Source organism: Pseudorca crassidens, chromosome 18 (assembly GCF_039906515.1).
Source record: "Pseudorca crassidens isolate mPseCra1 chromosome 18, mPseCra1.hap1, whole genome shotgun sequence".
Taxonomy (NCBI): Eukaryota; Metazoa; Chordata; class Mammalia; order Artiodactyla; family Delphinidae; genus Pseudorca; species Pseudorca crassidens.
Genome location: NC_090313.1, coordinates 72,824,491 through 72,884,001, shown reverse-complemented (window position 1 = coordinate 72,884,001; position 59,511 = coordinate 72,824,491). Strand labels below are relative to the sequence as shown.

Here is a 59,511-nt window from a genome sequence, read left to right as displayed (position 1 = left end):
ACGTCAATAGAGGGACAATGAAAGGAAAGGGAGAAAGAGTCACCAAAGTGTCCACTCTTCTCCAAATTCCTCTGTCTGTCGGCTGCAGAGTCTGAAATGAGCGTTTCCTCTGTACACAGCCTCCTGCCCATCCTCCCTCTCGCTCCCTCCACCTGACTGATAAGGCTGTTGTGAGGATCCATCCCATAATATGTGAGGTGCTTAGAACAGTGCCTGGCACATGATAAGTGCTCAGAAAATGTTAACTTCTTATTACTAATAATCTGACATATATTTCTTGAGCGGGGTAGTGGGTCCATGTCGTTCGTTTTACTAAGCTTTAAACTGTGCATATATCTTATAAATCCTTTTTATGTGTATCATATACTTCACATGCATTAAAATACACGCCTTAAAAATAAATGAAGATGGGGGACCCTGACGCCCAAGGAGACGGGAGGAACCCCCAAATGAACTGGTAGGACGTGGGGGGCTGAGGGGGGAAGAGAAGTGGAGGCCATACAGGATCGGGGCCCCTGAGGCCGGGGAGATCAGGAAAGGCAGGTGGGAGGGACCCTCTGGGAGGAGCGGAGGGCGATTGCCTAGCCCACTCGGGCCGGGGGGTCTGCTGAGCTCCCAGGCCAGTATCCCCCCCTCCAAAGCCCCCTCCAGGCCGGCCGTGTGGGTCCTGGGGGCATAGGAGGGAGGCCAGGGAGATCAGAAGAGGCAGGAGGGAGGGGAGCTCCTGGAGGAGAGGGAGAGGAGCGCATGGGTTAGCCCCGCCCACTTGAGCCCAGGAAGCCTGCTGGGCTCCCAGGTGAGGTCCCCTGCCCTCTGAGACCAGGGGTGGGGGGCACGCCTGGGCCCCTTCTGTTCCTTGAGCCTAAACCCCACCCCCCATGGCCCCCAGGGCCTTTTCCAGCCCTGTGGGTCCTGAGCATTGGCCCTGCCCACTGCCCAAACCTCGTGCTGCTTAGTCCCCGCCCTCCACAGCCAAGGCCTTTCCCCCTTTGTTTTCTTTCTTTTCCCTCCTCTGTTTTACTGTTGTAGTATTGATGTACCTTCCAGTTGTTGATTCATCTATATTTTTATTTTTATATTCTTTCTAACGTATCTGTTAGTTTCCTAGTCTGGTTTTATTTTTTACTTTATTATTGTTCTCTTTTTTCTTCTGCCACCCCATGCGGCTTGCGGGATCTTGGTTCCCGAGTCGGGGATGGGGGTGAAGCTCCTGCAGTGGAGCTCTGAGTCCAAACCACTGGACTAGCAGAAAACCTCAGATCCCAGGGAATAGTCATCGGAGTGAGGGCTCACGGAGGTCCTCATCTCAGCACCAAGACCCAGCTCTTCCCAGAAGAAGAAGAGAAAAAGAAAGGGTCTGAGAAAATATTTGAAGAGGTTATAGTCGAAAACTTCCCTAACATGGGAAAGGAAATAGTCATCCAAGTCCAGGAAGCACAGAGAGTCCCATACAGGATAAACCCTAGCAAAATCACACCAAGACACATATTAATCAAACTAACAAAAATTAACTCCTAAGAAAAAATATTAAAAGCAGCAAGGGAAAAACAAAAAATAACATGCAAAGGAATCCCCTTAAGGTTATCAGCTGATTATTCAGCAGAAATTCTGTAGGCCAGAAGGGAGTGGCAGGCTATACTTAAAGTGATGAAAGAGAAAAACCTACAACCAAGATTACTCTACCCAGTAAGGATCTCATTCAGATTCGAAGGAGAAGTCAAAAACTTTTCAGACAAGCAAAAGTTAAGAGAATTCAGCACCACCAAACCAGCTTTACAACAAATGCTAAAGAAACTTCTCCAGGAGGGAAACACATGAGAAGAAAAAGACCCACAAAAACATCCAAAACAATTAAGAAAATGGTAATAGGAACATACATATCAATAATAACCTTGAATGTAAATGGATTAAATGCCCCAACCAAAAGACACAGACTGGCTGAATGGATGCAAAAACAAGACCCATATATATGCTGTCTACAAGAGACCCACTTCAGATCTAGGGACACATACAGACTGAAAGTGAAGGGATGGAAAAAGATATTCCATGCAAATGGAAATCATAAGAAAGCTGGAGTAGCAATACTCATATCAGATAAAAGAGATTTTAAAATAAAGACTGTTACAAGGGATAAGGAGGGACACTACATAATGATCAAAGGATTAATCCAAGAGGAAGATATAACAATTATAAATGTTTATGCACCCAACATAGGAGCACCTCAATGCATAAGGCAAATGCTAACAACCATAAAGGAGAAATTGACAGTAACATAATAATAATAGGGAACTTTAACACCCCACTTTCACCAACGGACAGATCATCCAAACAGAAAATAAATAAGGAAACACAAGCTTTAAATGACACAATAGACCAAATAGATCTAATTGATATTTATAGAACATTCCACCCAAAAGTGGCAGAATACACTTTCTTCTCAAGTGCACACGGAACATTCTCCAGGATAGATCACATCTTGGGTCAAAAATCAAGCCTCGGAAACTTTAAGAAAATTGAAATCGTATCAAGCATCTTTTCTGACCACAATGCTATGAGACTGGAAATTGCTTACAGGAAAAAAACTGTAAAAAACACAAATACATGGAGGCTAAACAGTGTGCTACTAAATAACAAAGAGATCACTGAAGAAATCAAAGAAGAAATAAAAAAATACATGGAAACAAATGACAATGAAAACATGATGACCCAACACCTATGGGACACAGCAAAAGCCTTTCTAAGAGAGAAGTTTATAGAAATTCAGTGTCACCTCAAGAAACAAGAAACATCTCAAACAATCTAACCCTACACTTAAAACACCTAGAGAAAGAAGAACAAAGAAAACCCAAAGTCAGTAGAAGGAAAGAAATAAAGATCAGAGCAGAAATAAATGAAATAGAAATGAAGAAAACAATAGCAAAAATCAATAAAACTAAAAGCTGGTTCTTTGAGAAGATAAACAAAATTGATAAACCTTTAGCCAGACTCATCAAGAAAACAAGGGAGAGGACACAAATCAATAAAATTAGAAATGAAAAAGGAGAAATCACAACTGAAACTGCAGAAATACAAAGGATTATAAGACTACTACAAACAACTATATGCCAATAAAATGGACAACAATCAAGAAATGGACAAATTCTCAGAAAGGTACAAGTTTCCAGGACTGAACCAGGAAGAATTAGAAAATATAAACAGACCTATCACAACTAATGAAATTGAAACCGTAATTAAAAATCTTCCAAGAAACAAAAGTCCAGGACCAGATGGCTTCACAGGCGAATTCTATCAAACATTTAGAGAAGAGCTAACACCGATCCTTCTCAAACTCTTCTAAAAAATTGCAGAGGGAGAAACACTCCCAAATTCATTCTACAAAGCCACCATCAGCCTGATACCAAAACCAGAAGAAGATATCACAAAAAAAGAAAATTATAGACCAGTATCACTGATGAACATTGACGCAAAAATCCTCAACAGAATACTAGCAAACGGAATCCAACAACACATTAAAAGGATCATACACCATGATCAAGTGGGATTTATCCCAGGGATGCAAGGATTCTTCAATATATGCAAATCAATCAATGTGATACACCATATTAACAAATTAAAGAATAAAAACCATATGATTGTCTCAATAGATGCAGAAAAAGCTTTTGGCAACATTCAACACCCATTTATGATAAAAACTCTCCAGAAAATGGGCATAGAGGGAACCTACCTCAACATAATAAAGGCCATATATGACAAACCCACAGCAAGCATCATACTCAATGGTGAAAAACTGAAATCATTTCCACTAAGATCAGGAACGAGACAGGGATGTTCACACTCACCACTCTTATTCTACATAGTTTTGGAAGTCCTAGCCATGGCAGTCAGAGAAGAAAAAGAAATAAAAGGAATACAAATTGGAAAAGAAGGAGTAGAACTGTCACTATTTGCCGATGACATGGTACTATACATAGAATGTCCTAAAGATGCCACCAGAAAACTGCTAGAACTAATCAATTAATTTGGTAAGGTTTCAGGATACAAAATTAATGCACAGAAATCTCTGTCATTCCTATAACCAACACTGAAAAATCAAAAAGAGAAATTAAGGAAACACTCCCATTTACCATTACAACAAAAAGAATAAAATACCTAGGAATAAGCCTATCTAAGGAGACAAAAGACCTGTATGCAGAAAACTATAAAACACTGATGAAAGAAATCAAAGATGACATAAACAGATGGAGAAATATACCATGTTCTTGGATTGGAAGAATCAATATTGTGAAAATGACTGTACTACCCAAAGCAATCTACAGATTCAATGCAATCCCTATCAAACTACCAGTGGCATTCTTCACAGAATTAGAACAAAAAATTTTACAATTTGTATGGAAACACAAAAGACCCCGAATAGCCAAAGCAATTTTGAGAAAGGAAAATGGAGTTGGAGCAATCAGGCTCCTCAACTTCAAACTATACTACAAAGCTACAGTAATCAAGACAGTATGGTACTGGCACAAAAACAAATATAGATCAATGGTACCGCATAGAATGCCCAGTGATAAACCCGTGCACATATGGGCACCTAGTTTATGACAAAGGAGGCAAGAACATACAATGGAGAAAAAACAGCCTGTTCAATGAGTGGTGCTGGGAAAACTGGACAACTACACATAAAGAATGAAATTAGAACATTCCCTAACACCATACACAAAAATAAACTCCAAATGGATTAAAGACTTAAATGTAAGACCAAGCACTATAAAACTCTTAGAGGAAAACACAGGAAAAACACTCTTTGACATAAACCACTGCAAGATCTTTTTTGACCCACCTCCTAGAGTAACAGAAATAAAACCAAAAATAAACAAATGGGTCTTAATTAAACTTCAAAGCTTTTGCACAGCAAAGGAAACCATAAACAAGACAAAAAGACAACCCTCAGAATGGGAGAAAATATTTGCAAATGAAGCAACAGACAAAGGATTAATCTCCAAAATATACAAGCAGCTCATGGGGCTCAATATCAAACAAACAAACAACCCAGTTAAAAAATGGGCAGATGATCCAAACAGACATTTCACCAAGGAAGACATACAGATGGCCAAGAGGCACATGAAAAGATGCTCAACGTCACTAATTATCAGAGAAATGCAAATCAAAACTACAGTGAGGTATCACCTCACGCTGGTCAGAATGGCCATTATCAAAAAATCTAGAAACACTAAGCGCTGGAAAGGGTGTGGTGAAAAGGGAACCCACCTGCACTGTTGGTGGGAATGTAAATTGATGCAACCACTATGGAGAACAGTATGGAGGTTCCTTAAAAAACTAAAAATAGAACCACCATATGACCCAGCAATCCCACTACTGGGCATATACCCTGAGAAAACCATAATTCAAAAAGAGACACGTACCGCAATGTTCATTGCAGCATTATTTACCATAGCCAGGACATGGAACCAACCTAAATGCCCATTGACAGATGAATGGATAAAGAAGATGTGGCACATATATACAGTGGAATATTACTCAGCCATAAAAAGAAACGAAACTGAGTTATTTGTAGTGAGGTGGATGGACCTAGAGCCTGTCATACAGAGTGAAGTAAGTCAGAAAGAGAAAAAGAAATACCGTGTGCTAACGCATATATATGGAATCTAAAAAAAGAAATTGGTACTGATGAACCTAGTTGCAGGGCAGGAATAAAGATGTAGACATAGAGAATGGACTTGAGGACATGGGGTGGGAGGGGGAAGCTGGGGCGAAGTGAGAATAGCATGGACTTATATACACTACCGAATGTAAAATAGATAGGTAGTGGGAAGCAGCCGTATAGCACAGGGAGATCAGCTCGGTGCTTTGTCACCACCTAGAGGGGTGGGATAGGGAGGGTGGGAGGGAGACGCAAGAGCGAGGAGATATGGGGACATGTGTATGCACGTGGTTGATTCACTTTGTTGTACAGCGGGAACTAACAAATACAGTACTGTGAAGCAATTATACTCCAATAAAGATCTATTTAAAAAAATGAGCATTCATGAAGTTTGCTTTAGCAGTCGTAGGTCCCAGGGTTCCAGGACAGCAGTGAAGGAAAATATTCCACCTTATTACTAGACCCACGTGCCAAACAATGGGACTAGCCAGGTGTTCTCATTCATGGATCAAAAACTACGGTAATGGTAAGAATAGTCCTGATTCCTGGGAATTAATAGCTGAGCCTGTCTTCATTTTTTCCCTTCTTTTTGGAAGACTGGCAGGTGCTAGATTCCTTGGAGTCCCTAGTGTTGAGTCACTGGTGTCCCTGTCCCCTCCAGGCCGGCCACCGTGGTCCAGAGAGGGGACAGCCAGCACTGGGCAGTCCGAGGTGAGGACTGGCCCATTTCCTTTCTGAGGGAAGCACACTGCCGAGACTTTTCACCTAGAGAATTTCAATGCATCCTTGTTCCTATTTCCTTTCTTTGCTCTCAGTTCCCTGCATAGAAAGAGGGAGAGATTGGCAAGGATGTTTTGTTCTGGGGATCAGGGGATGGTGTCCACATCTTGCTGGACAAAAAAGACACAGCTTTTTAATCTCTGGTGTAGTCTGTGGTGGTTCCTGCGCTCTCAGCAGCTCCTGTAGCAGAAGCGAGGGTCCTGCCCCTCGCACGCTTGCAGAGGACCATCTCCTGAATCACTCTCAGAATTTGCTGCTGCTGCCGGGCTACCAGCTGCGTTGTAGTCATCTGTGTGCTCATTTGTCTCCTCCACTGGATTACAAAGGTCTTAAAAGGAGAAACTCTCTTGTTCATCTTTGAATCCCCACAGTAGGTTGCGTGAACGAGTGAATGAATGAATGCATGAATAGGAACCATCACAAGAAAGCTGAGAAGAAAGTGAAAGGATTGGTCCATAAAATCTTTATAAAATCTTATTTTAAAATACTTTCAGTAATATTCTAATGCACTGAGTTGACAGAATAGAGATTTTTAAATGTGGCGGCATTATGTCCAGTCATTTGTGAGAAGTTATCGATGTTTTGCTGGGCTGGAAACTCCGTGGAAGCAAGAACCATGTCTGTCCCCAACAGCTAGCATGTAGTAGACCCATAGTAGGATATTAAATGAAATAGTCTCTTCCCCGTCTGGCAGGGAGAAAGACACATTCAATTCAATTAATTTTTTTATAAATGTATTTACTTTTTATTTTTGGCTGCGTTGGGTCTTCGTTGCTGCGCGCGGGCTTTCTCTAGTTGCGGCGAGCGGGGGCTACTCTTCGTTGCGGTGCGCGGGCTTCTCATTGCAGTGGCTTCTCTTGTTGCGGAGCACGGGCTCTAGGCATGCAGGCTTCAGTAGTTGTGGCACGCGGGCTCAGTAGTTGTGGTGCTCGGGCTTAGTTGCTCCGCAGCATGTGGGATCTTCCCGGACCAGGGCTCGAAACCATGTCCCCTGCACTGGCAGGCAGATTCTTAACCACTGCGCCACCAGGGAAGTCCTCAATTTAATCAATTTTTTTATAGAGCATCTTCTTCAAGTATTTTGCCAAGGGCTGGGTGAAAATGTGAATGTCAGGGATTTTCTCCTTAGGAGTTTCAGTCTTTTGGAGGTAGATACATTTGCACCCAACTATAATACAAGGCAGAGAGTGATAAGTACTGCAACGGAAGTAAAAGTGCTAAGTGAACCAGCAGTTTATTAAAGCTTATGGGATCTGAGATGCCTTCATGGAAGGGTGAGCTCTGGCAGAAATGGGAAGATTTGGGCAGCTAGGGGTGGGAGGAGGGTCATTTTGAGTGGCTACCACGCAGGGTGCACAGGATGGGAGGGTGAGGGTCACGATGGAAAATCACGGTAGCCAGCCTCCAAGCTGGTGCCCAGTGATCCTTGCCTTGTGGCATTCATGCTCTTTCACAGTCCTTCCAACACTGTAAGAAGGTTGCTCTGTGCAACCAACTCAATATAGTGGAAGTGATGGTTTGTGGCTTCTAAGACTAGGTCATAGAAACTGTTTCCACTTCCCTTACTGGATTTTGGATCGCCTGCTCTGGGGAAGCCAGCCATCCTGTCATGGGACACTCACGCAGCGTAGGGAGAGACCCACGTCGGGGAGGAGCTCAGGTCTCCTGCCAACAGCCAGCACCCACTTCCTGTCCCCATGAGCGAGCCACCTTGGAAGTGGATCTGGCAGCCCGAGATCCAGCTTTCAGACGACTTCAGCCCCTGCTGGCAACTTGGCTGAAACCTCCTGAGAGACCCAAGCCAGCGCTGCCCCGCTAGGACATGCCTGGATTTCTGACTCACAGAGAGGGAGAGATAGTAAATGTTCTCTTTGTTGCTTTAAGCCACTCATTTGGGGGGTAACTTTTTATGCAGCAAAAGATACAGAAATGAAGGCTAGGGGAATCGTTCGGGAAAAGCCTTGAGTTTCAAGGCTTTGCCATGGTGTTGTGTGCAACGGGAGCAATGTTTTTTGTTTGGTTGGTTGGTTTGCTTTGTTTTTTAAAAAAACACACAAAGGGGACTTCCCTGGTGGTCCGGTGGTTAAGACTCCGCGCTTCTCACGCAGGGGGCCCAGGTTTGATCCCTGGTTGGGGAGCTGAGATCCCACATACCGCAGCTAAGCCCATGCGCTGCAACTACTGGGCCCACGGACTCTAAAGCTTGCGTGCCACAACGAAGACCCAGCACAGCCAAAATAATAAATTAAAAAATAATGAAAAGAAAACAAACACAAAGAATGATGATTCTGATGATGTGCACAGTGTCGGTTGTCAAAAGGAGTGACCGGAGGTGGGAAGGTAATTTCAGAGGCCACTGCTGTAGTCCAGACAAGTCGTGATGACAGTCTGAACGCAGACACTGTTGGGGGATGGAAAGAGACACCTCAGGGGCAGGTCCACGAGACCCTCGACATGGGGAGGAGTGTGAAGGAGCAGAGGAGGGTGACTCCTTGGTTGGGAGCCTGGGGACGCGGGAGGGCCAGGATCTCATTTACTTCAAGAGCAAACAGGAGTGAGCACCTGTGTGGAGGCCTGGCGGGTAGGAGAGAAGCAGCGTAGACATCCAGCAGCGGGGACTGGCTACCAGGCTCGTTCACAGACCAGACTGGTTGAGAAACTTCTCCCGGAAGGATGGGGCTTTCCATGTCAGAACATCTCTTCCTCGAGGCCAAGTGTTCCCCGGTGACAGTGCCGTGGAGATTTTTAGCGTGTGACCTTTCCCAGCCTGAAGAGCAGCATCGCCTTCCTGGAACTTGTTCTCCAGCAGACAGTCAGTGACCCTCAGAGGAGGGAGCTGCCGGGGCTTGACCGGCCAGAGTCTGTGGCAGCGCCAGTGTGTGTGGGAAAGAGGAGGCCAGACCCCGAGTTTTACAGAAAGCCTCCGTCTCCCTCCCTTGTAGGGTACCAAGTTCAATGCAAATCAGAGGCTGAAAAATAAAAAGTCCTGTCCATAAATCCCAAATGGAAGGGAGCTTCTCATGGAATTGCCTTATATGACAGTGACATCAAGCCTGGAGGTAATACTTGGCAAGATAACGTTAGGAAACCACCAGGACATAAACATTGCTTTTAAAGATTCTAGAACAGGCCTGAACCAAAGCACTGTGGGATTCGTAACATGCTTTCTTGCAACAAATAGAGTCTGATTTGGAGCAAAGCAAGAAAGCACCGAGGGAAACTTGAGAAACAGTGAAGAGTGTCTCAGACGGGGTCTGCAGTCCCCGGCCACAGCCGGGGGGTGGGAGGATACACCCGGAGTTGTGAGAGTCCTCTGCAAGGGATCGTGTGTTAAAACCGTGTGTTTTCATGTTTATGGTCATCTAAACAGATGGAGATAAGCCTATTCTGTGCTCTCCAATGACTCCCTCAGTTAGGAGTACTACTTTGCCACGTCAGGACCCGTATCCATAAATGGGTTTATAATCATTTTGATGCCAAGTGGCATTTTTAAAAGTAGTTGCAGATTAATGGAAAAGACAAGAGATGGATTTCATACGAAACAAAGTATTTGCGTCAAGTGAAGGACAAGAGACATCTCAGTGCCTGGCATGAGTGAAGACATAGCAGCAGGTCACACCAAGAAGCCAAGGAAGTTGCCTGACAGGCAGGGCCACCTCTGTGGTTTGATGGAATTAGGGTTCAGCAAAACAATAACATCTGTCGCTCTGAACTAACGTGGTTCCCTGGAATTTTAGGGTTTGGAAGCTTTTTGCATTTAATTTGCAGCTGGTCAGGTGGCAGAAAATGCAGGTGAAATGTGCTCGGAGAACAGTCCCCTCAAGGCCCTGAGCTCCGCGTGCCCAGTTCTCCCTGGCTTTCTGGGAGAATCCCCGAGAAATACCACAGTCACTGTTCCTGCTGAGCTGCAGCCTGATGAGCACAATTTCTTTTACTTTCTAAAGCAAAGTTTTTCTAGGAGATGTGTGACTCCACCCAAAGAAGAAAGAGCCACTATTGTGGGGAACATAATCAACAAAATCACCGCCAGCACCGTCATCATCGTCAAAGCATTTATCAGTGCTTGGCATCTGCCCTCAGAACTGCAGTAGGTATTAGTGATAGCACGTGGTGGTGTTGTTTTTCAGTGGAAACTACATGGATGCTTTGGGATCAGAACACAAGGTCTTATTGCTAATGCTGTGAAAGCCCCACATACGTCCACCCCAGATGGTGAGGGGCAGATGCACAGCTGTGGAATTTTGTTCCTGGAGCCCCAGCTGGGCTGGGCTTGGGGTAAAGGGGCCAGAGGACGAGACTATATGTGTTGGGTGGTAATAAATGGGCAAGGGCAGTGGCCTTCCATAAGAAGGTCCTATACTGCTGTGAAAACTGCTTCGAGGTGAAACCATACCCCTGCAGTATGTAGCGGCTGGAAACTAGGATGGGGACACCAACACAACGAGACCTCAAATGGAGTCAAGGCACCAGGTATAACCCCTCCTCTCCCCTTAGCAGACCCAACTCATACATTAATTTGGGCCTCTTAGAACTTCAAAGATTTAGGTACGTTTTTTCACACACCCAGTTTCCTGGCTGTGAGTTTCCAAAGCTCGTCCCATGATGCCTGGAATACCGGAAAGCCTACCTCCCCTTGTCCCTTGAGTGTCCCCTCAGGAAGAGGCACACGTGATCTATTTCCACCCTGTACACAGAGCTCCGTCTTTTCAGTAGTCTTGCCACCCACCCGCACAAGAAAATCCAATTAAACTATGGGATCAATGCAGTTAATTTGACTGTGCTTGTGAAGGTTGAAGGACTCATGAAAGGAGGTAACACTGTATCCCACACTGCCTCTGTCCTCTCTTCATTTCACCTTTATTATCTTTATTTTTGCTCTGGTTCTTCCTTCCTGAATCAATGACGGATTACATTTGGAAGCATTAATAAAAACCTGACCACAGCGCTTAACCAAATAGGGTAATTTGTTTTTCGGAGGTGTTGTTTGCATGATGTAAATTCCACACATTTTAAGTGCACAGTTCAATGAGTTTTCACAAGTGTAAGGTAGCTATCTAACCTCCTCAGAATAGAAAACATTTGTATCACCCGAGAAAATGACCTCATGTCCCTTCCTTGTCAATCTGGGTCCCCTGTCCCCAGGCAAAAACAGTTTGGATTTTTGTCACCATAGCTAAGTTTTGCCTGTTTCTAGCACCTCATATGAATAGAGTAATACCGAATGCATTCTTCTGTGCTGGCTTCATTTGTTCAAAGTAACATTCGTGAGATTCATCCCTGTTGTTGAATGTATCCGTTTTTCCTTCTTATTGCCAAGTAGTATTCTGTTGAATAAATTCACTACTATTTGTTTATCCATTCACTTGGTAAATGTTTGGACTTTTTTTTTTCAATTTTTGCTTATTACAAATAAGGTGGTTAAAAATATTCTTGTACAAGTCTTTTATTTATATCTTTTTATTTTTCTGGGGTGAATAACCAGAGGTAAAGTTGTTGGGTAATAAAGGCATGCGTATTTAAGTTATCAGAAACTGTCCAGCAGTTTTTCAAAGTGGCCGCACTAATTTACACTAATTTACACTCCCAATAACAATGTTCAAGAATTCCAGTTGCTCCATGTACGCCCTGACATTCAGTGTTGCCAGTTAAAAACATTTTAACCCTTCTAGTGGATGTGAAATTTCACTGGGGTTGTAATTACATTTCTCTGATGACTAATGTTGTTGAGCATCTTTTCAAGTGCTTATCGGCCATTTCTAGCTTCTTCCATGACATGTTCATTAAAGTCGTTTGCTCAGTCTTTAAAAATATTGAGTTATCATTTTCTTTATTTTTTTTTTAATTTTTAAAATTTACAGCAGTGTGTATACTCTGGACACAAGCCCTTTGTCAGATAATTGTATTGTGAATATTTTCTCCCAGTTTTTGGTTTGCCTTTTCATATTCTTCATGTCTTTTGCTGAGTGGAAACGTGAAATTTTGATGAAGTTCAGTAAATCAGGTTTTAATTTTACGGTCAGTGTGGATCTATTTCTGGGCTCTTTATTTTGTTCTGTTGATCTATTTGTCTACTCTTAAGCCAGTTTCCACTTTCTTGATTCAGGTAAGGTTATTATCTTGTTCCCAGAGATAGAGGGACCAGGGTGAAGCTGTACCAGGGAGTTGTGTGTTCAGAGCAGCCTCTCTCCAGCTTCCTGCTCCATCATCTTCAGCAAGTGGATTTTTGTTTTCCAGTAGCCAGATGGCTACTTCTTTGGCATCACATTCTAGCTCCTAGTGGGAAGAAGGGGACAGACAGGCTAAAGGCCAGCTGAGTTTGTCCTTTTTTTATCAGAAGAAGAAGACAAAAAATCCAAACCATCATAAAGACCTTCTTGAGGTCCCATCTATAATTCTGTTTACATCTCATTGGTCAGAACTGACCACATGGCTACCTCCTAGTGGCAGTGGAGACTGGGAAGATGAATGCTTTCACGCTCTGCACTGGTTGCATTTGTGAACCAGGGACCACAGCAAAGGGGGAGGGATTATACCTACTAGTTTTGGCAAATCAGAGCCCCCCTTGGAGCTGGAGGTGGGTCGATCTCCCGTACACAGTGAGGCTGCTACAGGGTGGGGAAGAGTTAGACAGCCTCCATCACCCTTCCTGTTCCCACATGTATTCTGGGGATAAAACTGAGGAGTGAGGACAAAGAGAAACTTCCAGAATATATATTTTATTGTGTTTCATGTCTTCAGTTAATTGTGCATCAGCTTCACAGTAATACGGATTTAGCCACATCCTATATTAGTTATGAAATCCATTTAACACCACAAACAGTAATGTTTTCAGCGAGTTTATTTGAAAGGAAAACAGGAACAGCTGTAAAATGGGACAACAGTGCCTCTTCAGAGGGTTGTTATCAAGATTAAATAATGTGCTGCGGTTGCTTGCACTTAGTTGCATTCAACAAACGTTCCTCAAGCCTCACCCTCATTCCTCCTTATCTCTTCCTGTTTGTGTACACTTCAGAGAACAAGTCTTGTTACAATCCTGCATACAATGACCAGGCTTTTTAGGGCATTTCAAAGAATCAGATGGTGTTTAGTGAATATTCTCTGTTAAACTTGCTTGAATTGCTTACGGTTGTCTTTGCCGTGTCATAGTTCATGGTGCCGTTAACGGACAAGCTCCAGGTTGAGTGAGGAGTGACTGTTTGGGATGTTTTGTTGATAAAACTGTGTCAGTTCTAACTGGTGAATGTGATTCAAACACAGAGAACAATAGGGCTGTGGTTCAAATGCTTTGTTTTTCTTCTTTTTAAAGATACTTTTTTTTAAAAGGGATTTTAAAAAGTATATTTATTTATTTATGGCTGTGTTGGGTCTTCGTTGCTGCGCATAGACTTTCTCTAGTTGTGGCGAGCGGGGGCTGCTCTTCATTGTGGTGCGCGGGCTTCTCATTGCGGTGGCTTCTCTTGTTGTGGAGCACGGGCTCTAGTCATGTGGACTTCAGTAGTTGCAGCGCGTGGGCTCAGTAGTTGCGTTGCATGGCTTAGTTGCTCTGTGTCATGTGGGATCTTCCCGGACCAGGGATCGAACCCATGTCCCCTGCATCGGCAGGCGGATTCTTAACCATTGCGCCACCAGGGAAGTCCCATAGTTGCTTTAAAAATATGTTTGCATTTGGAAAATGTGATTGGCATTTTTTTCTAACTTTATAATATCACAGACTTTTTTTCTAACTTTATAATATGACAGAGAAAATCAGATGCTGTGGATTACTGAAAACTTAGCCACCTAAGAAGATCTCTAAGTGGTTCTCAACACCCTTCGTATACAGTGTAAATTATAATATCTCTCAGGATATGTGAGAACATCTGTTTTTCTTCTAATGCAGTAAACATATCTTTTAAATAGACTTAATACAACATTCAGGAATGATAAGCAAAATATAATCACAGTCGTGGGGAATGTGAGCATTTCATATTAATAACATCGGAACCTCATGTAATGCAGTGTTAAAAGTTGACAATTAAGCATGTAAGAGTCAGGAAATTCAATTAAAATTATCACAGTAATACGGATTTAGCCACATCCTATATTAGTTATGAAATCCATTTAACACCACAAACAGTAATGTTTTCAGCGAGTTTATTTGAAAGGAAAACAGGAACAAAAACACTTTAATGCTGTATATACTCTGTTAATGTGGTCAGGGTAATTTTGCCAGAGGAAGAATCTTAACTTTTGAATCTTTGAATGCCCAGTCATTTGGTTTGAGTTCTGTGTACTCGCTTGTTGCATAATTTCTGTCAATAAAGACAGAACAACAAACAAAGGAGTTCTTCTCTCTTCTGCCTACTGATCCCTAAGAGAATGGGGTGTCTGCACCCTGAGGGAATCCTCCAGCGAACACAACCGCCATTCTCATTTCTCTCCCCACTTCTCTGTGGGCACAGATGCTCTTCGGTTGTAGGAGTTGAACTTCAGTGTGGATGCTGCACCTCTAATCTCGAGCTGGGAACCCCCTGTGGCCGTGTATCTGGGGGGAAACGAAGCTTGTAATTCAGTTCTCCAGTCATCACACGGGGTTCATGGACTCTTTGTTGAGTCTACCCCATACGCCTTCCTTCTGATAGCCGGGCACACCTCCCTCTACTCCTGTCAGGAGACCATAGGAAATGGGTATTCATGTTTAATACACGTACCTCTGCCATCAAGTTTAAATTTGCTGTATCTCGATAGTACGGTCAAGTGGATCATTTGGGAGCTACGATGCTTATCAGAATTCACTCAAGAAGAGCCAGAGTCAACCAAGCACTGGGGCCTTCAGCTACGTGCCCAAATGACCCCTGATGAGGTACCGTAAGAATGATGATAGTGAAAGGGTCTCGAGAGGAACTTCTCAGGGAATTGCGCCCACACTCATCCAGACCCAGAATGTTGTCAGAAGTCTGAGAATCACACTTGTCTTCTCTTCCTTATCCCCCGTCCCTCACTAAACCTCATAGTTACTATTTAATAGCGCTCATATCCACCATCTTGTGCCCGAAGCCATTTTTCTCCATAGATCTCTGGAACGGACTCCCAACTGCTCTCCCGTCTCCATGCTGGCTCCTCCAACTTGCTCTCCGTACTGTAGCCAGCGTGATCTTCCAAACTGCAAATACAGCTGGGAGACAATCCTCTTAATATCCTCGAGTGGCTTCTCTTTGCCTCTGGGATCATTTCAAAACTTCTTATTTTATTTTATGTCATTTTTGGCCACCCCGCGCAGCTTGTGGGCTTCTAGTTCCCTGACGAGGGATTGAACCCAGGCCCTTGGCAGCAGGAGCGTGGAGTCCTAACCACTGGACCACCAGAGAGTTCCCTTGACACTTGCTGATGGCGCTGGTAGGGCCCTTTGTGACGGGGTTCCCCAGGCCCCTCTCACACCACCTCTTCAGTCTGGTTTCCAGCAAAACGAAAAACATTTCAGCTCATCAAGTGCATCGTGATCTTCCCTTCGCATACAAATGCAGCCTGCTGTGAAAGCTGCTGTGTCACCTGAGCCTAAAGACCCTGCTGATACAGTGCGATTCAGTGGCGGTTGAAGTACTGTTGGCAGGTCGCTGGTGGTGGTAGGTAGGAAGATGCGGTTTAGAGTCTTTCACTCTACGGGTGAATCCTAGCATAGCTCCTTAGGATGTTGGAGCCAAGCTATGTTATCCTCCAAAGATAACTATTCTCCTTTTAAGAAACACCTGGCTTGCTCTTGGTAATAAATGCTGACTCTTCACCATGGGGCATCATGGTAGCTTGTGAACTGAGTTGTCCATAGTGAACTGAGTGTCATCTGACCCAAGCCAGAAAGTTGGGCTCACAGAGCCACATTCCATCATCAAATGCAAGGGGTATACGTATGAGAGAGTGGGCTCAAGCAGTGCCTGAAGCCACAAGTAAATTGCATGAGCAAGTGGGTTTCAGAGGCAACGTGGCCCTGCCAACAACTTGATTTTGGACTTCTGCTCTCCACGACTGTGAGACAATAAACTTCTGTGGTTTTAAGGCACCCAGTTGCGGTACTTTGTTACATCTGCCCTAGAAGCAAATACATACGTGCACATAGACTATTTAACCACACAATTGTGTTAGGTCATACCCCTATCACACACACACACACACACACACACACACACACACACACACATATATAGTCTCTAGTGGTTCTGCTTCTCTGGTTGAACCCCTGCTGATATAGGACATATGTTTTTACTTCTTTTGGAAAAATACCTAAGAATTGCTAGGTAATAGTGAGTGTGTATCTAGCTTTTTAAGAAGCTGCCAAGCTTTTCCAATGTGTTTTATTTATATTTTGCCATTTTTACATTTAGCATTTTACACTCTCGCCAGTTACAGTTAGAATTTCACCTGCTCCACATCCTTGCTAAGCATTCTAAGAGCTTTATAGTAGGATCTCATTGTGGTTTTAATTTGCGTTTCCCTGATGGCTAATGACGTTGAGCATCTCTTCATGCACTTCTGGGCTATTTATCTATCTTCTTTTTTTGAAATATCTGTTCAGGTCATTTACCCATTTTTAAAATGAGTTGTTTATATTCTTATCGTTGGCTGAAAATAAGTTCCTTATATATTCTGGTTTTAAGTCCTTCATCAGATTTATATATTACACATATTTTCTCCCTGTCTGTGGCTTGCATTTTTATTTCCTTAATGGTCTTCTGAAGTGCAGAAGTTTTCAATTTTGATGAAGTCGAATTTATTGATTTTTTTCCCTTACATAGCTCACGCTTTTTGTGTCTTATCTAAAAAATCTTTGCCTTCCTCATAGTCACAAAGACTTTCTCCTATATTTTCTTCTAGAAGCTTCATAATTTTAGTTTTTATGTTTAGGTTAAAGACTCATTTCTAGTTATATTTTGTGTGATTTGGGGGTGGGGTCAAGATTCATTTCCCCCCCATATGAATATCCAGTTGTTCTAGTGCCCTTTATTGAAGAGACTTTCCTTTCCTCATTGAATCACTTTGTCAAAAATCAGCTGAGCATATATGAGCATCGCAATTTTTAATACTATTAGAACTGAACTTTCCCAAGTCAGGTCATACCATTTCTGATCTCCTTTCCTTGCTGAGTCTATAAGGCAGATGACGCTGATAGTTGGGCGAAGGAATCTATGTTTAACCTCTGTTTTGGTACATAGAACACAACATGATGTCTTCTGCACTTGTGGGTTACTTGCTTAACTTTCCTCTTAAGCTCATAACAGTACACTGTGTTGCGTGTTTGTGACAAGAGAGAAAGCAGCTTTCCGGATATACTGTCTTCGTTTCTTGCAGCCCACGGATTTCTGCTTCTATTTGTTTCCTTGCACTGGTATTATCAGCCTGTAACTTGAGCTTCTAGAGAACTGAGGTCATATCTGTACATGTCATTTTGACTTGTGAGGCATCTAGCTCAGTGCCCCGGGCATGCGTGGACTTTTATCGGTAGCATTGAGGTTGTAGCGTACTCACTACCCCTCAATTTCCTCATCTGTATAAGGCACGAGGACTCATCTCTATCTAACTCAATTCGGTTCGGAACTGCGGGCTGTTCATATAAAGAAAGGCCATCTGATTGTGGTCGGGGAAGAAGACAGGACACTTTAACCAGGCTGATTGGTTCTCTTGGAGACTACCGATGTATGACATCTGGAACAAACTGTGGCCTGATCTTTGCTCCTATCACTTCTCATTCAGATCAATACTGGTCTGAATATTCTTTTTTTTTTTTTTTTTGGCCACGCCGTGCAGTTTGCGGAATCTTAGCTCCCCAACCAGGGATCGAACCCCTGCCCGCTGCAGTGGAAGAGCAGAGTCCTAACCACTGGACCGCCAGGGAAATCCCAGGTCTGAATATTCTTTAGATTAACTGAACTTAAAAGGAACTGCTGTGTAGCCACCTCCAGTGTGTGCCTACAGACCTGGGCTATATCCGCATGCCCCTCTAGAGTTGACCCGCAGCCTGGGGGCATTCTGCGCCCTCTCCCTCACTCCCAACGTTCATGTGCGGGGAAATCCTCCTTGGCCAGAAAGTGAAGGCGAGAGACGTCATGAAACGGCAACACGCCACCCACCCGTGGTGAGATGAAGGATGCATGAATGTTGTTGCCTGAAGTGGGCCCGTGTTGCCACGGTGATGGAGGCGCGCTGACGCTAAGTGGATGAGCCGCAGCTCCCATGGATTTTAATAGCAGCTGGTCAGTGCCACCACCTTCCGTGAATTGCTGCCCCCAAGTCGCTGCTTGGCCCCGGCTGTCCTGATCTCTGTTGACAAATGGTTGTCTTTACAGTCAAGCTACTAACTGCACTCTAATTAATGAACGTGCTAATTATTCTTCCCTACTCCCAGCGCATTTGTCCAACTAACCTGTCACACATGGATAAGTGCAGTGTCTGTGTCAGCACCGAGGACGCTGGGAGCAGGGGTCCGGGAGGAGAGGGTGTTGGGCCTACAGCCGGGACCTGTGGGCTCTTTCTCGTTCAACTACCTTTACTAACGGTCAGGTGTCCGGAAATATGTTAATTTCTTTCTTTTCTTAAAAAAAAAAAAAATCTCTTTAGGGGCTGAGCGGCCATTGGTCATTTCACTAGCCCCTGAGGGGATTGCCAGATTTGGATGCAGAAGGACCAGGGGCCCCAGGCTCTGAAAACTATTCCAGAAGCAGCATTCGGGGTGGTTAAAACCCCAGACTTTGAAGCTAGACAGGCCTGGTTTTGAATCCTAGGTCTGCCCCTTGCTTCCTGTGGTTTAACCGCTCTGCAGTGCAGTCTCCTCTTTTGGGCAATGGGAGGGATTATCTGGCCCCAGAGCGGTGTGTTGAACAGCACATGCACAAGCCAGGTCCCCAGGACACAGCTGCTCAGGGCTTTGGGTCCAGGATGGGTCTGGTCTGGTGTTGGCCGGACCAGGGCCGGCTCCAGGCCAGGAGACCGTTCTGTTAGGAATTCGGCATCCGGCGCGGGCCGCTGCGCCCCTCGCGCCCCCTGCGCGCTCCTCCCCCGTGCCCCTGGCCTGCCTCTCTTTCTGTTCTGTCTCAGCAGCTCTCTGTTGAGATGAATGGCATTTCCAGAGGCTTCACCTCTGATAAGTGCTCCTCTGTAGCCGCAGCCAGAATCTTAATGTGCACGCTGTAATTTAATGGCCAGCTCGGCTGACTGTTAAAACGCTCTCCTCCTGGGTGAAGTGGACTCGCTCCACCGGTACGCGCGCCCCGCCCGGGCGGCGTGTCTCCGGGAGCTCAGACGTGTAGGTCCCACCACGCGAAGAGTGACCCTCTTCCCAGGCGCCTTCTCAGCTTTCTATAAAGTGGAGCTGGCTGGGCATTCCGCTCCGCGCCCCCGCGCCCCATCCTGTTTGCGGGGCTCCTGAGGCTCGGGGAACAAGCCGGAGAGGCTGCCCCTTCCTACTTTCCTGCGTTCCTGACACCTGGCAAGATCGCCACAGACGCCCTGGGCTGACCGCGTAGGATTCTGTTGATGCTGTTTTCTGTGTGCCTGCGCAAACTCAGATGCCACAGACATAAACACTGGAGCAGAAGGAGGTCAGGATGAGCCTTAAAGACATCAGGCTGTAAGATACAGAGAATTCTTTAAAGCTGGGCGTTTACAATCTGGGATTATAAGTGGTGAACAGTCACAACACGGCAGCAGACGCATCGGGCACTCCTCACCCCACCCCTACCCTGCCCCAGTCTTTCTTTATGGAACAGTGTCCCTCAACCACGTGACAACTGTGGAAAGCACCAGGTCCTTTCATTTTCCTGCTGTCTGGTGGTCCTAGGAGTAGATATCTGACCAGCCTGGGGCCAATGGGATTGTCCTAATAGTTCACTGAGAAGAGTCAGCCCTTTACAGGTGACAGAGCTGTAAGACATAAAACTCCAGAGTTGGAGGTGGAGGTATTTTCCACTGTGTGGAGAAAACTGGTCTGCAGAGAGAACATGGCTGCTGAGTTGTGAGAAAGTGGAGAGAGAAAGAGAGAGATTGAGACAGAGAACTCCGTTTGAGAGGCCCAGCCTCATCCCTGCTCTTTTCAGTGTTTGGTTGTTCAGTTCCTTGGATTCTTTGAGTCAATAAATTTCCCTTTTTTGCCCAAGCTAGCTTGAGCTAAGTTTCTACTGTGTGCAACTAGAGTACTTTTCAAGGAGCCTGGCCTTCACTTCTGATGCACTGTCACTAAGACAGCAGGGGTCTTAGAAGGGCTAACACTTTATGGGGACCAGACCCCTTGTCTACTGGGACCTAAGCGTTCCCTGACACTTACAAATGAGATCTCCTTGAGGTGAACACACAAATCTTGCCAGCGCCCAGCCCCTAAGCCATCTTGTAAAGATCTCACACGTTGTGAAGTGCCCCAGGCACTCAGCGAGAGTTCTCAAGAGCATCATGACCAGCCAGGGCTGCCCTCGCTACTGGCCTCTGTGCATCCAAGCTCCAAACGCCTCGGTCCTCCATGGACCCCCATGGACCTGTTTCACTCAATCTGGCCTCAGCTGCCTTAGGTATGAGGACTGTGTGATCTCTTCCCCATGCTGGCCTCTCCCACAGCAAGATGCAAATCCTACTGCCACTAACTAGAGTGGCCCATGTTCTCTTTCTTTCTACTTTCTTTCTTTTTGTTGTTGTTGTTTCTGGCTGTGTGGCATGCGGGGATCTTAGTTCCCCGACCAGGGATCGAACCCGTGCCCCCTGCATCGGGATCGTGGAATCTTAACCACGGGACTGCCAGGGAAGTCCCCCAATGTTTTCTTTCGAAGTGAGGTTTTGATAAAAGCTCTTCTTCATCACTGCCAAATAGATGTTGAGGCTGGGATGAAGTTTGCAGAATCTTGCATTTTCTGTTTAACTTCCAAGGGCAGAAAACTGTCCTATAAGATGCCAGGCCACCACCCACCTCACTCAGCAGTTTCCCTCTTACACCTTCTCTCTACTCTTATTATTATGCTGAGAAGATTCCAGGGAAGTAGCTCAGTAATTACCTCAGAGAAGCCAGTGGTTAACAATCCTTCCTGTGTGGAAGTTTTCCTAGGTGACCGTCTTTCTGCTCCTTATCTAAGTTCTTTGGTTTAGTTTTAATTCTCTTGTTGCTTGTTTCCTGTGGAAACAGAGGCATCAGCCGTCCACCTCATCATCATTCATTCGTTCATCCAGGGCTTATTACTTGGTCGCTACTCTGCACCCCGCCACGTGTCAAGTAGTTATTTTTTTCCGAGGGATTCAAGGAAAGAAAGAAAGACAGTACTCTGGACACAGACCTTTTAGGTGCTCAATAAATAAAAAACATGCTTCACTTTTTCTTCCCTTCCTGCCTGTCTCCTGAGCCCTGCTTCTTCTGGCAGGACACGCTGAGCCAGGGTACTTTGGTGGCTATTTAAAAAAAAAAAAAAAAGAAGAAGAAGCACTGGGACCTTTGGAAATTCTAATGATGAAAGGCAGAGTCCAGCCCTCACTTCCCCTTCCTGCACAGTGCGGGCCTGGGGTGCCACAGAGCTGATCAGTCCTTGCTGGGAGCCTGAAACAAACATGGATTACGAAACCCTGGGCAATATTGTCCTGCTGGCCATCGTCACCCTCATCAGTGTAGTCCAGAACGGTAAGGGAATCTCCTCCCTCAGGGTAGAGTTTGTTTGTAGTTGTTTGAAAGTCAGGCTTACACAGTTGTGTGTGTGTGTGTGTGTGTGTGTGTGTGTGTGTGTGTACACTTTTGTCTTTATGTGTATTTGTATCTTTTTTTGAATGTATAGGGGTTTGTGCCTTTCTGCATGAATTTAGGTTTTTCCTTCTCCCAATCGTTCTTTCGCTTTAATGGGGATGATTAATCATGTCTGTAGAGCCAGGGCAGCAAACTGTATAAAAAACCGTCACTGGAGTGTCTGCAATCAGCATTTTAACTATGAATTACTGTGGCCAGAGACCAGTTGGAGGGCAGGAAGGCTGGAAAGGGACAATCAGATATATGTTCACCCAGACGCTGGGTTCTACTAATTGCAGCTGGGCGCTCTTCACCTGTCACCTGTAGGCTAAAAAAAAGGAAATTTGTGTGGTGTGAGGGGGATTTCACCTTAACATTATTTTACCTCGGTATTGCTTTTTTTTTTTTCTTTTGAAGAAACATGTCCTTTGCAATACTTTCTTTTTCTCTAGCAATGCGTAATTTTTGAAGCATTTTTTGGTAGGCATTACATACTTACATAAAGGGAGAGACGGACCGGGGAGGATTTTCTTGTTTGGGGTTTGCATTTCCATTAACTCTGCTATCACTTAAACCAAGCAAGAGACCTAGAACTGAAAACGCCAGGACTGGGTAGAACTTTCTCTTTAAAGTTCTGAGCTAGGACTGCCTCAGGCTCTCTCTATCAGTACGGCCAGTGTCTTTGGGCTTTACAGTTTACGAAGATAGAGGAAAAAGGAGAGGAATGACGAAGGGCGGCGCTGTAACTTAATGGTAATTACTGAATGTTCACACCCTGGCACACTTTGGCAACTCGGGTATTCAATCAATTGGGCATATTCGGATATTTTCCCCCAACTCGAGTGTGGACAGAGGCTGGTGATGGGGAAGGCTGCCCGTGGTCTCCCCGCACCAGAGAGTGGCCAACTCTGCATACTCCGAGATGTTTCCTCCGTGGAACAACACGTTTTGTTTTTCGTTTTTGAATTTTATTTTATTTATTTTTTATACAGAAGCTTCTTGTTAGTTATCTGTTTTATCCATATCAGTGTATATATGTCAATCCCAATCTCCCAGTTCATCCCACCACCACCAGCCCTCCCGCCACTTTCCCCCCCTCCTGTCCGGAACAGCACTTGACAGCTTTCTGACCCAAACATTTTCATTCTAAATCTCACACAAGCGAGTTGCAGCTCAGAGAGGGGACGAGGGGCCGGCTGAGGCTGCCACAGTCTCAGGCCATTGCTGTTTCATGTTGGGGCTCCCTTAGTCTTGTCAGTCACCGAGGGATTCATTCATTGGACCTGCATACACCCACAGGGACCCTGCTCTGTCCAGGAAGGGTCCCGCATCCATGAGGATGTAGCAGTGAACAAGAAAGCTAGGTTCCTGCCTCCCAGGAAAGGAAAGGCTGGCAGGAAAAGATGGGCAGGCGGTAAGCAGGAAGCCTGCAGTGATGCTTCCGGTGCCCGTGGAGGCAGTTGTATGGGTGCAGGTGGGCGCCGCTTGTTCAGCTCTCCCCCTCCGGCCCTCCCCCGGATACCTGTCAATCTCGGTGACAGTGGACGGGAGCCAGGGTCCCCTCGGCCGCCTGTGCAGATGGGGCTGAGCAGAGGTTCGAGTGCACCCTGAGCTGCTCCCTGTTGGTCCAGGCCGAGTCGGGGGAAGCTGGAGGGTCTCCTCCCGTGAGAACAGACTCTTTTCATCTCTCCTGAGATGCCCCAGGACCTGGCCCTGGTCTGTCCAGGGGGTCCCGGGCTTTTCCATAGAAGCACAGCAAACCCGGAGCAGACTTGAGGTGGACGATGAGATTTCTAATTATTTTTGGCAGGTGAGATTAAGTCTTCTTCTTTGGTGCAAAGGGGGAGGAGAGATTACAGATGGCCGCATGTCTGAGTTTGAACCGCAGTCTTTCGGCCAGCCATTTCAGATAGATAACGACAGGGCACAGTGTTCTCCCTGACACAGTCCCGTGAACTGAAGAGGCTTCCTGGTGGGGGAGAGACAAGTGTGGACGAGATACTGCTTTGGGCTGGAAACTTTTCATCCTGGGCACACAGATGATTGGAGCGCATGCGTAGCGGTGTGGACAGCACGGCCCCAGCATCACAGCCTCTGTCCCTCCCCATCCAATCCCCCCAATTCCCTTTCACAGCGTTGTCCCACCCATGCTCGGGGGAGAAGACATGCTGCTGCCCTTTTGAAGCCACAGAAGGAGCCCTTGCCTCCCGCTCAGAGGCTTAGGATCAGCCCCGCTCCCCTCTGAGGCAGAGACCAGGGCTCCCATGTGATGCTGAGATCACCCTGTGAGGACTTTTTGTTTCTAACTGTTAAATGTGCCCGTGCAGGGAAACAAGAACAATGCAAATGACTTGGAACGTAACACCTCTACCTGTTTTAACCGTTGAGTTTTTAGGCAAACACAAAGGTCCAAATGTAGGTCCAGAACTTCTCTTTGCAATTCTAATTAACCTCGATGTTGCAGCCACGGGTCTACCTTATTGAGTGCGGAAAATATGCAAAAACTCTGTCCCACCCCAGTTACATTGGATGCCCTTTCTGTTAGCTTTAGGAACTATTCACATGTTGCTGCCAGGCATGGCACACTCTGTCTTTGTCCCAAGACAAGGAGGTCAGTCCCCGTGTCTGTGACAGTGTTGGAGAGCTCTGCGCTCTCGGTACACTGTGTGAGCCCGATTCCCCAGGGGAAGGGCCAGAGCCCACCCGCCTGGTGGAACCTCCTCCTCTGCCTCCCAGACGCTCGTTAGTCATCAGGATCTTTGAGCTCGTGGCCCTCTTCCAGCTTGATCCAGCAGAACCCACGTTTGGAAATGCAGACCAAGTTTAGAGCACCTCGTTCCAAGAGACCTGGGCCAGAACTGCCAAAGCCTGGCTTCCCAGGGAGTGTAGAGAGATGGATTTCCTATGCGTAGCACCCAGAGGGCCTCCAACTTCTCGGCCAAGGTGCCAGCAGCTTGGCCATGAAGCAAACCTGGGAAACACAGATTTAGAGAGAGTGATTTCCATAGGAAGCCAAACTAATTAGACTGGGAGGAGAGGGTGAGCTGCGGGGAGGGACCTGGGCCTCGTGCGCGGAGGCCTGAATGGTGACAGCAGAAATCTTTACAGCATCCTCAAGAGCCCCTACTGAACACTCCCCTGACGGAAGGCTCACAACGCACTGGCCTTGCCCTTCCCATTGTTAAGTGTATTGAGAATCTGCTTTGTGTCAAGTATGGTGCTGGGCATAATATTATCTCATTTAATCCTTGCACCCTATGAAATATATAGTATTATATTTCTTTGTTTTTATTTTTAATTTTTTTAAAACATCTTTATTGGAGTATAATTGCTTTACGATGGTGTGTTAGTTTCTGCTGTATAACAAAGTGAATCAGCTATACATAAACATATATCCCCATATCTCTTCCCTCTTGCGTCTCCCTCCCACCCTCCCTATCCCACCCCTCTAGGTGGTCACAAAGCACTGAGCTGATCTCCCTGTGCTATGCGGCTGTTTCCCACTACCTATCTATTTTACATTTGGTAGTGTATATACGTCCATGCCACTCTCTCACTTCATCCCAGCTTACCCTTCCCACTCCCTGTGTCCTCAAGTCCATTCTCTACGTCTGCATCTTTATTCCTGTCCTGCCCCTAGGTTCCTCAGAACCATTTTTTTTTTTTAGATTCCATATATATGTGTTAACATACGGTATTTGTTTTTCTCTTTCTGACTTACTTCACTCTGTATGACAGACTCTAGGTCCATCCACCTCACTACAAATAATTCAATTTCGTTTCTTTTTATGGCTGAGTAATATTCATTGTATATATGTGCCACATCTTGTTTATCCATTCACCTGTCAGTGGTTGCTTCCATGTCCTGGCTTAATTCACAGGTAAGCAAAGTGGAGCTTGGAGAGGTTAGACCATTGGTTGGAGGTTCCAGAGCCAGTAATGGTGAAACTGGGACTCAAACCTGCTCCAAAGGGTAGACCTTTACACAGTGTATTTTGTCTCGAATTCATTCATTCAAACTCTCACTACTCAGGAAGTTCTCTCTTATATGGAACTGAAATCTGCTGCCTTATAATTTCTATCCACTGGTGTGTCTGTTCTTTGGAAAAGCTTAGACTGTGCCTGCTGCTTCTGTGTTTACGAAGTCACCTGTAACATCCCTTCTTCAATGTATCATTCCTCATATGACTTGGTTTCCAGAGTCCCTTGTCATTGGGTTCCCCCTCCTACCCCACTCCCCGACTTGCCATGTTCTTTCTAAGATGCAGGTGGGTGTTTTCCATGGAGGGAAACCGTTCCCGAGATTCAGACAGCAGTTCTGTTAGAATAATGGATGTGTGAATTGTTCTTTCGTATCACGCTGCTGGCTCATACTAACTTAATGAAACTCTCAAGAGCTTTTTATGTGATCCTGAGAAAGTTATTTACCTTCTCTGACCACCAGTTTCCTCAACAGAGAGATGGAGTTACTAATATCTTCTATGTGTGATGGTTGAAGGTATTGCCTGGGATAATTACCATAGGTAGAGTAGCCAGCAGAGCCCAGCATGGGGTACCGTTGCAGCTTCTCTCTCCGTGTCTCTCTCTGTCTCTCTGGTTTGGCCTGATGTTAGCAGCCAGCCAAGAGAAGTGTGTGAGTGGTCTTTGCGTGCACAGTTTCTGTAACGTGGTCAAGGAAGATAAGAGTTGGAGTGTCAGTGTTTGGAGGAGTGGACAGAGGTGGCCCAACTCTTTCAAGTGTAGCTTAGAAGGAGGGGGAGGTAGACCCTAAAGGCAGGCTTGTTTCTCTTTTGTTTTGAGGGTAGGAAAGATCTGAGTGTGTTTCAATGGTAAGGATTAGGAGGAAAACAGAGATTGAAGGTTCAGGAAATGGGGCAAACACTGATGAACGAAGACCCGAAGAGGGTGGCAGAAGCAGTGTCAGGGTTGCAGGTGGAGGGCTAAGGCTTGGAAAAGAGGAAGGGGTTTGTTCTCAGGCAAGGAGAGGAAGAAGAGAGGCAGACTCGGAGAGGGACGGCCACGCTGTGCAGTTGGTTGCAGAAATAACCTCAGACTTTCTTAAACGGTCTCTGTTTACATGTTCAGGGGCAAGGGGTGTCACCTTGGGTTCTGGAAAGACAATGATCAGAATTTTCCACTGTATTCTATGGTAAGAAGGGACGTCCAGAGTGGACAGTTGGATACTTAAACCCTGTGTAGTTGATGGAATCCCTGAAGTGAGCTTCTATTGGACAGTAGGAGGAAAAACACACCCTCGAATGCCCAGCTGGAGTTGAATCCCAACCTCCCTGCTCCCCAGTGGAGTGACTCTGAGAAAGTTATTTAACCTCCCTGAGCCGTAGGGCCCTTGTCTACAAAGTGGGGACAGTACCACCCACTTCACAGAGCTGGTGCCAGGCCCAATAAAGGAGCATATGTCCAGTGCCTAACAGAGGGCCTTCAGACAAGCCAGCCCTGCAGCTCTGCTCAAAACGGGCACAGTTCTAGGAGAGGAATGTACTTTTGACAAAAAGGAAAACGTGAAGACTTTTATTCATGTACACAATGGATAAGGCATCCTTTTCATGTCTTTTTGAGGAGCCTAAGAGGAAGTTGATGGAAAGAAACCCTGTGAGTGGGTCCCTGACAATCACACTTTTCCCTTTCTCACTCTTGAAATAGGAGGAAAGGAATAAAATAGGAGGGGTGAGAGAGAGAGAGAGAGAGGGAGGGAGAGACCTTTATCCCGCCATCCCCACCATCCAGCCTACAGATTCTGCCCCTCAGCATCTCTTAATCCCACAAGCATCACCCTAACCAGCTCCCTTCTGTCTTTCCCCTGTCCTGGGTCTCACCCCTTTAAACACTCACCATGCTAAAGACAGAGTGGCTTTCTGGCAATGCCACTCCTCAACTTACATCTGTCAGTAACTCCTTGTTGCCCTCAAGATGGAAATAAATTCAGAAGCTCTTAACGTGGCTGTCATCAAGGTCACGGTCATGCTGCTAAGTCCGGCAGGCACTTCTCAGCCACTGTCTTCTTCAGCCTTAGTTCACTTATTGCTTTCTCCCTGGGGCTCCCTCTAGCCACCCTGTCTGTACCCGCAGCGGCCCCTGTCGTGCTGTGCCTTCTCTTTTGTCCACAGCTTGGCACACTGTGTCGTTTTAATTTTTGCATTTTGTTTACTGTGTGTGGTCTGTCTTCTCTTCTTGTATCCTCGCCAGAACGTAAGCTCCTCAGGCCAAGGCTCTTTGTGTGTTTTGTTCTCAGACGTAAGCTGAGTGTCTGGCACATGGCAAGTGATAACAGAGCAACGTCATTGAAAGAACAATTCACCACCTACCTCTTCGGTCTCATTTGTAATTGTACCAGGTTCTACTTCCCCACCACCAATAAGCTGGATGTACTGAACCCCAGAGGTTCTTGCCTCTGGACCTTTGCACATGCCATTACACTAGAGTGGAGTGGTCTCCTCTGCTTGCCACACTTGTTCTTCAGATTTTATCTTAAATATCACTTCCTCTAGGAATCCTTCTGTGTCCCAAACACTGAATTAAGTTGCCCCCTTGGACCCTCGATGGCTCTGTATTCTCACTCAGTCTGATCTTAGCACGAGTCACTCTGTAGTGTAATTTCTTTACTTGGTTGTCTATTTCTTCCGACTGTCGGATCCTTGAAAGTGAGGGTCGTGTCTTACTCACCATTGAGTCACCAACACCAGATGCAGTGACTAATGGAGGGTAGCTGCTGAATGAATGTTTGCTCAGTTGCATTTGATGGAGGACTTTTAGGGCTCTTTAGACGTCACGTTAAGGAACCGTCTAACATTCTAGTAAAATAATGGGATACGAGGCTCGTGGATGTTCCCCGTTATAAACCAAATCCAAACCTTTCCCTCTGGCAGGGTTCTTTGCCCACAAGTTGGAGCACGAAAGCAAGACCCATAATGGGTGGAGCTTCCAGAGGACGGGGACACTTGCCTTTGAACGGGTCTACACTGCCAAGTGAGTCCAAACCCTGACGCTGCTAACTGACAGAGAGGGGGAACGGGCACAGGGCTGCATGTCTGTCCGGGCTAACCTTCCAAAGGCCGGGGAGGCGAGGTTCCCAGGGAAGCTTGAACTTCACCTGGGAGACTTGGGGGGCACTTTTCATCATCTTGGCAAGTGCTGGTGTGTAAAGAGAGGAAGCGGGGCTGTGACGTGGCGGGATGGAGCTCTGCCTGTTCGGGGACCTCTCAGCCAGTCATTCAGTCGTGGAGTTGACCGATTTTCTGGGGCGTTAGTCCAGAGGGGCTGCCGGGAAAACCAGCCATCGCTCATCAGCCAGCTTCGGAAGCAGCAGGTAGGACCAGCTGGCAGCTGCCTGCAGCCCCTCTGGTCCCCTCGATGGGGTCTGGAGGGGACTCTAGTGCGTTTCCTAAGCCAGGTCTCCTGGTGCCACCAGAACGGAAAGAATGGGGGAATTATGCAATGGCTTCCCCACCTCTGCTGCTTGCCTTCCAAATGGAAAGGCTGTTTGAAAACACCTGAAGAACTCGGTGAAGGAGGCGGGCGCTATGTGGGATGCAAATCCAACATTCATTTCCCTCTCTGCTGAGCGCATTCAGACAGAGGGTGCAGCCAGCGGCCTGTCACCTGCTTCTCTGAGCCTGTGATTGGCCTGTGAGAAAGGGAGGCTGCAGCTCTGAGCTGGCCTTCAGTCTCGGCTTGGAGGTGACTTGGATGTCTCCAGAGATCCTTCCAAAGTGGGAGTCGTGGCCACACAAGCAACGGCAGGAATAGCACAAGCAAATGCAGCCCCTCGAGGCCCCTCTGTCTCCCGTCGGCCCCAGCCCCTCAGACCCAGCACTCCTGCGCAGTCAGATTCCGAGGAAATCCCTTCCTGAACTACTTACAGGGAGATTTCCATCTTAAGATTCGGACCTTCGGTGTGTTAATTCTCAGAATCCATCGAAGAAGCGTAAGGATGTGATTTAAGCCATATTAGATGTTCACATTTACAGGACGTGGAGGAGAGTGTGTGCGGTGCCGTCAGCCCCTCTGTGCTGTTTGCAGGGGAGATGGAAGAGGTCCCCTCAGACACACCCACGTGCAAGAGTGCAAGAGGGTCAAGGACAGTGTCCTCCGTCAGGGGTAACGCCAGAACCTCCCCCCACGTGGAATCCAAAAGAACGTGAATACCATTCTACCTGTTCGGAAAGAGAAGCTTCTTCCCGCCCAGATCACTACATTCTCACCGGCTGCCCCGTGTTCTCAGGGGCACAGCTGGGCTCGTCTGGAGAAGTGGCGCAGGGCTGCATGCAGCGAAATTTCTCGGTACCGGGTGAGAAGCTAAGTTTCCATCCTGCCGAAAATGAAGAACAGGGGCAGGCCAGGCCGCCTGGTGCCTGCCATTTCCCCCAGGAGTGAACTAGCTCTGCGTCTCAGAAGACGCCTCGCTGACGCCTGGCCCCCGCTGCCAGCCTCCAGATGGCGTCCCTGACGTCCGAAGGCGCTAGAGGAGAGTGGTGGGTGATTGGTGCCTCCTGGGGGTCCCCACCGCATGGGTGCTGCCGCCCAGCTCCCAAACCCACGTGACTTTCCCACTTACCCACCCCCGAGAGAGGGCCAGAAGAGGGAGGGGAGGGGAGAGAGCTGTGGAGAGGTCGGAGCTTTTGGGGGGGGAGGGGGGAGCGGAGGGGAATTTTCTGTAATTAAAAGGTTGCCCAGACACTGCTGTGGTTCTGTTACAAAGACTACTTCCTCCCTGACCCAGCTGGCAGTGCCCTGTGTGTGCCTGAGGTGGGTTGTGGAAGGTGCTGAAGGTCAACACAGAGGCTGCCGCCTGCTGGCGACGCCAGGAGCCCCCAGTCTGTGTGCCCCAGCCAGGAAGCTACCAGGAAGGGCCTTACCTGTTAGCCCGGTAGAAAGTCATCCCCAGTGATAGCTTCTCCAGGGGCGTCCAAAAGCACCAAAGAGGGGTACAAGAAGAGCCGTAGGGGTGTGAGAAGAAAAGAACATGTATCTTATGTTGCTATCTAAAAAATAGGAAATTGAACTTTACTCAGTTTTAATATACAGATTGAGAGTAGGATGTGTATATAATTTGTACATAAATACACCCGTCATAGGGTTGCAGGATCGAAACTCTTGGTTGATGGGGTGTGGGATCATACATGTTTAGAGACTGCATAAAGGGAAAAATAGCAGAAAGAATAAATGATGCTGGTGGATTGAAATGGCTGATGCATGTTTTTCAGCATGAAGTATGACTGTTGAGTGATACAGAGAGTTCAAGATTTGGGGGCTGTTGGTAAACAGACGTCCCAGCCAGGTGAGGCCTTCAGCTCAGACTCAGCCTCGGTTAATGGGCTGCTCTACCACCCATCTCCGTCGAGGGCAGAGCTGAGTCAGGGTTTGAGAGTTAAAAGGATCTCGACCTTGACTCTCTCTTCATGTGTCTAAAGCATAGGTCAAAGCCCTGTTGCCAGTTGATGAGTGCAGCCAGAGCCGTCAAAGTTTGATTTTTGGAGAAAAGTCTCAGTTAACTGACCTAAGATTCTTCTCCATGAGTGTGGGTGAGCACAGGTTGTGGAGAGAAGATGGGTCTCTGCAGATGTGTCATTTTCCAAAATGTGACCCATAGATTACAAGTTCATGGGCTGTTAACATGTGTTAAAGAAAAGAACAAGTTCTGTACAGCAAGACTTTTGAGAAACTTTAAAGTACTAAGACACTGTGATTCTTGGTTCTACAAGAAGGGGAGGTCTTATTTAACTACAGACACCCCTCCTTTTTTTTTTTCTAGAGTATATCAAAGGTTTAGTGTTTCACAAGATGCATTTTGGTAAATGACACCCTGAGGTCGCTTCTCCCCCCACACTTCTCAGAATCCACTCTGGACCCACTTCCAAGTAGCAGGGACTTGTGAATGGTTTGAAGGTGGTACATCTACGTTGGTTCTATTCATTAGTATTGATACTATTACTGTTATTATTGATATTTACTTATTTACATATTTATTTAAAGTTCTATTGCAATACAGTTGATTTACAATGTTGTGTTAGTTTCAGGTGTAGAGCAAAGTGATTCAGTTATATATATATATGTATATATACACACACACACATATATTCTTATTTAGATTCTTTTCCATTATAGGTTATTGCAAGATATTGAGTATAGTTCCCTGTGCTATACAGTAGGTCCTTGTTGGTTATCTATTTTATATATAGTAGTGTGTACATTTTAATCCCAAACTCCTAATTTATCCCTCCCATATTTACTTATTTTAAATAAACCCAAATTAACTAGCAAAACATTAAGTGCTTCTATATCTCATTCCTAAAGGTGGAGAAAAATGAAAGGGAAAATTGCAATGAATCCTTTTCTCCATAAAAACACTGTCAGTGCGGTGCATCCAATTGAACACAGCACAGTGAATTGTTGAGAGATCTGCTGAGTAGCTCGTAGTTAAGACCTCAAGAAATGACAGACAAAGTGGGTTTGTCAGTTTTGTCCTGCGGAAAAAATGGCACAAAAGGATATTTGGAATAACAATAATTTGTCAGTAGGAAAGACATTTCCATTGGGGGTTATAAGAAGGAAGAGGTTGGAGGAATAATAGCCACCATTTATTGAATGCTTACTGTGAGCCTGGCGCTGCTTTCTCTCATTTTATTCTCACAACAGCCAAGGAGGTATCCATAAATACTCATGTCTCCATTCACCTTCAATTGATGAGGAGACTGAAACTCAGTGAGGCTAGGAAATGCACCCACAATCGCACAGTCAAAAAGTGGCAGCCGGGAGACCTTCAAGATGGTGGAAGCGTAAGACGTGGACATCACCTTCCTCCCCACAAATACATCAGAAATACATCTACACGTGGAACAACTCCTACAGAACACCTACTGAACGCTGGCAGAAGACCTCAGACCTCCCAAAAGGCAAGAAACTCCCCCCACGTACCTGGGTAGGGCAAAAGAAAAAAGAAAAAACAGAGACAAAAGAATAGGGACGGGACCGCACCAGTGGGAGGGAGCTGTGAAGGAGGAAAGGTTTCCACACACTAGGAGCCCCTTCGCGGGCAGAGACTGCGGGTGGTGGAGGCGGGACGCTTCGGAGCCACGGAGGAGAGCACAGCAACAGGGGTGCGGGGGGCAAAGCGGAGAGATTCCCGCACAGAGGATCGGTGCCGACCGGCACTCACCAGCCCGAGAGGCTTGTCTGCTCACCCACCGGGGCGGGCGGGGCTGGGAGCTGAGGCTCGGGCTTCGGTCGGATTGCAGGGAGAGGATGGGGGTTGGTGGCGTGAACACAGCCTGAAGGGGGCTAGTGCACCACGGCTAGCTGGGAGGGAGTCCGGGAAAAAGTCTGGACCTGCCTGAGAGGGAAGGGGCCACTGTTTTGGGGTGCGCGAGGAGAGGGGATTCAGAGCGCCGCTTAAAGGAGCTCCAGAGACAGGCGCGAGCCGCGGCTATCAGCAGGGACCCCAGAGGCAGGCATGAGACGCTAAGGATGCTGCTGCCACCGCCAAGAAGCCTGTGTGCGAGCACAGGTCACTCTCCACACCTCGCCTCCCGGGAGCCTGTGCAGCCCACCACTGACAGGGTCCCATGATCCAGGGACAACTTCCCCAAGAGAACACATGGCACACCTCAGGCTGGTGCAATGTCATGCCAGCCTCTGCCACCGCAGGCTCGCCCAGCATCCATACCCCTCCCTCCCTCCCCCCCGGCCTGAGTGAGCCGGAGCCCCCAAATCAGCTGCTCCTTTAACCCCATCCTGTCTGAGCGAATAACAGACGCCCTCAGGTGACCTACACGCAGGCGCGGGGCCAAATCCAAAGCTGAACCCGAGGAGCTGTGCCAACAAAGAAGAGAAAGGGAAATCCCTCCCAGCAGCCTCAGGAGCAGCGGATTAAATCTCCACAATCAACTTGATGTACCTGCACCTGTGGAATACCTGAATAGACAACGAATCATCCCAAATTGAGGAGATGACTTTGGGAGCAACGATATATATATATATTTTTCCTTTTTCTCTTTTTGTAAATATGTGTGTGTATGCTTCTTTGTGTGGTTTTATCTGTATAGCTTTGCTTTTACCATATGTCCTAGGGTTCTGTCTGTCCATTTTTTATGGGTTTTTTTGGTATAGATTTAGCACTTGCTATCATTGGTGGATTTTTTTTTTTTTGGTTTGATTGCTCTCTTCTTTCTTTTCTTTTTCATTTTTCATTACTTTATAATTTAAAATTTTTTTAAATAATAATGTCTTATTTTTTATTTTAATAACTTTATTTATTTATTTATTTCTTCCTTTTCTTCTGAGCTGTGTGGCTGACAGGGTCTTGGTGCTCTGGCCGGGTGTCAGGCCTGTGCCTCTGAGGTGGGAGAGCCGAGTTCAGGACATTGGTCCACCAGAGACCTCCCAGCTCCATGTAATATCAAATGGTGAAAGCTCTCCCAGAGATCAACATCTCAAGGCTAAGACCCAGCTCCACTTAATGACCAGCAAGCTACAGGGCTGGACACCCTAGGCCAAACAACTAGCAACACAGAAACACAACTCCACCCATTAGCAGAGAGGCTGCCTAAAATCATAATAAGGTCACAGGCACCCCAAAACACACCACCGGATGCAGCCCTGCCCACCAGAAAAACAAGATCCAGCCTCATCCACCAGAACACAGTCACCAGTCCCCTCCACCAGGAAGCCTACACAACCCACTGAACCAAACTTAGCCACTGGGGACAGACACCAAAAACAACAGGAACTACAAACCTGCAGACTGTGAAGAGAAGACCATAAACACAGTAAGTTAAGCAAAATGAGAAGACAGAGAAACACACAGATGAAGGAGCAAGGAAAAAACCCACCAGACCAAACAAATGAAGAGGAAATAGGCAGTCTACCTGAAAAAGAATTCAGAGTAATGATAGTAAAGATGATCCAAAATCTTGGAAATAGAATGGAGAAAATACAAGAAACCTTTAACAAGGACCAAGAAGAACTAAAGAGCAAACAAACAATGATGAACAACACAATAAATGAAATTTGAAATTCTCTAGAAGGAATCAATAGCAGAACAACTGAGGCAGAAAAACAGATAAGTGAGCTGGAAGATAAAATCGTGGAAATAACTATCACAGAGCAGAATAAAGAAAAAAGAATGAAAAGAACTGAGGACAGTCTCAGAGACCTCTGGGACAACACTAAACACACCAACATTCGAATTATAGGGCTCCCAGAAGAAGAATAGAAAAAGAAAGGGACTGAGAAAATATTTGAAGAGATTATAGCTGAAAACTTCCCTAATATGGGAGAGGAAATAGTCAAGTCCAGGAAGCACAGAGAGTCCCATACAGGATAAATCCAAGGAGAAACACACCAAGACACATATTAGTCAACCCATCAAAAATTAAATAAAAGAAAAAATATTAAAAGCAGCAAGGAAAAAACAACAAATAACATACAAGGGAATCCCTATAAGGTTAACAGCTGATCTTTCAGCAGAAACTCTGCAAGTGAGAAGGGAGTGGCAGGACATATTTAAAGTGATGAAAGGGAAAAACCTACATCCAAGATTACTCTACCCAGCAAGGATCTCATTCAGATTCGATGGAGAAATTAAAACTTTACAGACAAGCAAAAGCTAAGAGAACTCAGCACCACCAAACCGGCTTTACAACAAATGCTAAAGGAACTTCTCTAGGCAGGAAACACAAGAGAAGGAAAAGATGTACAATAACAAGCCCAAAACAATTAAGAAAATGGTAATAGGATCATACATATTGATAATTACCTTAAATGTAAATGGATTAAATGCTCCAACTAAAAGACATAGACTGGCTGAATGGATACAAAAACAAGACCTGTACATATGCTGTCTACCAGAGATCCACTTCAGACCTAGAGACACATACAGACTGAAAGTGAGGGGATGGAAAAAGATATTCCATGCAAATGGAAATCAAAAGAAAGCTGGAGTAGCAATTCTCATATCAGACAAAATAGACTTTAAAATAAAGACTATTACAAGAGACAAAGAAAGACACTACATAATGAACAAGGGATTAATCCAAGAAGATGATATAACAATTCTAAATATTTATGCAGCCAACATAGGAGCACCTCAATACATAAGGCAAATGCTAACAGCCATAAAAGCGGAAATCGACAGTAACACAATCATAGTAGGGGAATTTAATACCCCACTTTCACCAATGAACAGATCATCCAAAATGATAATAAACAAGGAAACAGAAGCTTTAAATGACACATTAAACCAGATGGACTTAATTGATATTTATAGGACATTCCATACAAAAACAACAGAATACACTTTCTTCTCAAGTGCTCAAGGGACATTCTCCAGGATAGATCATATCTTGGGTCACAAATCAAGTCTTGGTAAATTTAAGAAAATTGAAATTGTATCAAGTATCTTTTCCGACCACATGCTATGAGACTAGATATCAATTACAGGAAAACAATCTGTAAAAAATGCAAACACATGGAGGCTAAACAATACACTACTTAATAACCAAGGGATCACTGAAGAAATCAAAGAGGAAATCAAAAAATACCCAGAAACAAATGACAATGAAAACACAACGACCCAAAACCTATGGGATGCAGCAAAAGCAGTTCTAAGAGGGAAGTTTATAGCAATCCTACCTCAAGAAACAAGAAACGTCTCAAATAAACAGCCTAACCTTATGCCTAAAGCAATTAGAGAAAGAACAAAAAACCTCCGAAGTTAGCAGAAGGAAAGAAATCATAAAAGATCAGATCAGAAATAAATGAAAAAGGAATGCAGGAAACAGTGGCAAAGATCAATAAAACTAAAAGCTGTTTCTTTGAGAAGATAAACAAAATTGATAAACCATTAGCTAGACTCATCAAGAAAGAAAAGAAGACTCAAATCAATCGAATTAGAAATGAAAAAGACAAAGTAACAACTGACACTGCAGAAACACAAAGGATAATGAGAGATTACTACAAGCAACTATATGCCAATAAAATGGACAACCTGGAAGAAATGGACAGATTCTTAGAAAAGCACAACCTTCTGAGACTGAACCAGGAAGAAGTAGAAAATATAAACAGACCAATCACAAGCACTGAAATTGAGACTGTGATGAAAAATCTTCCAACAAACAAAAGCCCAGGACCAGATGCCTTCACAGGTGAATTCTATCAAACATTTAGAGAAGAGCTAACACCTATCCTTCTCAAACTCTTCCAAAATATAGCAGAGGGAGGAACACTCCCAAATTCATTCTACGAGGCCACCATCACCCCCGATACAACCAGACAAAGATGTCACAAAGAAAGAAGACTACAGGCCAGTATCACTGATGAACATAGATGCAAAAATCCTCAACAAAGTACTAGCAAACAGAATCCAACAGCACATTAAAAGGATCATACACCATGATCAAGTGGGGTTTATCCCAGGAATGCAAGGATTCTTCAATATACACAAATCAATGTGATAAACCATATTAGCAAATTGACAGAGAAAAACCATATGATCATCTCAATAGATGCAGAAAAATGTTTTTACAAAATTCAACACCCATTTATGATAAAACCCAGAAAGCAGGCATAGAGGGAACTTATCTCAACATAATAAAGGCCATTATGACAAATCCACAGCCAACATCATTCTCAGTGGTGAAAAACTGAAACCATTTCCACTAAGATCAGGAACAAGACAAGGTTGCCCACTCTCAGCACTATTATTCAACATAGTTTTGGAAGTTTTAGCCACAGCAATGAGAGAATAAAAAGAAATAAAAGGAATCCAAATCAGCAAAGAAGTAAACTGTCACTGTTTGCAGATGACTTGATACTATACATAGAGAATCCTAAAGACGCTACCAGAAAACTACTAGAGCTAATCAATGAATTTGGTAAAGTAGCAGGATACAAAATTAATGCACAGAAATCTCTTGCATTCCTATACACTAATGATGAAAAATCTGAACAAGAAATTAAGGAAATGCTCCCATTTACCATTGCAACAAAAAGAATAAAATACCTAGGAATAAACCTATCTAAGGAGACAAAAGACCTGTATGCAGAAAACTATAAGATACTGATGAAAGAAATTAAAGACAATACAAACAGATGGAGAGATATACATGTTCTTGGATTGGAAGAATCAACATTGTGAAAATGACTCTACTACCCAAAGCAGTCTACAGATTCAATGCAATCCCTATCAAACTACCAATGGCATTTTTCACAGAACTAGAACAAAAAATTTCACAATTTATATGGAAACACAAAAGACCACGAATAGCCAAAGCAATCTTGAGAAAGAAAAATGGAGCTGGTAGAATCAGGCTCCCAGACTTCAGACTATACTACAAAGCTACAGTAATTAAGATAGTATGGTACTGGCACAAAAACAGAAATATAGATCAATGGGACAGGATAGAAAGCCCAGAGATAAACCCACGCACGTATGGTAACCTTATTTTTGATAAAGGAGGCAAGAACATACAATGGAGAAAAGACAACCTCTTCAATAAGTGGTGCTGGGAAAACTGGACAGCTACATGTAAAAGAATGAAATTAGAACACTCCCTGACACCATACACAAAAATAAGCTCAAAATGGATTAAAGACCTAAATGTAAGGCCAGACACTATAAAACTCTAAGGGGAAAACATAAGCAGAACACTCTGACATAAATCACAGCAAGATCCTTTTTGACCCAACTCCTAGAGAAATGGAAATGAAAACTAAAATAAACAAATGGGACCTAATGAAACTTAAGCTTTTGCACAGCAAAGGAAACCATAAACAAGATGAAAAGACAACCCTCAGAATGGGAGAAAATATTTGCATATATTTTGAAGCAACTGACAAAGGATTAATCTCCAAAATTTACAAGCAGCCCATGCAGCTGAATATCAAAAAAACAAACAGCCCAATCCAAAAATGAGCAGGAGACCTAAATAGACATTTCTCCAAAGAAGATACACAGATTGCCAACAAACACATGAAAGGATGCTCAACATCACTAATCATTAGAGAAATGCAAATCAAAACTACAATGAGGTATCACCTCACACCAGTCAGAATGGCCATCATCAAAAAATCTACAAACAATAAATGCTGGAGAGAGTGTGGAGAAAAGGGAACACTCTTGCATTGTTGGTGGGAACGTAAATTGATACAGCCACTGTGGAGAACAGTATGGAGCTTCCTTAAAGTACTAAAAGTAGAACTACCATACGACACAGGTATCCCACTACTGGGCATATACCCTGAGAACACGATAATTCAAAAAGAGTCATGGACCACAGTGTTCATTGCAGCTTTATTTACAATAGCCAGGACGTGGAAGCAACCTAAGTGTCCATCAACAGATGAATGGATAAAGAAGATGTGGCACATATAACAGTGGAATATTACTCAGCCATAAAACGAAACGAAATTGAGTTATTTGTAGTGAAGTGGATGGACCTAGAGTCTGTCATACAGAGTGAAGTAAGTCAGAAAGAGAAAAACAAATACTGTATGCTAACACATATATGTGGAATCTAAAAAAAAAAAAATGGTTATGAAGAACCTAGGGGCAGGACAGGAATAAAGATGCAGACATAGAGAATGGACTTGAGGACATGGGGTGTGGGAAGGGTAAGCTGGGACGAATGAGAGAGTGGCATGGACATATATACACTACCAAATGTAAAATAGATAGCTAGTGGGAAGCAGCCGCATAGCACAGGGAGATCAGCTCGGTGCTTTGTGATGACTTAGCGGGGTGGGATAGGGAGGGTGAGAGGGAGATGCAAGAGGGAGGAGATATGGGGATATATGTATATGTATAGCTGATTCACTTTGTTATAAAGCAGAAACTAACAGACCATTGTAAAGCAATTATACTCTAATAAAGATGTTAAAAAAAGAAGATTAAAGGTGGTAAAGACAATATAAAATTAAACATTTTAATACTGAAAAAAAAAAAGTGGCAGCCCCGAGTGGGACCCAGGCTTTGTGACTTTAGGGACCACACGAGTGACCTCTAAGGTCTCTAAAGGCAGCTGTATCACTGACCAAAGGACACAAGCTGCTTGAGCTCAGCGCAGCAGCAGCCCTCTGGCGAGGAGGGGTGTGTGTGCACGCAGCTGTGGATGGAAGGTGTGTCAGAGGTCCTGCATGGGGAGAGCGACAGGCCTGAGCCAGAGTGGGGGTTAGGTTTCTGGACGTATTCTGGAAATCCAGAGAAGAGCCCGTTTTCTTAGAGTTGGGAGAATTTCGTTCAATTCCAGGCAGACTGTGTTGTACCAGGGCCCATGGTGACTTGATAGAAGAGGCAGGAATGATTGAATGGCTGATCTAATGCCACGTCACTAGACACTTCTATGAGCACATCCCTTGGACAATAAAGAATTTTTTAAAATTTTGCATCACCCAGACAAAATCACAACTTCAAAACAAACAAAACAGAAGCATGAGAATGAGAGGAAGCAGGGGAGAGCTTTGATATTAATAGATTTTCAAACTGTTGGAGCGTCAGGTATTAGATCCCATCAGACATGGAACATTATTCAACTAAATAAAAGGGAATGTTCTCTCTAGTTTTCTGGAACTGGGAGATGGATCTTCTCTCAGTCCTGAGGCTGCAGTTTCGTGTCTCTAATGAGGTGTAAGAATGGATGTGATGCAGTTGCTTAGCGGCTGCTACAGTTATCACTTTGGGGCTTGTTTACTCACTAGGTGCTTCACCGCAAATGGCAGATTTGTAAGGGACTCCCGCCCTTTGGAGTTCTTACTGTGTCCATAGATCAATGGAAATCCTGGGTGTCCAGTGCCCCCAGCAGTGTCATCAGGGCTCTTCTGGCTCTCTATCTGTGTCTATCCAGGACAGGGTACATTGGTTTCTTACCTTTTCCATTTGTTGACTTCTCCAGTAAAGGATTTTTTGACCATCAGAAAGATCTGAAGGCCCCCGTGACCCAACCTCTGGGTTCTCTGCAGGGGACAGACCAAAGGCTGGTCATTCCAGGGTTCTCAGTGGTACCAGCTGAATCGTGAGATCCTATTGGTTTGAACGAGGCTTCAAGGCTGATTTTTAGGAGGAACTCTATGAGAACCAGATCAGGAAAGATCCAGATGAAGAATCCAAGGAAGGAATTTGGATAAAAGGCCAAATGTAATTTGAAAATTGCATCTTTGCTTTTACCTATACAGTTTGAATTACCTTAGGCCAGTGGTTCTCAAACTTGAGTACGTATCAGAATCACCTGGGGGGCTGTTAAAACTCTTGCTGGGCCCGCCCTCAGCGTTTTTAATTCCTTAGGTCCAAGGAAGGCATTAACATTTGCATTTTCAACAAGTTCCTTGGTGATTCTGATGTGACCCCCGGTCCAGGGGCCACACCTTGAGAACCAGTACATTAGACCGTGGACTCTTAGAGCTTAAGTGGATCTCAGTTACTCTGTATTAGTCTCTTAGTTTAACTGGTAAGGAAACTAAGTCCAGAGAGATTGCTTTGCCAGTGACAAACAGCAGGTTAATGTCAGGTGGGGGACGAAATCCTTCCTGCTCTATTGCATTGCTCTCCTCTTTTGGGTCTTCTTGTGTTGTGTTTCCATGGATGTACATGTTGATTGTTCTGATCTAGGCTGTAAACTTGAGAACACTTGCTGTTTGCTTTAATGCAGGCATCTCTCTTTTTATTGTGCTTCACAGACACTGTGGGGTTTTTTGTTTTTCTTTGTTTTACAAATTGAAGGTTTGCAGCAGCCCTGCATTGTCGGATGATGGTTAGCATTTTTTAGCAATAACATATTTTTAAATTAAGGTAGGTACCTTGTTTTTTCGACATAATGCTATTGCACATACAGTGGACTACAGTATAGCATAAACATCACTTTTATGTGTACTGGGAAACAAAAACATTCCTGTGAGTTGCTTTATCTGGTATTTGCTTCATCGTGGTGGTGCGGAACTGAAGCCACGCTATTTCTGAGGTGTGCCTGTAGAGTCGAAGAGGTAATACACCTGGTTTTAGAGTCGTACTGACCAGGCTGTGAATCCTGGCTTTGCTACTCTGTAGCTGGGTGACCCTGGGCAAGTTATTCAACTTCTCCAAGATTCAGTTTCTCATCTGAAACATGAGACTAATTGTGGTAGGTCGAATAATGACCTCCAAAGGTGTTCACATCCTAATCTCGGGAACATGTGAATGGGTTATGTTACATGGCAAGGAGGAATCAAGGTTGCTAACCAGCTGAATTTAAGTTCAATTTAAGAGATGATTCTGGATTATCTGGGTGGGACCCAACGTAATCACAAGGATCCTTCAAATGTGGAAGAAGGAGGCAGAAGAGTTGGTGTCGCAAAGAAGACATGATCAGACATTGCTGGTTTTGAGGTTGGAAGGGTCCACAAGCCAAGGAATGCAGGCGATCTCTAGAAGCTGGGAAAAGCAAGGAGACAGAAGCGATGCATCTCCAGAAGGAATGCAGCCATGTGGACACCTTCATTTTGGCCCAATGAGACCGATCCCAGACTTCTGACCTCCAGATAATCAATTTGTCTTGTTTTAAGCCACTGAGCTTGTGGCGAGTTGTCCCAGCAGCCCCAGGAAACGCATGCAGTCACCATGTGTGCTCACAGGATTGCTTGAGTTTAAAGGAGACCAAGGGTGTAAGACACCAGCACGGGCGTGAGGACTGAGCCCTGCACAAGGCCATTGCTCCAGCAACCTGCTGTCCGCAGCGCTCACTTTTCGATTCCAAGAAGCGCTTTGGCGTAACCGGGAACAGGAATCCTGCCAAGGCGAATCCATGAAGAAAGTGGGTCTCCGAGCGGCTCCACCGAGGAGGGGAGTGGATGGTTTCCGAACACGTGTCCGCTTTACACTCACCGCTGTCTGTTTCTGACGTCTTATCAGGTAAAGGTCAGTGGAATTATCAATGGGGTTTGTGCTGTGCGCGACAGTGATGATTAATTCGGGGTTTCGGGTAATTTTCAGACTGCGCGGCAGTAGCGTGTCTTCTGACGGTTCCCCTTGTGTGTTTATCCTACAGCCAGAACTGTGTGGATGCGTACCCCACCTTCCTCGTCACGCTCTGGAGCGCCGGGCTTCTCTGCAGCCAAGGTAACCCAGGCTTCTCCTGCGTGTTCTCTTTCTGAAACGTGATGCATCACCAGGAGCTTCGAGGGCAGGCTTTTTGCTGAAAAGGCTTCGCCTGACCTCCAGCTCCAATCCATGAAGCCCTGGAGAGGCGAGACCCTCCGGAGGCTGTGTTTCAGCGGTCGGGGCGCCCGCGCGGAGCCCTGCGGTAATGCATCGCTAATGCTGGCCCCCTGGTGGCTGGTGGAGAGTGGCTGCGCTGACAAGGGTGGTTTATGGCTAAATGTGACTCAGAATCCTTAAGCCGCGTTAGCTCAGATGCAAGGGCATTCTAAATGAGGGCGCCCGAGGGGTCTATTCTGGGCCAGCTGTCACTTGGCTGTCCTGCCAGTCGGCTTCTGCATGGTGATCCTTCTTCTGTCCAGGTCTCCAGCCTCCCCGGTTCTTAGCAGCCCACCGTCTTGACTTCAGCACGTTGACCCCCAGAGTTGATTTAAAATTAAATGGAAACCTGAGTGGTGGTTTTTTTTTTTTTCTTTTTGGCCGTGCCACGCGGCATGTGGGCTCTAGTTCCCAGACCAGGGATCGAACCCGCGCCCCCTTCATTGGAAGCACAGAGTCTTCCACTGGACCGCCAGGGAAGTCCCTGTGTGGTATTTTTGGTCCCCTTTGGAGACTGGCCCTGTGTCTGGTGAAGGCTCGGCATGACCTGGCCGGCTTCCATGCTGTGGCCCAGCAGTGCATGACAAAAGGCCACTAGCGTCCTCTGATAAATGATTTCATCCTTATTGCCTTCACTCATTCTATAAAGTAGGTAAAGTAGATATTATTTCCCCCTGTTACCTTTGAGGACCCTCAGGGACATAAAGTGACTTTATGACAGGTTCAGGGACATAAAGTGACTTTTTCAAGGTTGCTTAGCTGGTGAATAACAGAGCCAGGATGGGAGCCCAGGTCTTTCAGGCTAAATCCTGGATTTTTCACAAGTATCCTCTTACTTTATTTATTTCCATAAAAATATACATTGAACACCTACTATGTGCCAAGCCCTGTCCCTGGATACACAGCGATAAATAAAACAGAGATGGTGGTGAAGCACACAGCAGTTGGCGAGATGGACCATAGAAAATAAATGAATGGATAAATTTTTGCCAAGAGTGAGACATGCCATGAAGGAAAAGAATAAGGTGCAGTGAGAGAGAAGAGAGGTGAGGGATGGTAGCAGAAACCACTTCAGGAATATCATGTGCGCTGTAAGGCTGTCAGTAAGCTCACTCTTTATTTCCCACTTTCTGTCCTCAGTTAAATAAGAAACATGTCTGGCCTCACTTGAAAAGTCAAGTCAAACTACACTTAGAGTAGGAGAGATGCTTCCTTTTATGTCTTAGACGATACTTGATACAGGTGAATCTGGAGTTGTTCTGGTTAGTTAAATACAAAGGGAGTTGGAAGGGGTTTCAGGGTGCTGGAAATATGCATTTTCTGCCAAAGCAAGTGTTGGCATTGCTGGGAGACAGAAGTGTCAGTCACCCCTGTTCAATAATCATCACTCCCTATGAATATGGTAGATTGTAGAATTTTTTAGGTGAAAGGAGCCCCAGCCCAAACCCATCACTTTACAGAGCAGGAACCCAAACCCCAGGGGAACTTGCTCAAACCTGAGAATTTTAGACCCTGGATTTGAATCCACGACACCTCTCCTGGTGTTCCAAGCAGCCCAGGTCCACACCAGAGGTGGGCGCCGTTCCCTGCATATGGGCAAGGGGTTCAGCCACTTTGCACCCTGGTTTCTTTTAGGTTATATTCACCTTAGCTCCCAGTGAAAGAGAGATGGGTCGGTGAGTTAGAGCAGAGCGACCCGGAAGGGACCAACCAGGAAAGACTTTGTCCAAGGCAAATTGTGAATTGTGACAATTTTGTGACCTTCAGAGAGGAGAGGATCGGAGACCAGAGTACCCGGTATGCCTCGGGCAGTACGTGACGCATAAAAAGTGCTTGGTTAATGCACTTAATTTGGTATTTGAATAACGCTGGGGGGTTTTCACAGAGCTTTTATACCCATACTTCTGTTTCACCTGCATATTAATTCCTGATAGGTAGGAAAGCTGTAATCAGCCCTTTGTCCAGATGTGGAATGAGTTAAGCATTAGCTCCAGATCGTAATAGTCCTGGTGGGGCTGGGTTTCCTAACTCTCAGCTCCAAGCGTTCAGGACTCCATGGGGTTATTTGGCTGGAATGCAAAGGGCATTTCTTTCCCCAGAGATCTTTCCTGAACTGTAGCAATTGTTCAGAAAAGGTTGCACGTTGCAATTCCTGGAGGCCCACAGGTGAAGGGCGTACTTTGAAGAGAACCAGCTTCAGAGCAGGGCTCTGGGTTCAAGTCCAGCTCTCCTCCCAAACACACACACACACACACACACACACACACACACACACTTACAAGCTGACAGTCTTACACAAGCCCCTTGGCCAATGGAGCCCATGTTTCCACATCTGGAAATAGAAAAGATGGTATCAATCATGTGAAAAGGATTCAAATTAGATGAAGGGTTTGAAAAGACTTTGTAAACTACACCGTGATGCCAATACAGGGTAACATGACTATTATTCTTATTATTTTTATGTGAACATAATTTTTTATTTCTCTGAGATAAATGCCCAAGTGTACAGTTGCTGTACCATATGGTAATTCCATGTTTAGTTTTGTAGGAAATTCTTGAAGTCTTTACCAGACTGTAACATTTCACATTCCCACCAGCAATATGTAGCCTCATCAGTGTTTGGTGTCATCGTTATTTTTTGTTAGCCATTCTGATAGGTGTGTAGTGATGTCTCATTATCGTTTTAATTTGTGCTTCCTTATAATGTCTAATGAGAGTAATCTTCATGTGCTTTTTTTTTTTTTTTTTTTGCCATTTGTACATCCCCTTTGCTGAAATACCTTTCATGTCTTTTGTTAAATTTCTAACTAGATTGTTTTGTTTTATTTTTTCTGTTGAGTTTTTTTTTTAACATCTTTATTGGAGTATAATTGCTTTACAATGGTGTGTTAGTTTCTGCTTTATAACAAAGTGAATCAGCTATACATATACATACATCCCCATGTCCCCTCCCTCTTGTGTCTCCCTCCCACCCTCCCTATCCCACCCCTCTAGGTGGTCACAAAGCACTGAACTGATGTCCCGGTGCTATGCGGCTGCTTCCCACTAGCTATCTATTTTACATTTGGTAGTGTATATATGTCCATGCCACTCTCTCACTTCGTCCCAGCTTACCCTTCCCCCTCCCCATGTCCTCAAGTCCATTCTCTACATCTGCATCTTTATTCCTGTCCTGCCCCTAGGTTCTTCAGAACCTTTTTTTTTTTATTCCATATACACGTGTTAGCATGCGGTATTTGTTTTTCTGTTTCTGACTTACTTCGCAACATGACTATTATTAAAGATCTCAGGTTTCTTCCAGCTGCAGGCTCTTTGCTGAACTTCACATCGGCCCCAACTGGCAGAAGCTGAGGCCTCTGCTCAGTTTCGTGACCAACATTGATTGCATAATGACTGTATTAATACTGGGTTAACTTAGCATGCTTTGGTGTCAGCGACGCTAACGCAAGGTGTTTTCCTTTCTCCACTTAGTTCCTGCGGCTTTTGCTGGACTGATGTACCTGGTTGTGAGGCAAAAGTACTTTGTTGGCTACCTGGGGGAGAGAACGCAGAGGTAGGCCATTGGGACTGTTTAAGAACCGTGCAGGGAGTCGTACTTTTCCAGCTGGAAGAGTGGTCATTCACAACAGTATTCCGTCTACCATTTAAGGCCCTGTGGGACCACTCAGGGTGGGAGGGCGGAGGCCGACTAGGACCCCTCGTCCTTTTCTCCTTGAGCTTTGCTGGTTCTGAAATACAGCTGGGGCCCTCGACTAGTTTTCCCATTTAAAAATTCCCCCACACGGTGCTGGGCTCACAAAGGATGCTTTAACGCATTCTTTGCAACCCCACACCCTCTACTCCCACCCTGCAGAGTCTGGGGCTTGAATGACGGTCTCTGTCTGGCTTCCCAAAGCCTCCAGTGAGTGAAACATTTCATTGTTTGCCTAGAGAAACGAGAACTAAAGCTTGCACCTTGTGATGAGTTCCCTTGAGTAACAGATCATCCGGGGACCAGCGGAAAGAATGTTGAGAAAGTAAGATGCACTAGCAGGCATCAGACGGAGCCAGTGGATAGAGTCACCACTGCGCTGCTTACAGATGTCGCCCAAAGCGGCAATTGTACTTTCCCTAGACCTGGGTTGGGAAGGCTGGATTTTAGTAAAATAAATGATAATGCTTGAAGAAGAAATGTTTGAGTTACAATTTCCACCAGTTCCTGAGCGATCAGAATTCCTGATGGGCTCTGAAGGCTGGGAAGATGCTCTGGGAGCTCCGCCCACACGCTGACCCCAGCCTCCGGCTCCATGTCTCTCCCTTGTCTGGCTTCACTTCTCTCTGTCTCTCACAATAGCGCCCCCTCTAGTGGATAAGGGACTCTCCATTCAGAAAGCCTCCTTCAGCGGTGACAAAGGCAGTGCCATCCCAGAAGGTCACCAGGTGAAAGCACTGCTTCTGGGGAACCCCGGGGGCCTGCGAAGCTGAGTGACTTCCGGTGGTTGGATGGTCAGCTGCAGCTGGAGAGGAATGGTGGTACCCCCAGCAAGTCTCCTCCAAGCTCACCTCCCCCTCATTCCTCTCTAGCGGCGTTTTTGTTTATCCTCTAAAACCACGACTCCATTACCTCGCACATCCTTATCAACGCTGTCCTCAGTGATATTCTTTATTCTTCTTTATCCTGGAAAACCGCTATTCTGCCTTTCCCCAGAGGTTTACCTGTCGTCCAGAGTCGAAGGGGGCAGAGTAACTATCAATGAAATGAGGGGCTCTGCTCTCCCGGCTGGCTCCCCCCGAAGCCCCGTCTTCCTCCCCCAAAGTCCCAGGAATTCAGCCCAGTCACTGGTCTCCTCTTTATCCGTCACCACTTGCCTGAGATCTTAAAGTTGCTTTAATTTTTAAATTTTTTTGGCCATGCCACGTGGCTTGCGGGATCTTAGTTCCCCGACCAGGGATTGAACCCGGGGCCACGGCAGTGAAAGCATGGAGCCCTAACCGCTGGACCACCAGGGAATTCCCTTAAAGTTGCTTTAATTCCAAGACACTCTGTGGGACATGACAAAATATGTCCGCTTACCCACAGGCTCTTTTCATTTCCAAGGTAGTCACTACTAGGGAATGAACAAGAATACACAACAGGACAATAGACTTAAAAATGGACGCGTCTCTGGACCTCATTGAAATGAGGCCTGTGCGCTTAAATCCCTCCCATCAGGTGGTGGGAAGAAGATCCCATCGCCCCTTAGCCCACTGTCTGTGCCAGTGCTGGACCCTTCTCACCACCCCTGCACATGCGTTACTAGTCATCATCGTGCTCCTTCCCGCCAAGACCTAGCACGGCCTCACAATACTGTCTCAACACAGTGTTCTGGGCAGTTGTCATCAGCAGAAACGAGACACACTAGATGAAGTGTCTGATCCTAATTTAGACCAAAATATAGCCTGAGGGCCTCTGTGGTCATGTCAAGGGGATTTTTTTTTTTTTTTTGCTGTGCCGTGGGGCATGCAGGATCTTAGTTTCCCGACCAGCGATCGAACCCATGCCCCCTGCATTGGGAGCGCAGAGTCTTAACCGCTGGGCTGCCAGGGAAGTCCCCAGGTCAAGGGGATTTTTAATTCTGCCTTCTAGAAACTGCTTGCTAATCCCTCTTCTGCTGTAGACTCCTCTCCTTCCCCCGTCCTTCTGTCCCTGGGCTGTGTCACCCTTGGACTCTGCAGATGCCTTAATACCCTCCAGACCTGCTTTAGTTCTTGGCCTCACCAGCACGTGGAGGTTACTGCTCAGTGAGATCCTTCCCCAGAACCTTCTCCCTTGGGCTCTAGATCATCTTTTGGCTCTGACCCCTGCAGAAGTTCCAGTGTCATTTTTGGTCCAGTGGGTGGGTAAGTCACTCCTCGCCTTCCGGCTTCAGGCTGCCCTGCAAGAATTTTACATCTGTCTCCTTTACTCCTCCTAGAAGTTATGGCTCTTATTCTCAGTCCTTCTCCTTACACGGTGACCCCTTTCTCCCTGTCCTGATTAGGTCGTCAGTAGCATCCTTAACGACACTGCAGTGTAGGGTGAATTTTAGTTTCTTCCCCTTTCCTTCTGAGCTACTATCTGGGCCCAAACTCAATGGCAGTTGGCCTGATGTTACAAGACTATGTGCCTTTTACCACCTGACTGGCATCTAGGCTGCTCTGTCTGCTTGTCCCTCAGAGCCCTGTTCCCTGGTGGAGCTCCCACTACGTTCCTCTTTGCAATTTGAAGTTCTCAGCTCAGAGCTGGTTGGGCAAAGATTGGCTGCGACTCGAGGCCTGTGAGTTCGGTTACCCAAGCCCACCTTCTCCTCATTGCCTACGCCCCCCTCGTTCACTCAGCATCATTCAGGACCTTTACTGACCACCTGCTCTGAGCAGGTACTGTGTCAGTTGTGAGGTGATAACAGTAAGCATGGCAGAGACCTGGGAATCTCCCAGAGTCAGGGGCACCGTGCAAGACCCCAAATATTGAGCTTACAGAAATGATAATGGACACAGTTTTCAAAAGCCCATCTCCAAGCTTGAGACTTAAAAATGCAGTGAATGAAGGGCTGGACGGGGGGGCCCCCCGTTCACACGTAGCCCTGCACGTGACAGCGTGCTGAGTTCTTGTCTGGGAAGAGTTAAAGCACCATAGGCCCATCTCCTTAGGGGAGCTATGCCTCGAATCCTTAGAAACTTCCTACCCAAATCAAGAACACCACTGTTTCATCAGGAGGTACTCCCGTTTCATCCTTCACCACAGATTTATCTTGAGCAGGTTCTGAAATAGCTTCACAAATCACTTTTCCTTGTTTCTGTAATGAGCATATGGTGGCCTCATTCGTGTGAGAAATCTGAGTCACAATAGTTGACTTTTAACAATTTAATTTCTCTGAAGCCTCTGTTCTCTGGCTGAAAAATAGACTCGTTTGCTTTATTTTCAGTTCCTTATCAGCATTAGCAGGTAATTCTCTGTATTTGTCTTTGAGGACCGCCATAACACAGTGCCACAGACTGGGGGGCTTAAACAACAGATACGCGTTTTCTCACAGTTCTGGAGGCTGGAAGTCCAAGACGAAGATGTCAGGGGCGTTGGTTTCCTCTGAGGCCTCTCTCCTTGGCTTGCAGACGGCTGTCTTCTCCCTTTGTCCTCAGTGGTCTTCCCTCTGTGCATGTCTGTGTCTTCACCTCTTTTTATAAGAACACCAGTTATGGTGAGTTAGGGTCCACCCCAGTGACCTCGTTTGACCTTAATTTCCTCTCTTTAAAGACCCTCTTTCTAAATAGTCATTCTGCGGTATGACGTGAATGCGGGAGATACAGTTCAGCTCGCTTTTCTTTTGGGACCAAACTTTTTTTTCCCCAACAAAGAGCTAGAATGTGTCCCTTCCTGAGCAGGACCGTGAACAGGAAACCAAAGACAGGGGAACACAGCCGGCTAAAAAGGAGCAGGGTGCTGGCAGCGGGCGGTGCCTCCCAGACTTTACTGGGCCCGGGAGTCACAGAGGGAGCTCGTCAGTGGCGCAGGTTCTGACCCAGTGGATCTGGGGAGGGACCTGGGATTCTGCATTTCCAACAGGTGTCTGTGCTGCTGGTGCACGGGACACTGTGGGCAGCGAGGACGTTCATGCTCAACTGTGGAATGATTTTCAAATGCTCGACACAGGAATATTAGGAGATGCATTATAAACCTTTGGGGTCCCTTTCAAAACGATAAAATTTCTAACGTCGAGCCTGTGGATGCCACATTCTGTTCTCTGATTGTAGCAAACGAGGGCCAAGCAGCATTAAGGCGTCTGTTTAGCTGAGCTGGCTGATCTCGGGGAGCACTCCTGATTGCCAAGGGGCCCCTCGCCGGGGTCTTTACTAACAGCCTTAGAGACTCACTTGGCTGGACTTTCCACATGTGCCGGTGCTGCACAGATGGACCAGCCACAGCCGTCACAGGAGGATGCTGCAGGGGAGAGAGGAAGCCAGGGCAGCCCCTATGCACAGCTAGGTGGTCACATGTCACTGGGGAGACGCCTCCTGACCCCAGCTGATGCTCTGTCCAAGCGGCTTAGGATTTTGAGCCTCTGAGAGAAGGCGAGGAAACGTCTCCCTCCCCTGATTCACTTCAATTGTAAGGGCCTGCCTTCCAGTGCTGGGGGTTGGCTCTCATTAGTGCGAACATGAGTTATTCCCAGGCAGCTCAGGAGACTAGATCGAGCCCTCGGATGCCAACGCACCGCTTAGATGCCACCAGGCTTCTTGGCTCATTTAAACCATCTTCTCACACAGAGGCCCTGAAAGCCCTGCATGCTACACGCTGGCCAGCACAGCTCCCACAGGCGCTCCTGGAGAGGGTCTCAGGCAGCCCATGGGTTCCTAGTCCCCGGTCAGAACCCCGCTGACCAGCAGAAGCCACCACCCTCACGCCGTCCAGGAGCTGGCGTGCCGATGGCACTGAGAAGCCGGAGAGCAGAGCCCTAATGGTGATGGGCGTGAGGCTCTCTTAGCTCGGTTTTGAAATAGATTCAATGACTAATAGTAGCTAAGACACTTCCATCCTTCATAGAAAGTAAATGGAGCATTCTTGAGTAAAAGGAGCTGTATTTAAAGCCCGTGTACCTCAACGTGATGGCGTTTCTTGTTAACTTGGTATCATTTGTGCTGCCTCTACAGTTTCTCTCCCTTTTTTTCCAGCACACGTGGCTACATATTTGGGAAACGCATCATCCTGTTCCTGTTCCTCATGTCCCTGGCTGGGATACTCAACTATTTCCTCGTCCTCCTTTTCGGAAGTGACTTTGAAAACTACATGAAGACGATCGCCACCACCATCTCCCCCTTCCTCCTCATCCCCTAACTGAATTCCGGGTGGGTGTGCTCAGCTAATCAGTCCCTAGAAGCCGTCCTAACTCAACCCTTTAAACGACGCTGTAAATCTGCTGACCCTCTGGGCTTTGCAGCTTGAGCGAACCTCACTTTTCCTGGAAGAGAATATCTTCATGTCAGCTCCGCCCTGGAACGTGACGGTGGCACCAGATTTGCTCTTCAGATCCCGTCTGTGTGTTTCTTCCTTATCCTGCTTTCCGAAGATGTGTTGTGACCCGATTTATGTTTTCCTAAAATAAAATGCAGACACATATGCGAGGCTGGTGGTTGAGTTTTACGTGGGTAAATTGCTACAGTTGAATAACTGCGTTGTTTTCCTTGACCTTAATGATGATGATAAAAAAATACGCTGTCTTCACACACACACACACACACACACACACACACACACACACACACACACCTGGAAGGTCACCAGTGGTCAAGTGTGATTATCTCTGGGTGAAGAGATTTGGAGTAAGTGTTAATCTCTTATTTATATTTTCATGTATTATTTGAAAATTTTTAAGTGGCAAAAAAATACCACGAAACAAAGAAAGAGACAGGACACAACTGAAGACTGCCTTTTCCAGGTTGGTCTGGTGTTGCCCCTGACCCCCAGCACAGCACCCTGTGCACGTCTCAACCGCAGCAAATCCATATCGCAACGTCAAGGTGTTTTTAGTATGTGCCGCCCATCCCCACTAAATCGTCAGCTCTTGAATGTCCCTGTTTATTTTGCTTTTCCTGTGCCAAGCTTAGAGGCTGGCACATAGCAGGCACCCAATGGCTCAGACTATTTGGGAACTCAGAAAAAGTCCTGTACAGTGACGTATTGTAGGGGACAGTAGGCGTGAGTCGTATGAGATCAAGACTTTTTTCTAACAGTTTTAATGAGATAAATAAATTGGGGATAAATGCAAAAACAAACAAACAATCCTTCCTATGGACAAACAGACTTCCTTAAGAACCTTTTGTTTCCTTGAGAATCTTTTGTTGAATGTGTGCCCCCTACCCACACCCCACGAGAACTAGGTTGGTACCTTTATGTGCTAGCCTCGTGCCCAGCACTCTTTGTATCATTCAGTTTAAAATGTGCTGTAACTCAGTGTCAGAGCCTAGGATGATGCCAGACCCATCGTGGGGGTCCCCAAATATTAGCAGAACAAATGAATAAGTAAGTGCATGAGTTCATGGTCACTGGCTGGTAATACTTCATAAAGTATGTGTGTGGAGCCATTTCCCGTATCAGGTACAGATTCGTAATTGTCCAACCACTGTCACACCTGCTGTCCCTTGACAGAAAAAGCACAATTTGGAAGACAGCAGGGTGTGCTCAGGAGTCTAGGACACCCAATGGAGAGAACCCAGCTCATCGGGACTGAGCTCTCAGTTGAGGTGACCAGCAGTAGATGAGCCCCCTTTACCCCCAGCCGAGTTGCATCATGGTCACCATCACAGGGAGGATGGGGCTGGATGGGGGCCAACTCTCCCCCCGGCTCTCTCCTGTTGGGAGCAGAGTGGACGGGCACGTGGAGTCTGGCCTCAGTGATGTCTGCATCAACGTGTTGCATGCGTGATGCTCCAGGCAAGCAGGTCTCTCAGTTCACGGGAACAGTCCTCACGGGGTCACGGTTTCCTAGCCTGTCTGAGGGTCCGGGCTGAAGACCCCACATCCAGCAGGAGCCAGTTGCCTCAGTGGAGTTGCTTCTGCTCTCAGCTCTCGGGGCGGGAGCAGGACTCAGTATCCTAGCCGGGCCTTTCTTTTCATCTTGGTGACAGGAAAGGTCACGGCAAGCTGCAGGATGCAAGTGGCCCCTGCGCCTACCTCAGCCTCGGCTGGTTCAGAGGATGGTAGGGTGAGAAATCATCCCAGTTTGCCTGGGACCAAGGGCTTTCCTGGAAGGTGGGGCTTTTGTTTTTAAAACTGGGACAGCCCTGGGAAACCAAGAAGAGTCGGTCACCCTAAGGGTGGGCTAGGCCATAATATGCCCAGTGGAGCCTGGGGGCACCTTATCCCAGAGGCCAAACTGGCCATGGGGCCTGCAGCGGGCAGGAGAGGAAGCAATGTGGTGGCCCATCAGAGGAGGCTCTGCAGGCCGTGGCCTGGGCAGGGCGGAGGCACCAGGGGGATGAGACGTGGGTAGAGCAGCCTTCCTCCACATTGTGAAGAAGGGGCGCTCAGGCGCAGAGCTCCTGCGTGAGGGACCCCGCCCCTAATAGGAGGCAGCGGTGCACAGTGACCAAACTCTCTGCAGAGTTCCGGCCTCGGCTGGACCCCTGCTCTGTCACGTCCTCAGTTCTGTGCCGTCTTCCCATGTGCTAAACTGGGCTAATAACTGTGCCAGCTTTACGGGGTGTTGCGAGGAATAATGAGATAAAGCAACTGAATAAGTTTACCATATAATAAGTGCTGAAGATTATTATTGCTATATTTATTATATTCATTATTGCTACATTCGTTTTCTGTTGCTGCAGAATGAAATTCCACGCACTTCGACGTTTAAAGTCAAGTGCATTGACTATTACAGGCGTCGCGCTGCCGGCTCTAACGCAGTGCGCTCCTCCCAGACTGCTCCGGGGCTCCCTTCATCCTTTCATTCAGTGTCTGTGGTCATCTCTTCCCAGAGCCCCCAAGACCGCCGCACTGCGCCTGCATAGAAGCCCATCCTTCCTCCGCCTCACCCCCTGTCCTCCTGCCTTCCCGCTTTTCTTGTCCGTACCCATCACCACCAGAAATCAGACCACTTATTTACCCCTTCCCTGGTTTATTCTTTGCCTCCTACACTGGAATATAAGCTTCCAAAGGGCAGGGACACTGCCTCTATTGTTTATTGCTCTACCCCAGAGCAATAAATACCCCAGAGCAACACCCCTATTGTTTTTTGGTTTTGTTTCTGTTTTTTCTTTGCTGTACGCAGGCCTCTCGCTGTTGTGGCCTCTCCCATTGCGGAGCACAGGCTCTGGATGCGCAGGCTCAGCGGCCATGGCTCACGGGCCCAGCCGCTCCGCGGCATGTGGGATCTTCCCGGACCGGGGCACGAACCCGTGTCCCCTGCATCGGCAGGCGGACGCTCAACCACTGCGCCACCAGGGAAGTGCGCCCCCCCCCCATTGTTTATTGCCGAGAACAGTGCTGGAGCATGATCAGTGCTCAAGAGACGCTTGTGAGCCAATAACAGAATAGACTGGGTGGTGAGGTTGTATCTCCTGGTTTATATGATGTGTGGTGGTGAGACAGGCCTGGGACCTGGACCCTTTGCTGCGGTGCTGCAGTGCTTGCACGTGGACACACCTCTCCTCCAGCTACAAAATAGAGAGAAACTGTATGGGACTAAAAATAACTGTGTGCATGCGCAGTTGGGGCAAATTCTGGACCCAGAAGATACAGAGACCAAAAAAACAAAACAAACTCAACCGCCACTTTTGAAGAGCCCGGAGCAAAAGCAGGGTATTGAGCCTTCCCCCTGCACACACCACCACCTAAGGGGTGGGCAAACTCCCTAAGCCACCCTTCCGGCCCGACCCCTGGACACACCTCACTCTCACCCCCTGTAAGAAACAAGCCTGCCCCGCCTCGGGAACGAACAAGCAAGGGAACCTGTTGTTTGTTCTCCCTCCCCGCTGCTGCAGCAGGGGCCCCGGTAAAGCCTTGCCTGAATTTCTTGTCTGGCCTCTAGTCAATTTCTATTGACTGCGCAAGGCGAGGAGCCTGGGTCGGGAACAGTGAGGGCTGTGGTGGTGATATCTGAAGGACTATAAGTTCGGACAGGGAGCCTAACGGATGTTCTCAAGTTTTACTAAGCAAAGCTCCAGCTACGGAGCTGTTAAAAGTTGCAAATCCCTCAGTGCCACCCCCAGAGATATGATTTGGTAGGTCATGAACAGGGCCCAGGAATTCACCTTCTTATTCAGATTCTCAGGGTTTTCCTGATGTGAGTGGTTGCAGACTACCTTTTCAGGAACCCTTTGCTCTAGAGCTGCGCCCCCCAATACGATAGCCACACGTGGCTATGGAGCCCTTGAACTTGGCTTGTCGGAATGGAGATGGGCTGTAAATGGAAAACGTACACCGGAGTTTGAAGACGTAATATAAAAAATGTAAAATATCCCATTAAGAATGTTTTTATATTGATTACACATCCAAATGATAATCTTGCGGATACGTTGTGTTAAACAAAATGCATTCATTCATTAATTAGAATTAATTGCACCTGTTTCTTTCTACGTTCCTTAATGTGATGACTAGAAAATTTTAAATTCCATATGCAGCTTGCGTTGTATCGATATTTCTATTGGACAGCACCGGTCCAGAAGTTCTGTGGGAGCCAGCAAGTTCTCCTAGCTGAAAAAAACGCTGGACCTCAGGCCAAGCATGTGTCTTTGGGTAACGATTCCTTGCAGACGATATTGAAAAATTACCACAAGAAGCGAACAGGTCCTGTCTAAATCTAGAAAAGAGTTCTTTGAAGCTTGTTACCCATATGATCATGAGAGTGTTTCATTAAATATTTCTGATCACAGATGTGGCCCATTATTAAAATATCATTTTTCTGGTCACCCTAGAGGCGAGGGTTATCTGAATATGGAGAGAGAAACAGCTTGTGGAGCTGTTGTATAAATGAAATTACTAGAAAGCACTGCACTCAATTGCATATTGGCTCAGGGACTTATTCTTATTAAAATGTTTAGATAGCAGTTTCTGTTCATTTCTGCAGAATTGCTCTCCAAATTAAAAATTCCACTTGGCACACAAATCGACCAGAGTCCCAGGAGAAGTTTATCCTCCTTTCTTCTTGTTACCCTGGCCTATGCACTTAGATGCTGTGCCGATAGGTAGTACAGATTGTCACCAGCCTACGTATTAACATTTCCTGCAGCTCCGCAAATTGGCACACTCCTGCTTGCCTGAAAGATGTCAGCATAGGCTTCAAGGAAATCAGAAATTCTATCTAGAGAAAAGCAACAACTCTGTCTCTCTCTGGATAATTTTTGAAAACAATTTTTAATGGAAATTGGCCTTAATGGTTGAGGAAGTTTGCTGCAAAAATGGACATGCTATTAATAGAGTGGAAACCACTGCATAAACATAATGAAACATAAGCCTTCTCAGAATCCAACGACTAAACATCTGCTCACCCAGTCCACGAGAGAGCGAAAGAATGAACACTTGGTGCGTGATTTCTTGCTGCCGCGCGTATATGCTCGGTTTTCATCGTCAGTGCTATGGCCACAGCACTGTCCGGAAAGGTCGATTCTCACCTGGAGCCAGGAGGCCACGCCCACTGGGCACACTGCCTCCCTCCCTCACCCCAATTATGTTTACACTTGTGGATGCACCGGCCAGTGACAGATGAAAAGAGTGCTGGCCGGTGTGACTGACGCCATGCGGCTGGATGAGGCTTGTTATTTCCAGCCTCTGAAAAAGGCTGGGGGAGGGGCCGGAGGGAAAGGGGTGTGTGTGTGTGTGTGTGTGTGTGTGTGTGTATAGTTCGTGCCCACTGAGTGGAAGAAAACCTCAATAGCATTCTGTGATTCAGCTGACACATCCTTCCATTGCCCTTTCAATCACCTGGGTTAATGGGGACCACAGAAAGCAGAGCTAATGACTGAAGCTCATCTCAGTTTAACCTTGTGTTTCAAAGCCCTTCCTTCCATGAGTTCCCTGCCTTCATTCTTCCGTTCTATGGGGCTGTTACTGAAACATGAAATGGGAGAGGCTGGGCAGAGAAAGGAAGTGGGTCTCCAGGAAGCTGAGAGTTGCTTGTGTACTTTTCTGAAATGTTCCACTTTACTTTAGTGAGGGATTCTCCACTGGTGTGTTATCATGAAACAAACAAGTCAAATAAATCTCTGAGTACAGGGCCTGTCTTTGATAAAATGCCCAAAACAAACAAACAAACAAATAAGCCATTCATTTTTGCTCTTATCACTCTTTATATTGTTCTGTTGGAAGCATTTTAAAGCATAGCATCTGAAAATCTCCTACCGCTGAGAGATAACTCAGTGTTCAGTTCACTCAGACCCGAAATAGGAGAGAAGGAGAAAGAAAGGCCATTGAAGGGATGGGAAAGAAAGAGGAGAAAAGACAAGAAAGAAAGAAATCAATGTAAAATGGAAACGTTAAAGAGACACTTTAAAGCACACGAGGAATACAGAAGGTGTTGCTGAGGGCTGTTTGCGCTCAGAGCTCCGTGCCACACCCAGGGGAAAAACACTGGTGTGACAGAGGGTCTTTGTCTCCAAGTGCCTACCTTTTATTTGGGGGAACAGAATTGTTTATGAAAAGATGGTCCCCGGTTCAAGCTACAGTGAGTAGGATCTCAGAGGAGGCGGTGACTGCTGCCCGAAATAGTCAGGATAGGGAGGAGGGAGGCCAGGAGAACAGACGGTGGGCTTGTGACGGTGGGGAAAACGGTGCTTTGTGGTAAGCCAGAGGATACACAAACCATCGGCTTACCTGGGCACATCTTCTTGGACCCTGGAGATTGGACTCATCCAATGTTACAGAGTGGCTATCATCTAAGATGTTTATATATTAATACAAACACAGATGGATGTATTATGTGCTAGGAATGCAAAATTCATATGAGTTTTTTATATAAAACACAAGACTTGAAAGCAACATCTCCCTCTCTGTACTTGACCCACCCTCCTCTGTAGTTTAGGGAGGCTTTGGTGGAGATGTTTGAGAGACACTGGTCTGTGAACACAGGGGTCAGCAGAGATAATGAGGAAACCACTGTGACTGGAGTGAAGGATTTCCTGAAAGGAAGGTCCATGGGTTTAGGTCGTGGAGACTCCAGTTGCCAGCCAGCCTGTGGGACCTGCATGCTCTCAGTAGAGAGTTGTTGAAAGTGGGTTTTTTTTGTTTGTTGAGAGAATGATGATTTGTGCAGAGTTCTAATAGAGTAATCTGGCTGCTCTGTAGAAGACAGTTTGAAGAAAGAACTAGCCAGACGCGGGAGGGGAAACAAGCTGGATATAACCAGTAGGTGAAGATGTCAATGGTCTAAATGCAAGATGGTGGCTGAGAGGCTAGAAGACGTAACGTTATGAATAAACAACAAACGGGAAGCATGGCTGGTGGCATGAGAGCAGGGAGAGAAGAGGGAGAAGAAAGGACTCCTGGTTTTGAGCTTGGGTAAGAGAAGACGCACAGTTCAGTTAGGTCCCCATCATTCCCCTGCCACGTTCCAGGCCTGGGTCCAGGTGCCGGGCATCAAGAGTGACTAAGAGACAAGATCCATGCCCACAAGGAATGTTCATCCCAAGGGGGACCTTAAAGAC

The 59,511-nt window shown here is 46.1% G+C and overlaps 1 protein-coding gene across 1 annotated transcript; it reads left to right on the top strand.

Moving 5' to 3' along the window:
- The first annotated feature begins 21,931 nt into the window (after nucleotides 1–21,931).
- ALOX5AP (arachidonate 5-lipoxygenase activating protein) lies at nucleotides 21,932–52,500 on the top strand. Its single transcript, XM_067713523.1, has 5 exons — nucleotides 21,932–22,052; nucleotides 29,036–29,135; nucleotides 43,178–43,248; nucleotides 46,858–46,939; nucleotides 52,051–52,500. The coding sequence occupies exons 1-5, from the start codon at nucleotides 21,983–21,985 to the stop codon at nucleotides 52,211–52,213; spliced, it is 486 nt and encodes a 161-aa protein (XP_067569624.1). The 5' UTR covers nucleotides 21,932–21,982; the 3' UTR covers nucleotides 52,214–52,500.
- The last annotated feature ends 7,011 nt before the right edge of the window (nucleotides 52,501–59,511 follow it).

Bases quoted from the DNA above. Each gene is read 5' to 3' on its own strand.
- ALOX5AP (XM_067713523.1), top strand. From the start codon at position 21,983: ATGGATTACGAAACCCTGGGCAATATTGTCCTGCTGGCCATCGTCACC. The intron at 29,136-43,177 runs GTGAGTCCAAAC...TTTATCCTACAG, and splicing joins GAACGGGTCTACACTGCCAA to CCAGAACTGTGTGGATGCGT. The intron at 46,940-52,050 runs GTAGGCCATTGG...CTTTTTTTCCAG, and splicing joins CTGGGGGAGAGAACGCAGAG to CACACGTGGCTACATATTTG.